This window comes from Crocuta crocuta, unplaced genomic scaffold (genome assembly GCF_008692635.1).
Source record: "Crocuta crocuta isolate KB4526 unplaced genomic scaffold, BGI_CrCroc_1.0 scaffold27, whole genome shotgun sequence".
Lineage (NCBI taxonomy): Eukaryota > Metazoa > Chordata > Mammalia > Carnivora > Hyaenidae > Crocuta > Crocuta crocuta.
The window spans coordinates 4,681,268-4,751,821 of NW_027532250.1; the positions used below are offsets into that span (position 1 = coordinate 4,681,268).

The 70,554-nt window shown below is 45.3% G+C and overlaps 1 protein-coding gene across 1 annotated transcript; it reads right to left on the reverse strand.

Moving 5' to 3' along the window:
* Nucleotides 1-10,054: 10,054 nt before the first annotated feature.
* On the reverse strand, nt 10,055-60,046 carry TSHZ2 (teashirt zinc finger homeobox 2). The gene is made up of 7 exons (XM_077778332.1): nt 59,984-60,046; nt 53,315-53,470; nt 52,607-52,838; nt 48,139-48,285; nt 20,727-20,950; nt 20,492-20,630; nt 10,055-15,029 (listed from the first exon to the last, which is right to left on the reverse strand). The coding sequence occupies exons 1-7, from the start codon at nt 60,044-60,046 to the stop codon at nt 11,962-11,964; spliced, it is 4,029 nt and encodes a 1,342-aa protein (XP_077634458.1). The 3' UTR covers nt 10,055-11,961.
* Nucleotides 60,047-70,554: the final 10,508 nt, after the last annotated feature.

Below are 70,554 nucleotides of genomic sequence, written 5' to 3' on the forward strand. Positions count from 1 at the left end.
TGAGAGTCCCGGAATCCCAGCTGCCGACAATCCTCACATCGGGTCCCCTGGGGACCTGGGGACCGCTCAGTGCACCGAGGCATTTGTGATCCTCAGCCTGCAGCCTCCTCTCTTGAAAATCACCTTGCCCTTTCCGAGTCCCCCTTTCTCGTGCATTGCATGTCTCCCCAGCTCATACTGTGTGGCTACAGATATGCCACTTTGCTCGCGGTGATTTATACGCAATCGCTAATGTTCGGCTATAATTCCCCATTTCAGATGCGAAAATAGCTCATCACGTGCACCACAAGGGCCTCTCTACAATGATATATAATTTAAAAATTAACACGAGGACAGAGGAGACTCTGCATTTTTGAACTAGGAACTTAGAGATTCAGAGGTTACAACTTGATAAGGTGAGCTCAAGGAATGAGAGGAGTCATTAAAACAAATGCCTCTGTTACATGTTTCCATGACTTCAGAGCTTTTCTAGCATCTTCCAGTTCACTCGCACTTGTCAAAGTGCATGCCCACAAGTGGTATATTTATATTAGGGTACTTTTCCCCATTGTTACAAACATTCTCTAATTCCTGACACAGACCTTTCCGATATAAACCATTGCTGTTGGAGAGCAAGCAAAGCAGAAAGAAATCAATGCTTGATCTCCAGCAAGGCCAAGCAGAGCTGAACAGCACGACCAAAAAGAGCTTATGGTGATTCTCTGGAAGGACTTACTGCTGCGTTTACAGCATTGCTGGCTCTGGGTGGAGACGGGCCCAGAAGACTTTGGAGAGTAGAATATGCAGCCTGCCCATCTCCAGAGAACGGGACAGTGACAGTGACGCAGGGGGGAGGGGAAGGCAGGGACAGACAACGTGAGCTGGTGCAAGAGGGAGAGGGGAATGATTCTGCATGCGTAATGCTCAAGGTGCTGTGGTGCTTGTAGTGGTTCAACCTTTCATGGCTTTGTGACCAAGTCTGCTTGGCTTTTCCCAGTCTGCTCCAGCATCAAGTGGTTGCAATTATGGATTGCAAATTTATTGACATTTGACATCCGCATCAGCCTTCCTCTGATCAACAGTACTCTGTGCTGCCAAACTGAATAATTACAGAAGATTTTAGCAGTCATGGAGATGCCAAAAAGGTCATTAAATCATCTTGAAAAAACAATGTGTTCCTCCATTTCATCTTGCCAGTAAATCTTCCGTTGGAGTTCGGACCACCTACGGCTGATGCTCAGAGAGGGGGGCTGAATTACAGAATGGAGAGAGGAATTAAATTAGGATTGAAAAATAGGAAGGCAGGCACAGCAGGGACCTCTTGTTTGGTGCTTCATAATTTCTGGAGAAGCGTAAAGATCGTGGCTTAATTTTATCAAAAATTGGATTCTCCTCGGGAAACAGGCAGTAATGGCTCACTCAGGAGTTGGGGGTGGTCCAGGGGAGATTCACCAAGAGGAGCTGTATCTAGGAGCTCATCGAGGGCCCCACAGTACAAAGCCAAATTTGTCTTAATGCTCTAAGGTCTTCTCTGTTTGACATCCCTTCTCCTTTCTAGACAAGTATGGTTGCAAGCGGCCTGGCATCCCCTGAAGGCACTTCTCCATGCTCACTGCCTTCTGCTGCCTCCAGATCACCACTGTCCTTCCCTCTGCCTTCTCAATGGCTTCCTGCTTTTGCCGTTGACCTCTCTCATCCATCCCACGCTCAGTAACCACAGTGGTCTTCTGAAGGATAAAATAGACCATGCCCTTGCCTACTTAAAGTCTTTCAATGGCTTCTCATTGAGCTTGGGAGGAAAAAAGTAGAAAGTTCATAGGATGGTCTACAAAGCCCTGGCTTGCCTCAAGCCCTCACCCCACCCCAACCACTCCCCTCCCCCTCCAGCTCCAGCCCTCAACACTGGCCTTTATCTGAATCAGGTGCACCAACTCTTCTCCTGCTTTCCTGTCTGGGATGTTCTGCCCTCAGTTTATCATGTGACTGGCTCCTTCTCAACATCCTCACTTTCCTGCCCTGACGCCCTTCTGTTTAAAGTAGGTGGCCCTGTCATAGTCCCTCTCACTGTGGTATTTCCTTGGCAGACCCACTTTCTTGGGGCTCCAGGAATATTAGCTGTTAGTATTCTTATCAGTCTTTATTCGCGGATTAGAATGTAAGATCTGGGTTTCTTTTCTTCTTGGGGTGTAGCCCAGCACTTACGAACAGAGCCTGGTGCATAGCAACTTCTCCAGGAGCATGAATTAAAGGACAACTGAATGCAGGTCTCTGATCATCCTGACGCAGAGAATGCAGAATGTTTGACTCATTCACCTGAAGGCGTCTGTCGACTCTGCTCCCATGGGCACGTGTGCCTTGAAAAAAGCATTTATTATTTTTTAAATGTTTTATTTATTTCTAGGAGAGAGAGAGAGAGAGAGAGACAGCGTGAGCAGGGGAGGGTCAGAGAGAGAGGAAGTCACAGACTCCGAAACAGGCTCCAGGCTCTGAGCCGGCAGTCAGCACAGAGCCCGACGCGGTGCTCGAACCCACGAACCGCGAGGTCATGACCTAAGCGAAAGTCGGACGCTTAACCGACTAAGCCACCCAGGTGCCCCGAAAAAAGCATTTCTTAGCCCTCATGACAATGTTAGTCCTCTGGGCAAAGCACTTGACAGTGGGCTGGGTGGGAATGTTTCTCACCTTCGTGTACTTTTCTGGGCTGCACAGAACCTGAAGATCCCTTCACTTGGGACTTCTATTATGCTGAGCTCTATGCTAAGGGTTTCATGTGCTTTATCTGTTCCATCTGCCTCACTGATGAGTGACACAGGTATTATTGTCATTTCACACATGACGGGTGTCAAAGAAAGTTATGACCACTTCCTAGATACTATCCCTTTCTCCCTCCCTTCCTTCCAATATTTATAGAGTTGTGCCTGGGGGAGCTCATCAGATGCAGCCCCTAGCCTCCTGGACCTTAGAGGTGGACGCCATATTCACCTGGTAAGCCAAGGGCTTGGTAAGGAGTCCAGTGCTCCACTACTTCAAAGCCCTACAAAGTCAACTTCATGAAAATAATGCTCAAATATTTCAATAAAGCAAGCCTGTTTTGAACACCTATCGTGGAAGTTCAAATGATAAGTTTAAATACCCGAGCAGGAGCCATCAGATGTATATCAATCAGCTTCTCTGCCTGATCAGTGTCCCCTCTCTGCCATCCTCTCCCCAAAACACAGCTCCAACCATGCCGAACAATATGCATTTTCTGGAACGAACCTCCTACTCTACTTTACTTACAAGGCTTTCCTCTTGCCATTCCTGCTTACCGTGGGGCCCTTCCCCTTCCCCACCAGCTAGCTCCAGGCGGCCGAGATCTCTGCTCATTTGGTCAGATGCCCTTGAGCCCCCTTGTCCCCCACTGGATGAGCACTTCCCCTGTAACAGCCCTGAGCTCAGTTTAAGCCTTGGTAGTGTAATGTCCTTCCTCCGCAACGGACTGTCCGTGGTCTGAGGGCAGAGCCAGCCTCGCTGTTGCTTATCAGCCTGGTCCTAGGAGGGACCACAGCCCCCGACACATAATGTTTCCTGCACGACGCACATTTTCATGTCTTCCCAGATGGACGCTCCTGAGCCACAAAATGGGACTTGGTTCCGGCACATTGTAATTGCAATTGTTGCTGTTACTACTAAAATCTGGAGACCCATTAGCTTGATTCTAAGGCTGCTCTATTTCAACGATGATGAGAGCAGCTCTCTTTGAGGATTTCTGGGTGCCTGGTATTGCCTCAAAAAGACGCTCTGTGGGTTTGCTATAATTTTCTCTTATAGCTACGTGAAGCCAGTCGTCATGAGGCCACTTGATGGAAGAGGCAGCTGAGGGTCAGAGAGGTGATGTGACCTGCCCTAGGTCGCTCAGCTAGGAAGTGGCGATGTGGCCCTGGGACCCAGGCTTCAGTGGCTCCAGAGCCCGTGGGCGTCCCCCTGAGTTTAGCTGCCCTGTGCTTCCCTCGTGTGATGGCCGGGCATCCGGAAGTCCCTGTCTCCTGAGACTTAGTCACAGGCGTCCCCTCCACTCCCAAGGCCCTCCCACTTCTCCTTCTCTTACGTTTCTGGGAGGATGAGGTCCTGATTGGTCCTTTGACTTCTAAGCCAGAGCAAATGCTACCCAATAGGGACCCATCTCCATGGTTACCGCACACCAGAGAATGCACCAGAAGGTAGCACGGGGGAAAGTGGGGGCTACAGCAAATATGGAGGAGGAGGGAGTCGTAAACAATTAAACACGGCCAAAACCTCTGGTGAACCAAAATAGAATTATTTGACTGTGAAATCGAGTAATGTAGCATTGAAAATAACATAACCTGAAATACCTTTTTTTTTTTTGCCCCCTCCATAGATTGAAAAAAATACCAGGTAAACCCATGCGCCGTGAAAGTGCCAATTTGCTGGAGGGCCCAAGTGGTAGGAAGTTGTCTAGGTCAAAGGTTTGGGCTTTCGGGATACTGAAATTATTTTTTTGCCCCCCCCCCAGCCCCCCAAAGGGCAAAGTAACTTTTGGGGACAGGGATCGCATCTCACACTTTGGTGCAGCGCCTGACGGAATTTAACACAGGGGATACCAGAAAGGTGCTGAGGGACGTTTCGGCCAAGATGTGGCTTGAGGTGTCATTTGCTTGCCCACACTCACTGTGCCATCTTGGGGGTCACGTCACCTCTCTGAGGCCGGTTTCTTCACCTGTGAGCTGGGTGTCATCAGAGTTGTTTCTTTGTGGAGCTTTGGGTTCAGATTGATTGAGATAATATGTGCAGAGGACCCAGCACAAGAGCCGGGACCCCATAAATGCGCCATAAATGTTAATCCTCTGTCAGTATCGATCGCGACAAGCACAATCGTGGTATCGGACACAGCTGTTTGAAGCACTTCACTTCTTACCACCCTTAATCAACGTCATTCCCATCATTATCTGCATCGAAACTCCAGGGCAGACCTTGCTAAGCATGGCACAGCCACTGGTGAGTTTTAACTGGAGCAAGTGGAATTTTTCAAGGTAGCTGGCGGCACCGAGGAAAAAGCAGAAGTCAGAGAGAGAGAGGCGGGGTAAAGCTATGCTCCATCCTTTCTTGGGGCACCTGAACACCGCCAGATGCTTCCATTTCACTGCCTCTCATGCCGATGCCACCCCTCCCCACCCCCCCGCCACCACCCAGAGCTGATTTAATTAAATCTGCGCACATAGTCTCTCCTTATTTCTTCAAATAAAATGGCACAATCCATCCCACATCTTGATTTAAGCCTTAAGCAAACAGAAGGGGATTTTTCCGAGGTAGGTGATCGAGGTGGGAAATAAAGAGGAGAACGGAGTTCATCAAGTGCTCGCTTTGTGGGTCTGGTCCAGCGGGGAGCTCTGCCCAGGCGGTCTTTTAGCTAATCCTCAACACAAACTGAAGAAGAAAGGAACTGTATTTACTGCCACCCGGTCTCTGCCAGTCAACTTGAACATGGATTTTTTTTTTTTTTGAGTTTTCCCAGCATCACTAGAAGATGACCCCAGATGGAATGCCCTCTGTGCCCAAATATATGCTCTGTCTCCTGCAACTAAAAAGTTAAAATTAAAATTAAAAAAAAAACAACAAAGAAAGAAAGACCATTCCAGGAAAAAACAACCGCCACCACTTTCCACATGGCCCCGGCCGCCTGGGCTTTGGGGCAGCGTACGCTTTCTCAACAGCAGCACAAAGTTCTCTCAAGTCCCCAAAGGTGATGTGTGCCTTCAGTTCCTGGCACCCCTTTTCCCTGCCGTGAGCCTCACGGAACATTTACACTGGATTTAATGGGAGAACATGACACGCGCAGAGTTTCAACAAACTCCCGTTCTTCCGGAGGGGGAGTCGGGGAAAGAAGGCGGCCGCACACCACATCCTTTTCTGTTTTGGTGTCCTTAACATTATCTCCGTGGCCTACATATCATTTCACAAACTGCCCCGCAATTCTTGCAGGGCGTGGCGTCAAGACTGATTTAAAATCCCTGCATTGCTAAAACTGCATTGTTCTTCATCAAGTTGAGTCATTTTTATGTGAAGTGTCAAGATCCCTAACAAATAACTCCTGCCAGACGAATCAAGTTCCTCGTCTTGGAGCCGTGGCTAAATAGTTTATAGCTTTAATCTGCTCACCGAGGTGTGCAGTCTATGACAGTAATTATAAATGCAAGGAGAAATTATAGCTGAATGCTTTAACTGCATTAGGGGCTGTTTGATGAACAATCATGAGTGCCTGCTCGTTCCCAACAATGGAGGGCAACTTAGTGTCAGTGCATTAGAGAGATTTCAGTTCTGCCTGGCGTTTCCTCCCATTTACCACAGAATGTCACTTGTCTTCTATAAAGTAGAAAAAAAGCACCGTGGAAAGCTTTAAACTTGATAGTTAAAAAAAAAAAAAGACAAAGAGAGAAATGCAGGGGAAACTGTTTATCATTATGACTTTTCCCCCCGCCTGTTTTGTTTGGCGGCTGGTTCGGTTTCAAATTAGTTCATTGAAGGTAGCTGCTTGTTTACTTACGGGGCCCTTACAAAAAATCCCTCCTTAAGCCATTTTCTAGAAATCTTTATAAAGACTTCGTTAAGTGGAGGGGCAAGTTCAGCGGGGGCCCCTGGCGGAAGATCTGGTGATTGTGTGTGTCCCCCCCCCCCACCACGAAGTCCTCGCCAACTGTATCTACCTAAGCTAATGACACCATTCAGCTCTTTATTTTCCCCTCCTCACTTTCACGGAAAGACGTTTTTAATTTAGCTGAAGAATTACACAAATGTATTTTAAAGACATAAATCCATATAAAAAATATGAGCTAATTAAAACATTGCACTCCCTGTCGCTCATGGATTTTCAATTTAGCGAAAGAAAAAAGAATTGCATCTGGTTACATGAAAAGATGATACTGATGGCAGATTGGAGTAAATGAAAAATAATGTTACTCTATATTAAAGCACCAAATTATACACGTCAGGATTGAGATTTCGAAGGTCCCAATGAGGGGGAAAGTGCAACGGAGGGAGGGGGGCGGCCATGTGCGAGGGAGTTAAGCCAGATCGCCTGCATAAAATGAAAGCATTCAAACAGACCACACATTTGTTTCTTACTGTGTTGGAAATATGCGAGTCTTGTGGCTGACCCTGTGTCTGAATTCTCAGTTTGCTTCCCTCGAGTGAGAGTCAAGATGGGGATCAAGAAAAAAATTGTACATGTGTCTTTTCCCTGGAATTTGGGTCATTCCTTGCTTAGACACTATGTACTAGATGTATGATAGCCTGACCGGACAAGGAAATTATAATCAAGAGAGCAAGGATGCTTTGCTTCACCCTGCGGACCAGTTCTGGCTCCCCCTGCTCCCCCGGTTTCAATGTCTCGTTTGCAGCCGGAGCCTCTGAGAGAGCTCTTGCCGATCTCTAGCTCGTATGCCACGGTTACAGCCTTTCCCTGGGCTGTTAGACGCACGCGTGGCCGTGGGTAGCGCCTAGAAACCGTCAGACAGGGTGGCAGAGAAGCCGAGGGGCAGAAGAAGGTGAGTGTCAAGCAGTCCCCGGGTTGAGCCCACCCGTCCCCTTACTGTGTGCGTTTGGACAAATCCCAAAACGCTTAGAGCTCCTTGCAAACTAGAATGATACGAATAACCATGCCTGGCTCGTGGACGAGGCCAGGAAGTGGGAGTTTTGCTGTCATTTGCTCTCATTATGATCAAGTAGCAAGTGGAGGCTTCCACGGGGCCACCTGGGACGAGCCCACGCGTCCCACACGCTGCAGGTGCGGCTGAAGAACGTGGTAGAAGCCGGCAGGGACTGTGTAGGACTAATCTTTCCTGTGAACCTACTGGCTGCCAGGCTTTCTGGAAAAGAATTGCACAGACCTAGTTAATTCTCAATGTTTTCTGGGGCGGGAGAACGGCGTGCACATTTTATAGACCTCGAAGTGGGCCATATCTCAGAGACAGTGGATGCATTAGGATGTGCACCCAAGCCTGGGATCCCAAGCAGCCTCTGAAACCACCGTTCATTCCCCTCCTGGGCTTCCCCCCAGATGAGGCAGATGCCCCTCCAACGTGCTCCATTCAGCCTTTACCCCAGAGCTGCCCATCTGTGTGTCTGCCGTGAGCATCCAAGGCAGAGTCTCGTCCAGGTCACTGGTTTATTCCCTGGAATCAGCGCAGTGCGCGGCCTGGAGCGGTAGCCTTCTGGGTAGGTGGTAATGAATGCGTGAGGTTCTGAGGGTGTGGGATTTCACGCAGAATCTCTCTGCCTCCTTTTGCTCCCCTGTGACACGGCGGAATCAACCCCTGCCTCATAGGGCAGTTTGTGAGAATAAAGTGAAATAACATCTATAAAGCACTTGCTGCAGGGCCTGCGCATTTGGCTGCTGGTTCACCATTATGCATCCATTGCTGAACAGAGGCTGGTGCATAGTAAAAGCACAAGCAATATTTGTTGTAAGATGAAAGACACTCAGGGAGGGGAAACAGGGAGGGAGGGAGGGAGGAGGGAGAGAGGAGGGAGAGAGGGAGGTAAGAAAGAAGGAAGGGGGGGAGCTAAGGAGGAAGGGAGGAAGGAGGGAGGAAGGAAGGGAGGGAGAAAGGAGGAATAGTCCTCTAATGGGTGAAGGAAAGGGCAATGCCTTTTATAGACATTAAATAATCCAGCCCGTTTTGCTCTTTCCAGAAAGCCACATAAACCATGTTGTAAGGGTTGCCAGATTTAACCAAAAAAAGTACAGAATGCCCAGTTAAATTGGAATCTTAGATAAACAATGAATTTTTTTTTTAAGTAAAAATATGGTCCATGCCATATTTGGAACATGCTTATTCTAAAAACTTACCTGTTGTTTATCTGAAATTCAAATTTAAGTGGACATCTTGTATTTTATTTGGCAAGTTTACACGCTGTTCACCCTGAACATGTGTCTTTATCAAATCAGCCGTGGCAAAGGTGGCGGCTTATTGGACTCGAATTCGTTCTTGCCCCCAATTTCAAGGCGAGGTGTGCCGCTAAACTTGTACACCGTGTTACACGATAATGACTATAATTTCAAGTGCTTATGCATTTTAGACTCATGGATTTGCTCTTTGTTTAATTTCTATTCTTTGAGAACATGTGGTTTTTAAAAGTATATACAAATACTTACTGAAATTGCTTTAGAATACTTATGTCCTAAAACAGGGCTGTACAATGTAATATTGTCTAATTAATTGTTAACGAAAAGTTGCCTTTGCTATTTGGCAGAGTTTTTGCAGGATTCAAGACCTACCTAAGAAAGGAAAGAAAATTCCGGCTAAATTTTGCATCTTATAGAGAACATAGACACAGCACAGCTCCCAACTTTTCCATAAAATCTTGACCATGCTTTCTAAAACATCATGTCATTTTGTACAATTTGTGCTATCATGCATACCAACTAAAATTAGCGCGCCGGATAACAGCCACCTCCTTTTATGATCATTTAAAAGCATCTATGCATAATTCTAAGCAGTGGGCAAGGTACTGCATGAGCATTGTTCTAGGAGAGAACATTCTGCCCGAGGTGACCAGAGTGTAAGAAAGCTACCTCTGTGCNGTAATATCTTTAGTATTAACACAAACACACCATGCACCTGCGCCATTTTTTGTGTGTCCACGCAACACGCATACACTCCTCTTGCTTTGAACGAGTCTGAAATACTCAAACCTGTTTCTCTGTCATCCTATCTCAAAAGCACAGCATCACGGTGTTCATATAAGAATGCAGCTTTGGTTTCGTATAATGATTACTCTGAAACATGGTCTTCAAAAGTCCAAAGCAGAAGTATTTATGTTGTACAAATGCAGAGGGATGAGAAAAGAGCGAGCCTATCTACGCATTGACCAGATTTGTTAAGAGCCTAATGCGTAATTTGTTAAGTACCTTTTCCAAATTACCACTTTACCTTTGCTTCCTCAGAACAGACATACACGATTCCGATTTTGACTAAGGCTTTCTTTTCCTCCCCTCTTTCTATTTCCATATCGCAATGTTTTGGCAGTGATATTAATTTTTTTTTTCAAAGAATGATTACAAACCTAACAGGTGGAAAATTGGTCTTTATTGTAGCACAAATAAACATTACCTATTTGTCCTCTTTACCATGGTTTGGACCCTGTCACTACTATGGGATTGGAAACATCTCTCTTCTCTCTGGGTGTTCTGTATATATCCACCTTTTTTTTTTTCTTCCAAGGACCAGAAAAGTATAATAGCAAGTTACATAAGATTTAAAATGTTATATAGCAAATAAATAGAACGTTGCCAATCCCCAAGCTCACTTATAGCTCCGATAGCTGAATTTTGGCTTTTCTTTCAATAGTGTGAGCTGAACAAATCATGCCTGGAAAGCAAGAAATGAATCTGCTGGTAGCACATTTTAATTATCATGATAAAAACATGCAAACAAAACAATAGTCTTCATTTGCGCCACGTAGACCTAGAGGATGGGTTCCCCCTTCATCAGAAGCTCTTAGGTCTTCTCACTGAGGGGACGGTCCTAGATTTTCACCCTTTGTTTCATCCTGAGCATCCTCACGCTCGGCAAATCTCCCCACCTGACGTGAGGTGAGCCCAAAGCCGCACCCATATAAACATCCCTCCTCCGTCTGGGAGCTCTATTAGCCCTCATACCTCTGTGGCTTGCTCTGAACGTCTCCTATTTAAAAACAAATGCTCTGACAATCGGGGGTGGCTGATACAGTATTATTGGCTGCTCGTATCTTATTGTGAAGGAACTGAAGGAACTAATCCGTCACCTAGCGTGGCATAAACTGGACTGGCAAGTACTGAAGCTGTAAGTCAGCTCGGGTCCCCATCTGGGGCGCGGCCTGAGGCGGGAGTGGGTGGGGGGGGACAACTTGAGTATGTGTGGAGGTCCCTAGCACGTAGTGGGTGGGGATCATCCTGAAGAGGAGAGAAAAGGAAGTAGACAAAATACAAAAAGGGAGATGAATGGGTTGTGTGAAGACCCAGCCTTGAAAGCAGTTGAAGACGGCTGGTGTGGCGGGACCGCCAAGGCATTTGACCTCGGTCTCTGTCCTCTTTCTTGGAGGTGACATAGATGGTCTGGGCACCAGTGACTATACAAGGCACAGATCTTCTATGGTACATGATGCAAATTATGTGGACATGGGACCCCATGTGCATTGGCAATGGGTGTTCGGACAGTCATTTGTTTCTTTAGGTAAAATAAGCTCTCAAGGGCATGCAGCGCATCTACCTCGGGTAAGGGTTGACGCTGATATTAGTCTATCCTAAAGAAAACCAAAAGATGAGAGAAGAAAGTAAGCTCCCTCTCTTTTCACCCCAGTGCTCTGCAGTGAATGTTCTTCTGCCCTCTGACTACAGCGCAGATGCTCTTTCCTAGCGAACCTAACGGAGGCGATAAACATAGGGACAGGCGGGGCAGGTAGCGATCGCTGAAAGGAAGCTGCAAAAAGCTTTAATTACAAGTAATAATAATAAAGTTCACGAGCTGATTAAGAAATCTCTGCATAGCGGCTGCCCTCAGGAGCTCTGCTTCGCTCACTCTGTTCCTCACCCTTTACTCACTTCCTAAGTCATTAGCATCGCTATGGGAAGGTGAGGGGCGGGGGGTGCAATGGGACGGTGAGGGAAGTCTGTACGTCTTAATTAAAATGAGGTGTAGCCTTGGTTGGACCTTTGGAGTTGGGCCTTGGGGTCCCCAAGGGGATCACGCGTCATGAGGCGCTCATCTGTGAACACCATCTCTCTGAACCCATTTCCTTCTCTTCACCAACTCTAATCTGGAGACATTGAGAGAATGGTTAGGACTTATGTTCTAGTCTCTCATACAAATAAGTCCTATTCCAGCAGGCTACTGTCCTCTTGGTACCGGGAGACATGAGCTGCCTCTACACAGACCCATCTCCCATCAAGAAGGTCCTCACAAGGCTACTGTCCCATCACCTGGGAGCAAACCCATACCTGAAGAGCTATTCCTCATCCACGTCTGTTACAAACTGTGAGTGGTGTTCGGGTGACTTGCTGTGCGTTTTGCTTAGGTGGAGTTTCACTGCATGTTTGCTCACAAATGTCCGACAGCACAACTTACACTTGAATTTAGAGTCTGTGTCCTCTTCGCCAGCTATGGTTTCCGGAGACCTCTGAGCCGACGACACCCGCGAGATCTCTTGCTCCACCTTGCCTTGCTGTTCTACTGCCATGCGGGTCATGTCCTTCATTTGGAAACCGAGGTGCGACTCCAAGTGGCTGATGTAGGTGGAAGGGGTTCTGAACTGGGAGGCACAGTCACTGCAATAAAAGATGGGGTGTCCTTTGTCCATGTTTTTCAGGAATTTTGTCCCGCCCGTTTTCCGAAGCTGGTACTTGACGTTTGCCAGCCAGTGGCTGATTGTGGTCATCGAGAGCCCCGTGAACTTCGAGATTTGCATGCGCTCCTGAGGGCCCAGGTCGGACAGCAGGTACTTGCCCTCGGATGTCTGGAAGAGGCTCGAGGCGAACTGCGCTTGCAAGATCAGGAGGTGCTGAGGGTTCCAGTTGGACTGCCGGCCTTTCCTCTTATGCAAAGTCGAGACCTCGCTGGAAACATCCTCAAAGCGCCTGACGTCCATCTCCAGCTTCATGGGGGCACCCCGCGAGGAAGCGACGGGCTTCGGGGTGGTGGCTTTGGGGAGGACCTTGACCATGTCGGCGATGTCAGACAGAGCATGCTTCTGAGGTGGGGACGTGCAGGATTGTGCTTGCGAGGACTCGGCTTTCTTGCTCTTGGACTTGGTCAGGTCGATGGGCTGATCGTTGCTCTCAAACAGGTAGCGTCTGGACACACTGGCTGGCCGCGTGGGGGCAGGACTCAAGCCCGGCTTGTCCATGACGCCGAGACTCGACTTGTGGAACATCGACATTGTGCTTGAGCTTGGGCTGGAGCAGGAAGGGGAGCGCAGGGGTTCCGTGGCCTTGCCCAGGTGATTGTTCAGGACAGACTGCAGGGCGCTAAGCGGGCTGATGCACGGCAGGGCCGGTGCTCGCGTGGGCAGGGCGCACCCGTTGCTGAGGGAGTGCGATGGCTCGAGGGGCAGGCGTTTCTCAGCCTCGCCGCCCTCCTCCACCAGCCTGGCCTCCTCCTTCAGGGGACAAGGCTCAGCCTTCTTGGACTCAGAAGGGGTTTCGCTTTTGGAGAAAGCATCCCCTTCACAGTGGCTGAAAGGTGAGGCCTCTTCCTGGGGACTTTCTTTCCCACATTCCTTCATGACTTCATCTTTGTCGTCCGGCTCCTTCTTCACTTGAGTGTATGGGGCCAGGTTGGTGGGCACAGAGACCAGCGGCATCACTTTCCACTTTGGTGCTATTGGCCTTAGCTTGTTGGTGAGGTTGGGGCGAATCTGCAGTACCTGGGATCCCATGGGCAAGGCAGGCTTGGCGCCCTCCGACAGCTGATAGGCCGCGTGGATGCTGGGGTACGCACTCCAGCTGGGAGCCCCATTCTGCGCTTTGTTGATGGCTGTGGTGACAGTGTTTTCCAAGGACTTCAAAATGTCCCCTCCGCCCTTGGAGCCATCTTCCAAATCCTCCTCCCTTAGATACTGATATTTTATCGTAGGGTCTAAAGGCTTCTGGAGAGGGTCTTCATACTCCTCGCTTTTCATGACTTTCTCGTCCTTGCTGATCTCCTCTGGTTTTTCCTTTTTGCTCTCTTTCTTCGGCTCAGTGGTAGAGGCCGCACGGTCAGAGGCAGAGTCACCTGATGGCTTGGGAGCCAGCGAATCACTGTTTGGGGCGTCCGACAAAGACTGCATTTTCTCCACGGCCAGCGGGTCTAGTACCAGCTGCTTGCCTTTCTTGGAGGCAGAGCTGGTGACCTTGAGAAAGTGCCCTGTGACCATCATGTGGGTGGTGAGCTGCTGCAGGGTGTCGTGGGAGCTGCCGCACTCCATGCACTTGAGGATCTGGGACTTGCAGGCCTCGAACTGCCAGGTGTAGCTGGCGCCGTTCTGGTAGCCGTAGCGGTTGTTGGACGACAGCTGCAGGCTGGCCGTCTTCTGAGAGGAGAACGACTCCGCAAACGAGCCCGTGGTCGAGTCAGGGGAGCAAGGTCGATTGATGTCGAAGACGCGCTTCTTGGCTGGAGTGACCATCTTCGACGAAATGGTGGGCACTGGCTCCTTCAAAGGCACTTTTTGGTAATGTTTTGTTTTTATCATATGGACGCTCAAGTCTTGGAGGGAATCGAAGGAGTCGCCACAAAACATGCATTTGAGGACCTTCTGAGCATCTTCCTTGTCCATATCCTGGAAAGCCCGTTTCCGGGGCTTTGAGTAGCTCGTGGGTCTCAGCTTGTCCTTTTTGCGGTTGTCATCTTGATAGTGGCCCGTTTCATTCATGTGCACGGTCAGCTCGACCAGGGTGTCGTAGGCGGCGCTGCACTGCCGGCACCGGAACCGGCTGGCCCCGGTGAACACCGTGCCGCACATCTTGCTGCTCTGACGGTACAGCTGCACCGAGCTGAACAGGCTGGGCTTCCCCACGGATCTGGAGGGCAAGTTCTGCTGTAGGCTTTTGGACAGCGCGTCCTGATGCCAATCGAAATCAGTCTTGTTGCTGCCATTGCGGGTGTCGCAGTGCCGCCTCTCGCTGCTGGACAGCTTGAAGCCGAGGCCCAGGCCCGACCAGTAGGAATCGGACAGGATGTTGGCGTAGACGGCGGTCATTTTATCCATGCAGTTGTGGCTTTCGTTGGGAAGCTTGGGGTGCACGCTGGCTTTCTTGTCCGAGGCATCTCGACCGCACACGCTCTTGACGTCTGACACCTGATCGCTGGCATCGCTCAGCAGAGACTCATTCTCCACATCCTGATTGGACAGGTGACTTCCTGGAGAGTTCTGGTAGCTGAAGCAGCCCTTCTGCTCTGGGCCCGTTTCTAGCTCCTCGTCTGTCCCCGGGTCATTGCTGCCCTGAAGCTGAGCTACCGAACCACTGTCCTCCTCTTCCTCTTCTTCTTCTTTTATTTCCTCTTCTTCCTTCAGCTGTTCCTCCTGGGCGTAGCCTGCAGGAGAAGAAGAGGAAGAGATGAAATAATAGTGACAGGTTGCATATTCTGTCCCAATGTCCTCGCTTAGACTAAGTGCTTCCAATACTGAATTGAATAGCAATTGAATCTACACTTTTATTAACTGCAAACAATGAACACAGGAAAAAGCCAAATGATGTCTCTTGTGTTATCTAATGCCTTTTTTTTAAATTGACAGGAGTCACAAATCTTTTTAAATGCCTAGCATCCCAGGTTAATAACGTTCACGTTTAAGGAATATCACTCTAGTGCTCTGATAGTCGGACAGTGGCTAAATTCATAGGTATGACTTCTAGGAAAGCTGGACTGGAATTCCAACTTTACAAAAGCAGATCTCTATGGAGAAGGACGTTGGCTCACGAGAAAACTAGACTTGACCCTTGGCATCTCCGTGGTAAAGTTTACTGAGAGCCTTGGCTATGCTGGCATACAATTATCTTAATAAATCGTATTTGAAGGCTCGTAGGTAATTGAGATGCACAGCCATTATATTTTTGATAGCCGGTGTCTTTTTGTTATAACATTTTTATTTGTAGAGAGTCACACAGCAGGAAGAGAGATTATGGAGTATCGAATAAAATCTTCCACTGATAGCTGAAAAATTATGTAAGCTCGGCAAACATAATGATTTTAAAATAATAGCAAATGGTGTTGGAATGGGAGATTTGGGGACTATCCTATTATTCTCAAACAGGTTTATGAAGACCTTTTCATACAAGGCTGAAAATGCCCTCTCGATCTTGTGCCTGTAATTTCAAATGCTTTGTGATTTGTGGGTGCCCGTCATGAGATGCCAATTATACGTTTGATTTGTAGATGCAAAATGCTATTGGGGATGCATGCCTTCCCTTCTTGGAGAGGATTTAGGACCAGTAATTGCATAGGGAAAATGAAGGCACGAAAGAGCGGGTGCAGAGGGAATTAATGGGCAAATATCCATCAACAGAGATGGGGAAAGTGACTATTTATGCCCATGTGTTCATTTCCTTCACCTGGCCTTTTCAGAGCCTCGTGGATAAAATGCATCTAAAGAGGGACCGAAAGCAAGGGAGATTCAGTCTTATATTTGCAAGGCTTGCGTGATCTCAATGCAATGTTTTCCTGGTGTGCTTCTCTCTTCCCTCTTAGTGCAGGTGGGTGCCCGGGGGAAAGCCTGGGGAGGTGCCATGTTCCCATTCACCAGCGAGACAGCTGGGAAAAGTGATCATGCATGGAGGTCTGTCCCACAAGGCAGGCAGAGGGAGTTAGAATAGAAGAGAAAGGGGTTGTTGGGAATAAGGTAGCTCCAGTCAGAAACTCCAAAGGCTCCTACGGCTGCTAAAGATGAATATTTATTGAGCAATCACCATCTCCTAGGAGCTCTGCTAACCTCTGCAAATGCCTTCTTCCATTTTGTCTGACTGCCCACACGATGAAAGAACTATTCTTATTTTCACTTTGTAGATCGGGAAACTGAGGATCTAAGGTCAAGAGATTTGCCCAAGGCCACCCAGTTAGTATCGCAGAGTCACAACATGTTTGATGAGAGAGACCATGGTTCTAACCATGATGTTCCAGTCTTTGGGACCAGCCTAAAGGGTACGAAACCTTCCCAGAGACCCAAAGGTTCAAGGTTAAGCAGTGGCATTTGATTGAAATGTCACGAAGTAGACAATCCCTTTGGAGGGGAGGAATGCTGGATACAAGAGCCCACGATTTCAAGGACATGACCCCACAAAACAAGGTGAGATGTAAAACCTGGGCTTGGCCACTCGTTTGACAGTTGTGTCCATTCCTGTACTCATATTGGTGTTCTCTTTCTGCTCTCCTAGCCAGCTGGCCAGCGGGTTTTTCATTAAACTGGTATTGCTGGTCTCTAGTTCCATAAATTGATTTGATGAAACAAAAGCTACCCAGTCTAGTTGAGCAACCATTAATAAGTGGTCACTCCTTGAGAGAAAAACCTAGTTTAAAATAACTGAACGACTAACTTAGACCACTCCCCGCCCCCATCCTCACTGCATTTTCTTTTTTCCTGGACCAATTTGTATGTTTGCAAATTAGTATTTGGTCTGTGAGTCACATCATTAAGCTCAAGGAGAAAGCCTGTTATAAAATGAATAAATGAGTTGCTACAGAGCCCAACAAAATACTCCAAAGCAACAGGCGAATTTTATCAATCAAACAGGGTCACTTTTGAGAATTAAAAGGGCTTTATTGCTCAAAAACTGGGACAACACTCATTAGCCAGGGCTGGTCCAGGCCAGCTGAGACATACAGTTACATATCTATGAGCAATATGATCATAGCAACACACACACACACACAGAGCCAGTGGAAAAAAACCTAGTATGGGAAAAGAGGTTTCCATCACCACAATTGATTACGAGCATGGCTAGGTTTTACTCATCTCACTATTTTCAGTGCCCAGCATAGGGCCTGATTTCGTTGGAAGTAGTTTATGTTACTGTGTGTGTGTATGTGTGTGTGTTGATGAAACATACCGCATGTGTGTGTGTACACGGGTGTGCACATGCATGCACCAACCCCACCCCTCCCCCCACTCCCATAATCGGCCCGGCCAATCTAGTAATTTTCACACAAGGAGAAAATAAGTGTTTTTGTTTTTCTCCCTGCTGACATTTGTGCTTTCCGGACCAGTCCAGCTCCACAGCCTACTTTGTCCTTCTAAATGGATTCCCTAGAAGAAAAGTCAGAGACAGCAAATGCCTCCCCCACAATACAGATAAAATTTTCTGCTTAATTAGGCACTGACATGTTTACTATAACCTTTACAGAAGAGTAACTCGTGCTGAGAGCCCCTTTTTGTCTGTTTTTTCCTGCAGGACAGACTAAATCTCATGCACCCAATAAGGTAACGCATTGAAAGGCTTCATAAAAAAAAAAAAAGTGCCAAAGCATCCATCAAAGCGAGTGTATTTTAACGATGGCTGAGGGTTCCAAGGAGTTTTTAAAAACACATTTTAATATTACACATTTAAAACTGTTCACTTGACTTAAGTGATTTTGTTTGCCACCGGCAGCTGATGAAAGAGAGGAAAGACAGCCAGAATATGGTGATCTGGGTGTATAATGAGTATCCGTCTCTCTCTCTATCGATGATTTGCTTAATAAGATCGCATCATGTGTAAATCTTGGTAAAGTGGATGAGTGGCAAGTTTATTCTTATGAATACTTATTTAACCAGAGAAAATGGATCACAATTATTGCAAGGCACAATAAAAAGAACTATTCTCTGTGGAACCTTCTTGTTGATTTCAGGTTGAAGATCAAACTCTGTGGGGGGCAAATCTCCCTCTTCCAACTTAAATTTCTAATCACGTCCCTCGCCACTGCCCCACTCTGGTCACACGAAGCCTCCTCATCCTCAGGGCAGCTACTTCCTAAGTGAACCCTCTCACTGCTATGACTCAAGCAGTGAATGACTCAAGAGATGGTTTCTCCTCTACTCCAAGGTCACGGCACTGACTGTGCCACCATTATTGTTCACTAGGGTGAGTAAGTGGGCTTCCTGCCTCTACTTCCTCCAGGCTGTTTTGTAGAGAGCTGCTAGAATTTTCTTTGTTGAAAGAATAAGGTTTTGGGTGGTGACGTTGCTGTGTTTTAACTCCTGTAGTGTCCTTGTGCTGCATCCAAAATGAAATCCAGGGGCGCCTGGGTGGCTCAGTTGGTTAAGCATCCAACTTTGGCTCAGGTCAGATCTCATGGTTCATGGGTTCGAGCCCTGCATCAGGCTCTGTGCTGACAGCTCAGAGCCCGGAGCCTGTTTCAGATTCTGTGTCTCCCTCTCTCTCTGTCCCTCCCCCGCTCATGCTCTGTCTCTCTCTGTCTCAAAAATAAATAAACTACAAAAAAAAATTTAAAAAAAAAAGACAGAATGAAATCCAAACCCTTAGCATGGTCTATAGAGCTTGCTGGACTTGGCCTCTACCTGCCCGTGTTATTACTCCGTACCCTTACCCCGCTCTCCGTGCCTGAGGCATGACAGCCTACTCGTTCCTTCTGACTTTGCCAATCCTTCCTGTGACTTGGTTCCTTGCAGCTAGACCTCTCTGCTCAGAAAAGTTCTTCCTCCAGAACTTCATGTAGTGGTCTCTTTTCATTCTTCAGGTCTCAGGGTCCAGCACTCCTTTTCAAGAAGACTGTCCTGCTCAGTGTTCCCTTCTCTGTGTAACTCCGATCACATCCACCTACTTCTTGAGATCCCTGTAGCACCTACCATACTTTAAGATCATCTTGCTTTCCTAATGATTGATTGTCTCCTCCCACTAAATATAAAGATGAAATGCTTGTCCCCATGAAGATGGAGACTGCACTTCCCCCAGCACTCACACTGCACCCTGGCACAGAACAGCGTCCACAAATTTATCTGAGCAAATGAATGCATAGACCATACAATGCAAAGGGATTATTCCGGTTGCAAACTCTATCTCCAAGTTGTGATGGTGCAGCTGACAGCTGTGATGGGTAAAGCTCCCTCCCTTAACCTCCAATGTGAGATCAGATGTGAACTACAGCCACCCTGACTGGCTCCTCTCAATGATAAAACCAGAATATCCCCTTAAGTCATCTTTTCAGACCAACGCAGCCACCAATGTTCTTGTCGCCAGAAATCCCTGAGCTGTGAATTTAAACTTCTCAGGCAGAAGGCTGAAAACAAGCATCAAGGCTGCAAAGCATTAGAAAATTCATCCTTAATGTGAGCAGACTTTGATACAAAAGAGACTCACACATGGGAACTTTGAAAGTATGGACTAATTTTGTCATGAATGTAGTGTATTAGCTGTTCCAGAATACAGGTTCCACAAATATGATGGTGGTCTTCTCTTGAATGCTTGATTTTACTGAGGTGCACCTCAGTGGTTTCTCCTCTAGCTCAGCTGGTTAAGCATCCGACTCTTGACTTCAGTTCGGGTCATGATCTCGCGGTTTGTGAGATCAAGCCCTGCATTGGACTTGGTGCTGACAGTATGGAACCTGCTTGGGACTCTCTCTGCCTCTCTCCCAGACCCTCCCTGCTCTCTGTAAATTCTAGAAACTTCCTCTTATATCAAAGGTTAAAAAAACAAAAAATAATTTTTTTTGAATTACCACCTCAATTGTTCCAAAAATGTCTATTCTGAAGGAGTTAAATGAAATCATGCAAAATAATTCATGGGTTGCATGATGATAGATAGCAATTTTTTTTTTAATGCCAGGCATACATTTTTGTAGTTGCCTTGAAACTCCACAATAGAGTGCTTACCCTAAAAACACTGACAGTTTTTAAAGTGGCAGTAGAGGTGGGACAGTTATAACCCGAGAAGAACAGAAAATTCGAGAAGGCCGATTTTCGAAAACTAAACCAGAATTCAACCAAGACCTCATTTAAAAACATATCCAGTGGTGACAGGATCATTTTCACCAAGCTATCCCACTAAATGACAGTTTAAAATCACACGAAGGTTCCACGGTGTGCAGGGCAGACGTAAATGAAGGGATTGCTAGAATTGCTTGCCGTGTACAGCAGGTGCGCTGAATGATGACACAGAGGAAGGCCTCCCTGTCACGAGTCTCTTGTGTTTTGGTGACGATGGTCTAGAAATCCGTTAATATGTATATTATTATTGGCACTAATTGGCACTCTCGTTGGCAGGCTGAGTAAAGAGATAAGAGGATTTTGCTCAAGGAGACTGCACGCCTTCCGATGGTGGCCAGACCCTGAGCGAGGGCCGGTTGGAGGGCTGTGCTGAGGAGATCCAAAGCTTTGTGTTTCAGGATGTTGTAGGCTGGAGAGCCGTGGGACCCCTGACGCACTTCTGGGGCACAGACTTCAAACTTTCTGAGAATCCAGGTACCACGAGCCAAGGCTTGGTCTCCCTGCAGGCTGGGGTCATCATCTAAGCTCACGCACCTTTCTAAACAGGAAAGTTTTCAATAGGCAATGTCAAATTCATGGCATACGGATTTTTATCCCCACCACACTGCATATAACTCATTAACATGAGGGTGACTTGTAGGCATAGGTCAAGAGAGAAGGGCTCATTCTCTCATGTGAATGTCAGAACCAAACAAATAGAAATCCCTGTTCATTTTTTTTATTGAAGTAAATTTTCTCTTTACTGTTTATTTATTTTTGAGAGACAGAATCTGAGCCGGGGAGGGGCTGAGAGAGAAGGAGACACAGAATCTGAAGCAGGTTCCAGGCTTTGAGCTGTCAGCACAGAGCCCGACGCGGGGCTGGAACTCACAAACTACAAGATCATGATCTGAGCTGAAGTCGGATGCTTAACCGACCGAACTACCCAGGTGCCTCAGAAATCTCTGTTTAGAGGTGGGCTCTTGCAGCAGCAGGGAGGCTTCTCCTGAGCCCATAAGTGCTCTCTAGAGATGGACCAAGAGCTTTCTGAAGGTCATCAAGAGCCACAGCATCTTCTTTTATCATCTCCTACACATCATTCAGCCAATAAGAACAATTTACTTGCACAATGGGATGCACCTCAGGGGCAGGTCTGTGTGGAACCAAAAACCGTCCCTTTAGTTAACACACTCTGGTTGTGGGCACTTTCTTGAGTCATCCTTTCTAATCATGCTCTGTGTCTTTATCCATGTCTTCGTCTTCAGCAAAAAAAGGACTGAGTGGATTTACATCAGTGGAAGTGGATCCTCCGTCATGAACCTTTGTGGTTCATCTGTTCATTCGTTTAATCAAGAAATATTTATTCTGCACCTACTGCATGCAAGATAGCTCAATCAAACTTCCCTGGCACGTCCATCTCAGTGGTTCTCCAAAGGCCAAGGAGAGTCAAGGAGAATAGATGGAGGAGTTATGGAGAGAAGTTAGGCACTGCGGTTGGGGTGAAAGAGGTCATGGAAAGGCCACGTATTACTGGAGGTGGGCAGGTAATTCAAGTGGGCAAAGTAGGCCAGAGGGAAGAAAAACAATTCTCTGTTGCAAAGGTAAGTAGTGTGGGCACTCGGCTAGATAGAGAGACACAGAGGAGGTACGGGTGGTGGAAAGCTTATACCACACTAAAGAATCCAGCTGCCATTGAAGGACTGGCCATGGGGGGCTTAGGGTTGCCAGATATTTTGGTCGGCCATACTGGGTAGATGAAACCAAATGTGTCTGGGATCCATCCATTTGCAATCTCTGAACTCAAGAAGCCAGGGAGGCGAAGAGTTTGAAGATCTGGCATGCTCCAGTGATGCTTTTATCTATCAGCTCTTTGACCTTGATTCCTTATCAAGTGGAGTAAGGGTGACAATCCCAAGCCTGCCTAATTCACTGGGGTCTGTAGGGACAGAGGAGAAAGTGGAAGAGAAAGTGACTTGTAAACCCTAGCTACTCAAAGATTGGTCCTTGGAGCAACAACAGTGGTACCTGGGAATTTGTTAGAAATGCAGACTCTCAACCCTAGCCCAGGTCTATGGAAGAAAAGTCATTTCACAAGATCCCCAGGGGATTCCTGTGTTCAGTGATGTTTGAGAGCCCAGTAGTGAACTGCAAAAACAGTTAGTAGCAAGGTATTTAGCAATCTGCCTCTTTCTGCCTGTGTTCCTTCTGGTATGTGGGGTACAGGCTGTGTGAAAAGGAAATATACATCTTTGAGAGGCCCAGCCCCTTTCCTCTCCAAGGACCAAAAAGTGAAATGCCTGGGGCTTCGACCATTGCTCCCAGTTTACACTGGGAAGCGCTGAGCAAGAGAAAAATAAAAGTCACTGATTCAAGGACTGACCAGTTAATGAAGAGATAGAATGGTCCATTGGCTGTGGGATCAGGCAGGTCTCAGGCAGAGTAAATCTGCAACTTACTCTTAATGTGATCTTGGGAAAGTCGCTGAAACTTTCAGAGGCTCAGCTGCCCCATCTATAAAATGGGAATCATTACAGTGACTATTTCATAGGAAAGATAGGGATCTCCAACATGATAAAGTATGTAAAACGCCAAGGCTGTAGGACAACCTCCGAATTTCCTGGGCCTGTTCTAGACATTTCATAAATACCGCACATCCTGACCTCCCACCTGAACCCACAGACCGCTGACATCAGTTGGTTTTGGCATCTTTTTATCCCTAAATCCTATTCTGAGCCAACAGCTTTTAGATGATATTTGCATTAGATATGAACCAGCTTTGCATGTGTCATGCATAAGAAAAGAGCTTCCTCCAGCTTGGGGTTTGTTACTTAGCATTAAATCATTCTTACAAGGAGCCAGCGGTATGTGCACTGGGAACTTTCGTAGGTGTGATGTGCAAACATTGAATAGCAAGTTATTAGGTCATTACCCATAATGATCGTGTCTGCAGTCCTCAAGAAATAAAGCAACCCGCCATCCAAGGGGAAAGGTCTTTGTTGGATGCCTTGGGCTTTGCACTGAAGAGAAATGACTAATGCTCAAAGCAGAAGGTCTAGAAAAATGCTCTGTATTCAGCTACCTAGAATATCAGTTCAGTGTATAGTATTATTGGGAAACGTCCTGGTGACAATTTTAAAAAGCAGAAGGAGAAAATATTCATGGAGGAGGGTTAGAAAGGGGGCTAGTTCATCAGCTTTCTGGTAGTTCCAGTTTAGAAGTCATTATCCTTATATTATCTTCATGCCAGGAGAGCCATAAATCAGGAGTAGGGGATAAAACAAAGTGAAGTGAAACAGGGACAAAGAAACTACACAATAAGACTGAGGCTTTCCTAGCAAATTAAGATTTTCAGGCTTTGGCTTTTCAAGTGGTAGCAACTGTTTTCAGAAAAATGTGCATCCTGATTTTGATACATTTTCCTCACACAGGGGCATAGAAACACACTCACACGTATACAGTTCTTTCCAAGACTGGAAAGTTTGGAGTCCTTTCTCCCCCCCTCAAGAAAAGGGACAGTGAATCATTGTCTAGAACGACCTTCAGAAAGTACATGAAGCTGAAGCACCATCTGTATTTTTTTAGACATATATTCCCATTTTACTTGAAATAACATCATTAGTATGGCCATCCCACGGAGTGAGAAGGTGATCTTGTTCCCTTCTTGCCTGGCCTGAAGTCAAACATCTTTTCTTTTCTTTTTTTTTTTTCTTTCTTTTTTTTGGCAAATGCTGCTGCTTTCTCTGAAATATTTCATGCAGATAATGGATAATGACCACTTCTCATTGCCTTTTCTCAAAGACGTCTAACTGCATTAGCCAAGAACGGAGAAGTTTTAACCTGCTTCTTTTGCTAGTTCATAGCTGTGACCACTTGCCATTAGGAGAGAGAGAGGAAGGAAGGAAGGAAGGAAGGAAGGAAGGAAGGAAGGAAGGAAGGAAGGAAGGAAGGGAAAGAGAGAGAGAGAGAGGAGAGAGAGAGAGAGAAAGAGAAGGAAGGAAGGAAGGGAGGGAGGGAGGGAGGAAAGAAGGGCTCATTGTTCCCTCCAAGAATCTAAATTGTCACTATCAGAACACTTCCTGGCCTTTGCTTTCCTGGTGAAGAGTCTTTTCTAAAATCACAGAAGTTTGAGGTGGAAATACCTTCTGTATCTTATGTCTAATTCAGCTTTAGCCAGGGAAGGTTTTCCTTGTCTTGGTGTTCTTCAGCCCTGTGATTAATGGCTCAAACACTGGACATTCCAACTCTTTTTCATGTTGGATTCCCCACCAAGATGATTGTTATGACCAGCCTGGCTATGAGCGCCACTATTCCTTGCCATCTTCCCCCTTAGGAGCTGAGCCGGGTTTCTACCATGACACAATTGGATCATATCTAAGGATTATAGAAAGCTTTTAGTTCAAGCTTTCATGATATGCTTTTGTCACTTTATTAACACTTCAGTCAAGTAACCCCTCAACATATACTTGAACATCCTCAGTAATGGAGAACTCCCAGCTCTGAGGAAGCCTATTCTCTATTTTTAAAAAAAGTACTAATAGCTAACATCTATTGAGAGCTAATGTACATGTAAGAGCCAGTGGACTAATTTTTTATATGTGTTACATTATTTGATCCCCACAATAAAACTATACGTCTTTCAAATTCCAACTTAACAGACTGAATTGCAGAGAATGTTAATTACATCTCCAGAGTCACAGAGCTGAGTTGGGACTTGGATTTGGATCCGTCGAGCTCTACAATCTATACTGAATTCTTCTTTTTCCCTCACTCTCTTTATCTAATTTGTCAGCTAGAGACGTCAATTCTATTTCCAAAATAAATCTAAACTCTTCATGCTGTCGTCCACCTCCATGTCACTGCCTTGGGCCAGACTACCATCATTTCTTCTCTGGTAGATGTGGTGGCCTCTTCGGTTGGTGGCCAGTCTTGTTCGCCTACAGCCCATCAACCTGTACGGCAGTGATGGGGACCTAATAAATGGAGACGCAGCTTCCTCTGCATAACCCTTCTCAATAGCTTTCCTTGGCCCTTAGGTTCACGCTCCCTAATGCAGCCTGCAGCTCTGTGATGACTGTCGTCTTTCCATCTCACACCCCTCGCACCAGTGTCCCCTTGGTGATGTCAAAGCTGAAATTCTCCCACCTATTCCCTAACTCACCAAATTCTTTGCTCTGTTAAGGCCTTTGTAATTCTGCATCTCCTACATGGAAGGTCTCCCCCCCACCTTTTTTTTTATGACTGATTCTTTCTCCGTCTTCTAGTGTCAGCTCAAAGGCCTGTCTTCAGAGGGGCCATCTCTGATCACTGTAACTGCTGCGCACTCCCTCCAAATCCCCAATTGCCAAAGTTATTTTCTATCTCAGACCGCTCATTTTTCTTATACAATTCTTATCTCAACTTGCAACTATTCTATTCCCCTATTCACTTGGTTGTTTGGCTTCACAAAGGGACCTTAAGCCTCCAAGGGCAGGCTGAGTCTATCTTGTTCACCTCTGTATTCCATTGTTATCCAGGGCCCAACTTGTTGAAGAAATAAATGAATGACTGGGTTGAGAAATGAATGAGTGAGTGATTGCATCAGTAAAGCACAGTTTTTTCTCTAGCTGACAAACTTAGATTTTATTCACTGGTCCCAACCCACTTTCAAACCATAGAGAACACCAAGAAGACTTTTTAAGAGGACATCCCTTTGGATGGCTGAGGTTCCACATAGGGTGAGCTGGTTCTCCTGGGAGGCAGAGGAGGTCAAGGACAGATGGGGGTGTGGATTCAGGGGCACTGAAAAGACTCTTTCCGCCTCAAGTGTGAAACTTTTTACACTCTACTTCATGCTTCAAACCCTGCAATTTGACTCTTGTTGATTTGTCATGAGGCAATCCAAGAACCCATCCCCTGTAAAAAATATGAAGACTTATTCTCTTATGTCACCTTGGCACTTTAGGGTGAATGGATTTGATTTATCAGATCATTTCCTGGTAGCCGGTTTCTGTAGAATAACACGTGGCCAACTGAGTCATCATCATACTCTAACATTTGCCAATGTATGGAGACATCTTTGGTTGTTAAAACTGGAGAAGGTTCTAGTGACAACTAGTGGGTAGAGAGGCCAGGGATGCTGCTAAACTCTACAGTGCAGACAACAGTCCCCAAGAACAAAGAATTATTTAGCCCCAAATGTCAACAGTTTAAATATGTTGCAAAGTCAAGATCAGCTGTAGCTTCAGGACTTGGTGATAAGAAAGGGCTTTACTCATCCTCTCTCTATAGTTGTCAGTGAAGCAGAGGGCTGCCTGGAGGAGAACAGTGTGTCTTTAAGGGGAACCAGAAAGCAAAGTGTGTGCACCACCTTCATGGGGGATATAACATGGAATTGAAGAGCAAAACATCTGCAGCAAGTCTGCCTGGGTTCAAACCTCACCTCTGCCACATATTATATTGTCATCTTGAGCAAACTAACCACGTCTGTGGGTCTCAATCTCCTCATCTATAAATTGGAGATAATAATTATACCCACCTCAAAGATGACTATGAGATCTGAAATAATTGAAAAGAACTCAGAATGTCTGGTGATAGTATTTGATACATGCCCCCTCTCATTATTATAAGAACAAAGACCTAGCTATTAAGAGCAACACTATGGGGCCAGATTTCTCAGGATTGTTAGTATTTATTCTTTCAAATGTTGGCTGTAAAGAAAATCCATCAAGTTCTCAGCATTATTTTCAATCAATTCCTTCTGGATTCATTTAAATCCCCATATCAGATTGAGTATTTTTATACTACAAGAAACAAACAAACAAAAAAGTTAATGATGAAAGGGATTAGCATTTCTAAATAACTCCGGTAACTCTGTCAAATAAATCTTGACCTATTTCAGTTCTTAATTAACTAGGTTGGCTTTTAAATGAGGCAACGTATATAAAACAGCAAGACAGATCTGGGGCCAAATCCCCACTGGACAGTTGGATGAAGCAGTTCTTGGAAATGATCCAAATTCTGGGAGATACAGAGGTCTTCGATCTTTTTGAGTTGACAGTTTGAATAATCTAATAGAAAATTCTCTAGGGTTTTCTGACCCTTTGATTTCAGGTTGGTTTAAGAATGGCCTTTTCAAGACTTGTCATCTTTTTTGGGTCTCTACCTATAAAGGAGACAGGTAAATAGGAAAGTCTTGAGGTTATTATATCAGCACTGCCCACATCGTACTAAATTAGTCATTGTCCCAGGAGAGGGCAGTGGGAGAAGACACTATCCAGGGATCTAATATCCTCCAATGGTGAACAGTGAGATGGCTAAGGATAATACAGCCACTATCTTGTCCTTGGTATTCTCTCTGTTTTATGTATTTTTCTCTACTTTCTATATCTTCTGATGTTGGTTCTCAGCCAGTTCCTGAACCACTCTCATGAAAGTGGAATTCTCCAAAAAATAATAATGCATGTGTTTTTTTCCCCCTAACAATAACAAAAAGGTAGTGTTTAGCTAATTGGTTAGTTATTTTGATTTTGGGTGTCAAAAGTAATTTTTAAAAAAAGGTTTTGTAATGTTTTATTATTTATTTTTGGGAGAGAGAGAGAGAGAGAGAGAGAGAGAGAGCGCACACACGTGAGCAAGTGAGGGAGGGGCAGAGAGAGATGGAGACACAGAATCCAAAGCAGCTCCAGGCTCTGAGCTGTCAGCACAAAGCCTGATGCGGGGCTTGAACTCAAGCTGTGAGATCATGACCTGAGCTGAAGTTTGAAGGCTTAACCGACTGAGCCACCCTGATACCTCATCAAGGTAATTTTTCTTTACCTGGAAAAATTACAAGAAAAAGACCCAGAACTTTCTAAGTTGGAGGAGGACGGTTAAACATAAGTTGAATCATTGGAAAAGCACCTTTTATACAGTCTCTAACATCTTTGAATGGCTACTGGGAGATAGAAGGGAAATTAACAGTTACACCTTAGACTTTCAAGAGGACATTGGCGGGTTTCCAGATCTTGTCAATTCCTTGTTACTTACAGACATTTAAAAATGAACGTGGCTAATTCTTGGGCAATGCTGAAAAGACCATCAATATTCCAGGGTGCTTGATATAGTAAGCATTTTGGTTGCTCCCCAGCCTATGAAGTATGGGTGGGATTGGTGCCACCCAGGTCTGGTGGGGCTCCAAGTTTCCTAACCTAATCACATTGCAATAGTGGCTTATCTATGGGATTTAGGCCCCACCTAAGCCAATAGGTGATCAGCACTCTTCATTTGATTTGATGATTAAGAAAGTAAGGGTCTCTCCCTTTCTCTTTTCTTGTGCTTATACATGAATATATAATCTTATACATTGCTAATAGCAATTTCACTACCGTGAAGGAAGTTAGCCTAGCACTAAGCTAGCATACACAAGAGCAGAGAGCCAAGAAAATTACCACCAGCTGGAGGGAGAACCTTGATCAGACTCCACCAGAAGCCTGACTGTCTCTGTAGTTTGAAATTTCAGGAGAAAATAATCCTCTTTACTGCTTAAGATATTTAGGGTGAGTTACTTACAACTGAGAGCTTCATGATATAGCTATTAATCTGTGCACCTTTCATAGTTTGCTGTAGGTATTACTTTATAGATACATTTTTATCAAGAAGTGTACATTAGCTTTGCCATGTCCTAACATTTTGCATGATACACATTGTTTGATTCCTTGGTATGTTTATTCTTTTGCTCTTAACAGTTATGACCTTTGTTTGTTTGTTTGTTTGCTTGACAAAGTACAAGGTAATCCTGTTCATTAATTATCTGTGATAATAAGAAGGTCAATACTATAAAATTTGGGATTCCTGTTCCTAATCGAACACCTAACCCATTGTTAGTTACACATGGACTATTTTGAATTCTGAAACCACTTTCCATGCCATCTCTGCCCTGAGCTCTTTTCCAAGCTCCCAGAGTACAATCTCCTTTTGTTTTCTGTAATCCATTGGACTTTACCCATATCTCCCAGCAGACAAATCAAATTGTGACTCTTGATCTCACTTCCCAGATAGTAAACTGTTTAAATTTTTTTTAACATTTTATTTTTTTTTAATGTTTTATTTATTTCTAGGAGAGAGAGAGAGAGACAGCGTGAGCAGGGGAGGGTCAGAGAGAGAAGGAGTCACAGACTGAAACAGGCTCCAGGCTCTGAGCTGGCAGTCAGCACAGAGCCCGACGCAGGGCTCGAACCCACAAACCGCGAGATCATGACCTAAGTGAAAGTCGGATGCTTAACCGACTAAGCCACCCAGGCGCCCCTTTTTTTTAACATTTTAAATTTATTTTTGAGAGACAGAGCATGAGGAGAGGAGGAGCAGAGAGAGAGGGAGACACACAATCCGAAGCAGGCTCCAGGCTCCTAGCTGTGCACAGAGTCTGATGCAGGAGTATAACCCATCAACTGTGAAATCATGACCTAAGCCAAAGTCGGACTCTTAACCATCTGAGCCCCTCACCCTCCCTGATAGTAAACTCTTTAAAAGCAAGGAAGCTATCTTGTGTTTATCTTCATGTACCCAACGCAATAAGGGCGCCATAAATGCTCTTCTCTCTCCTTGTTTATTTTGTATTCTACAACTTTACACATGGTCTGGTACATAGTCAATAATATTGCTTAAGTAGAACAGCAGAGACAATGTTTACCCAAGGAGGGCCCCAGCCTCCAATTGTATCTTGAATTAGAGACATGGTGGGCTCCTACCAATCTTCCTGGTGATACTTAATACATTCTTGATGACTCAGCTTGGGGTGATTTGGCCCCTTAGGGACATTTGGCAATGTCTGGAGATATTTTGGTTGTCCTAACTATGGAGGGCAGTAGGTGTACTACTGGCATCTAGTTGGTGGAGACCAGAGATACTGCTAAATATCCTACAATGCATAGAGCAGCCCCCACAACAAAGAATGATCTGGCACATATATCAGTTCTGTCAAGACTGAGAGACTCTGAATTAAAAATATTTCTCTCCAATTTGAACATGAGCCCCACGAATGTGGGGGCTTATCTGTTTCATTCATTCCTACATCCCCAGTACCAGTCACAGTTCTTGGGGTGACTGTTGTCTGCTTTGGCCAGAACACCCTCCACTCCTCAATGTGTGCCATTTTGGTGGGGTGCTCTGTCCCTGTCCATTTTTCCTTTTGCCATTTGGGTGAGATAATAATTGAAATCATCTCCTCTTCCCATTTAAATTAGGTAGTGTAGTTGATTTTTATTTTCTTACGGCATATGGTCAATTTGGGACTGATGTAGTTATGACACTGTCAGAGCTAGGCTCTAGAAATCTACTCCCTTCTAGGCACATTGGGAAGGAGCCAGCAGGACATAGATTTTGGTCTTTGGGAGATTAATTTAATGAACCTCCATTACATCTGGCCCATTTTCCTGTAAGAGTGATCCAGATGTGTATGCGTTTAAATGTCTGGTATTTTGTTTAAAGAGCAGGGAGGTAGAACAAAAAACATAAGCACTTTCCCTTTCCTTTTTTTTTAAAAGCATGGGCACACTATCCCAGTTTGGCCAATCAGACTGTTGCTGTGTATAATTCAAATTCGGACCCCACGACTCAAGCATGGAAAATGATTCGAGTGGATCCATCTTGACAAGAACATCATGAAGAGGAGGTCTCCTTTGATTTTGTCCCTTTCACTTTCAGAGCCATGCTGGCTTCTTCCCTTAAAGTGATCTGTTCCATGCTCCTTCTATCACATTGCTGGTCTTGACTCAGGTTAGCCAGAGATAATATTTGTTGCTCACAACTAAAGACACCACGGACTAACAAATGGTACACAATACATATGTTGAATAAAAGAATGGATTTGTCCTAACTCTAACAAAGTGGCTTCTTTGCATGTTAGAATAAAATAAGCTCAAGCACGTGGTGCTATTGCTTGGCATTCAGTAGAAGGTAGTTCAAATGTTCATGGACAAATGGGCACACCATAAACAATGTTAATAAGAATACCTTACTTCCGGAAACAAGAAATTTCCTTCCAAAGCCAGACTCCCCTCCATCCAAATGTACACCTGTCCATAGAGCCTGGCTGTACATATGGGTCTGCCTTGAAAATGCTTTTTAGAAACATATCATCCCCCAATGACTTGAATGTATCCGTCTAGAGTATGTTTCCAGCGCTCATAGTCTATTGTGTCAATAATCTGCATATTTAAGAGTCCCCACATGCTCATTGAGACGATAGATGGGGCTGGTACAGTCTACTGGGTCAAAAATCTGCTTTAAATAGTCTATATACACAGTCGGTTGAGTAAATAACAGCATTTTCAAAAAGCCCCTAAATATATAATAACATGATAAATCGCATCAGCTCCTAAAGAAGCAGCCTCGCTACCGCTGATCAGGAAAATGATGTGCGCTTTAACAAGCCACTTACAAATGATCTCATCTCTTCCAGCCGGGGGAACATTATCTTTTCCTCTGCTATATTTTTCATATGTAGAGGAAAGGCATCCAAACACACACACACACACACACACACACACACACACACAGACGCATATATGTATGCTCAATAACATCTTGCACAAATCTACTGGGCTTCAGCCCGTTGTCCAGATGTAGGGCGGTAAGTCCAGAGAGCAAGGCTCTTCTCACTTTGGTTCGGAGGGTTCTTCCGTTGCTTGGCTGTCTGCAAGTCAGAGTTAGGAGGGGGTCCAAGTGCACAAAAACAGGTCTGCTAAAACCAACCAGAGGCATTGCTTTTGAAGCCTGCATCTGACCTCCTTTTGTGGTGAAGGTGACTTACTCCATACTCACTTCGTTAGAACCCTGTTCACTTAAAAACAGTTTCTATCCATACAATATTCTAATTGCTATCACTTACTTAGTGCTTTTCAGTTGTTTTTTTGTTTTTTGTTTTTTTTGTTTTTTGTTTTTTTTTTTTTGGCTTCCAACACTCCAATGGCGGGGGTTATATTACTAGTTCCATTTTTAAAGATGGAGGAATTTAGACATTGGGGAGTCGAACAAGTTACCTAAGATCACACAGCCAGAGACGGGTAGGCTTGGACTTTGTAGTAAGCTTCAGGTGGCTTGGGAGCCAATGCCCTCTCGTGGCTGTGTGCTCTGTTCTCGGCCGTGCCCTGCTCTGTTCTGGTATATTTGGTGCCGGTGTGGGTACTTCTACAGGCCCCTCAGTGGTATACGTTCCTCAGTGGATCTTGCATTTTGCAGAATGTTGCGTTACTGTTATAGTATTTGTGGGGGAAACTAGGTTAGGGCAGGCCACTTCCAAACTAAGCAAATAGGTATCCAGAATGTAACGGAATTAAGAGCAAGCGTAATAAAAATATGGGTCCAATAAAAAACACTTGTTAAATTCATTATATTTAAAGGAATGCAATAGCACATAAAGGACTTTGCCTTGTAACTACAGAAGCGACAGCAATTGGGTAGAAAGGGCTCTTTGGGGACATTGAGATTGTGGGGTTAGAGACAGGTCAAATGAGAAAGGTCAGGGAGAGGTGATAATTAGCCTTTCAAGGCCGACCATCTGAGCAGGAAGTCGATGGGCTCTCTATGAACTGACTGCATTTTCTGTGGCTTCCTGCCTTCAACTTTATATTTGGCTGCTGTTACTCAGTGGTGCTGAACAATAACGTGTTAGGAAAAAAATCACAGGTGAATCAATGTGACGTCCTCATTATATTCATGTCATTGACCAATTTGCCAATCAGGAATGAGCTCATCTGCTTTACAGAAATAGGAGTTGCAACGGAACAGACGTTATTTTCTCTTTCACCCTTAAAGACTTTCATGTTCAGCTAACTCAGTTGCTAAAATCCTGGGCGCCTCACCAATAAAACCTTAACATTGAATTAATTACTCAAGCAAACCAACTTGAAATAAAGATGGTAAATCTCAATATCTTCCAGACTACAGAATTAGCATCTTATGAAATCTCTTGTTCTTGGGGAGACTTGCAACCCCCTTTACTTCTCTGAGCACCTACTGTATGCCTGACAGAGCGCGAAGTATTCGGTATGCACTTTACTTTGGAGATAGTCCTGTGAGGTGGACATTTTGCCTTCCATTACAGAGGCGAGGAATTTGAGGGTAAGGGAAGAGATACACGTGGTTCTCTGGTAGAGTCTGGGAGAAGCAGGACAGAGACGAAGCACGCAGCCCCAAAGTGCATGTGGGCTCTATTTGCCCATCCTGGGGGCATATGGAAGTTCGGAAGCTCAGTCCCAGATACTCAAAGTAAAGAATGGCCACTACCTCCTCTCATGCTCCCTCGACTCCTCCAGGAATTGATTCCCTCCCCACCACCTACACTCAATTCTGGAAATTCTCAGCAGTCAGGATGAAAGATACATCAGATTACGTCACTTCCCTGTTCAACAGTCCCCAGGGAAATCCGTCTCACTCACAGAGAAAGCCGAGGCTCTCACCTTGGCCTCAGATTTATGTGCATGTCCTCTCTCCTTTTCAACTCTAGCCCCCTCTCCCCTTCCTCTCTCTCTGGGTTTTCTGCTGCAGTCATACTGGCCTCTTCCCCATTTCTCAAGCAAACCAGGAACGCTCCCACCTTGGGCTTGTGCTGGCTGGTCCCTCTGTGCCTTTCCTCCATCTTCTTGAAGTCTTGGCTGACATGTAATTTCCTAACAAAGCTCCTTCTGATCACCTCCCTGTTTAAAATTGCAGCTGGTCTCCTGACTCTCTCAGGATTGCCAATTCTTTGACCCTGCTCTACTTTCTTTTTCCATAGCACCTACTGTATTTGAACTTACTATAGAATGGAGTTCTTTGTGACTTCTATTGTTTATTGCAATCTTTCTTTTTCTTTTTAAAGGATTTTTAAAAATTTATTTACTTAGAGAGAGAGAGAGAGAGAGAAAGCAGGGGAGGGGCAGAGAGAGAGAAGGAGAGAGAGAATCCTAAGCAGACTCCATACCACTAGTGCAGAGCTCCATGCAGGGCCTGAAGTCATGATCTATGAGACTATGACCTGAGCTGAAATCAAGAATCAGATGCTCAACCAACTGAACCACCCAGGCATCCTTAGTGTGATCTTTCATGGTCGGTTTGTAGCTCCCTAAGAGCAAGAGGCCTTTGTCTGGGTGGTTGGATGCTGTCGTGTAAGCCCCTAGAGCAGTAGTGGTGCATAGTAGGTGCTCAATAAATATGCACTGAAGGACACCACAGATATTTATGAACCATGTCCACTTGTAACTCTACAAAGTGAACAAGCGTTATCCACTCACCAGGACCTTTCTGGGGTTGTGGTGGGTTTGCATGGACTTCCTATTCTCTGATAAAGAGTGGCTCCCAGGAAACTAAGTCCTACTTTTGCAGGCTTCCCAGTAAGGCTGGCCGTGGTAAAATTCTGTCTGGTTATATATGGAGGAGTGAATCCAAGAGCAGAAACACAGAAATGCCTACTGCAAAGTTATAGATGCCTCTTAATCAAAAAAATATGTAATGGATCCATGCTTTCAGCTGAGTTGGGTTCATAACCACACAGGCTCTGGGCTGCGATATACAACCGGAGGTTAGGGAATACGTTTCCCAAAGTTAGTCAAGCCACGTGTTGTTGTTGTTTTTTTTTTTTAAAGTTTATTTACTTATTTTGAGGGTGGGGCAGAGAGAGGGGGGGAGAAAGAATCTCAAGCCGTGGGGCTTCAACTCATGAACCCCGAGATCATGACCTGAGCTGAAACCAAGAGTTGGATGGACACTCAACCGACTGAGCCACCCAGGGCCCGCAAGCCAGGCATTTAAAAACTTAATGGCTTGGAAGAAAATTCCAAAGCCTATTAGTTTTTCCAAAGCCTATGTATCCACATCTCTGGTCCTATGAGCCAGATTATCGGTTTCAGGATGCAGGGAATGTCTACATCTACACTGTCTCTGACAGCAAGTTCTGCCTCATGCTCTCTCTGTAAGGCAGTGAGAACTAAGTCTGCTCATGTGAACCAGCAGATCAATGTGTTCTCTGAGATGAGGAAGATCCTAGCCTTGGGCTTACGTCACATAAGCCTTGTGAATCTCAGCTTCCTCATCTGTAAAATGGGGATAATTACTGTAGTGGCCCTATGTGGCTGTTGGGAGGCTTTAAAGGAGGAAATGCCAGAGTTCTCTTTCTGTTTTTCATTTTCTGCATCATATTTGACTTTCCAGTCTTAGTATGAAGATCCTTGGAGCAACTTTCCTGGCTGCCTGCCAAGGAAAGGATTCCCCCCTTATCCAGTCTCATGGGATTCTTCTCTGGTGGCTCCCATTAAAACCGCACTCAAAAAATGATATGTGTAATTGTTAAATTCTGAACCCTGCCACCGAAACTGCACTAGGGTTGGGACTTGGTGTCTCATGCATTGCTGTATCTTCAGCAATTTTTCAGAGAGCCCGGAGCACAGAATACGCTTTCCAGATAGCATTTCACTGATTCCAAGGCCTTTCTTTTTTATATTTTAACATCTCAGAAATTAGGCTGCATCTTACAATCAATGGTATCTTAAAATGGCTGCCAGGGGCAGTTGGAAACTATTTCAGGAATGCCTTAATCAATTTATTTTGCTTACCTTTTTCCTTTTTGTGTAAACATAAGAGTGCTACATTATAAAGATCTTTTTAAAATAAGTCTTAAAGAGTCTTTCAGTAAGTATAAAATAGAAATTCCAAGTGACAGGAGTAGAGCAACATGACATGCTTTAATTGTAACCATTTTTTCCTTCTCAGTGGTGCAAAATACAAGCGGCGCAGCTTACTGAATGGCCTCTTAGATTAAATACAGTCAGTGTTGAGTGGATGAAGAAGGTAAAAATGCACTGTGTTTGGCACCCAGAAAGTACCCATTACACAACTGGGCCATTATGATTACAATTATATGGAGTATCAGGCTAATTCTGTATTTAAAACCACATCAATATTTTTACTTAGTGCTTTGGATCCCCCTGCTTATATATTTAAGTTTTTGCAGAATTGTTCAATAGTGGAGTTTTTTGGTTAGGTAAACACAGCGCCAACTGGAGATGTGATCTATGTTGCAGTTATATTCTGTCTTTTCTGTCTGATTTCAGGCTGCTTGGAATCCAGTCTAGATGGCTTTATTTCCCCAAAGCCCAGAAGATGGTAGGCTCCATAAATGTTGGATGACAGAAGAAGAAGAAGAAGAAGAAGAAGAAGAAGAAGAAGAAGAAGAAGAAGAAGAAGAAGAAGAAAAACAAAACAAAACAAAACAAAACCCTACATGTCTGAATTACTGGAGGGGAGGGTCCGGGGGATGAATACAGAGTGGCAGCTCTACACAGTCTTCGTTTTGTGGGAAAAAAGAGACATCTCTCCATATCAGCAGGGGCTCAGTCATCATTTTTGTTTGTTTGTTTCTCAGTCATCATTTTTGTTTGTTTGTTTGGCCTCTAAGACCAATTCTCTGGGATGTACCACACATAATTTAAAAACTTAGGGAGGTTTAATAGACTTCTCAAATTGTGAAAACTTCCATGCTTTGGCTGAGAGGTGAGCCACAAATAGTGTGTGTTTCTCTACGTTTTCCCGTAGGGTTGTTGACCACAGTTGTGAAGAAGATTGCTTTCTGCTGAATATCCTTTGCTTTATGGGTTTGGGAAATTTCCTAAAGACCAGGAAAGTGGACTTATGCCAGGTACATCCTAGATCATGAATAAATATGTGTTGAATGACTCAGGACACAGGTCAAGATCACTGCCAATATCATGACAACCCCATTGATGACCCCTCCTACGTGTATTCTGCTTTCTTCTCTCCTTCTAACTCCTCTAGAGGCTTTGCTGAGTATCCACTTCCGTGCTTAAATACCATTCAGGGCCTGAGTTTAGTGGCTTCCAGGACCATCTCTTAGTGTGACCATCTTAACACACCAACGTGGACTTTGTAGACAACCCAAAAAGAACGTAAACCAATTCATCCATTGCAGTAAAGTCAAATCACTTTACTGCATATCTCTTCTGAAGAGGTGCATGGATTGATTTACAAGTGCAGCTAGTTAGAAAGACATTCAATGATTTGTATATGCAGGATGTCAAGTATGCCCTATATTCTCTCTCCCGACACGATATGAATGATATCCCCTCGACTGTTTATTCCGTTTGTTTTAGCCAAACATAAATAGACTGCAGACGTGTCCGGGGCTGAAGGCATTTGCAGAAAATAAGCTTCTTCCACTCTAGATATGCTGACAATGGAGACAAAGTGAAGTTGCTGCTGCTCTGACAAATCCTCTCCTTCTCTCAAGAAAGCAACGCAGACGAAACGTCCAGCTTCTCCATGTTTGAAGGAGACATGGAGTTACAGACCATTGAAACCACTTTTTACTTCGAGTCTCTATGGTTAATTTAATTTTCATCTCTATGACTGTTCATAGGACCTGGGAAATACTTTTTCTTTTCTTTTATTGATTTGTTTTTAGCCAATGTCGATTCCCCTCCCCCCGCCCCCCGCCTCAGCCTGTTCACAGAGGACTGGGTACCGCACCTCCGTTCCATTGGATTCTCTGTGCACGTAGGCGTGTTCATGTTCTCCGCGCACACCCCGCCCCCACCCCCCCCAGCCCCGAGGAAACAGGTGTTTTGTTCCAACTGTGACCATGGAGTCTAGTCAGGTGTGTGCCTCGTACACACACAGCCATTACATGGCAGCTGTTTGCTGATGCGGATGGACATCTGGGGCAGGGGAGAGGGAAGGGGATAGGAACAAGAAGAAACAAAGCCACCATCCTTCCAATTAAATTACATAATCTATTTCAGGGAAAGTGATCCAACCACAATGGTGAATGCTATGTGCTGGTAATTTATTTCTGTTATAGTGGTTGTATTTATGCAGGGTTTGCTTATGGCCCCTTTCAGCACGGTGTGGTGAGGTATCATCAATAAATAAATGTACGGAAAAAGTGAGTGAGTGAACAATGTTGATTCTTTGAGGGTTGGCACTGGGACAGAACGAGAGGGATTGGGATCCATATGGCTCGATTCTGCTGGGCGCACTTTCAGATTGCCGGGTTGAAAGGTGAGGGAGGGGTACTTTTCCCAAGAGGGGAGGTGGTGGGGTTGAAGACCCGTCTAGCTCCCTCATGAAATAATTATAGGTATTTAGTTTGAAAAGTTGAGCACCTACTGTGTGCCACTGGGCGGTGGGCCCAAGACACAGCAGCAAAGAAGCCACACATGTTCTAACCTCGTGGAGATTAGAACTTTGCAGGCAAGGCAGACATTAAGTTAATGAAATATAGTCTCACAATTTTTAATTAGGCGTATGATAAATCATGTCTTTGAATGAGCTATAGCAAAGGGTCAGGCATGGACATAAAAGCATATTGCTATTTTTGCTACTTTTAAGCAGGAAGCCAATGGCAAGGTGGTGTCACTGGAGTATCTGTTTGAAAAGTTGTGGCCAGTGATCCAGGGGGAGGGTGATTGACCAGGTTGGCTGTGCCTCGACGGGGTGGGGCCATGAAGGCAACATCGCCTGAACATCGCCTGAAGTCACTTTGGGCATCATCCACTATGATTTACTGAGCTTCTGTAGACAAATGATGCCACCCAGCCCAGGGGCAAGCCCTCCGGTCAGTTTGTGAAGGTTTTCGTCTTTAAGACTGTAAGCTGATGCTCAGCTTTCTGCTTCTAGAGAGGAGCTCCCAAAGCAAAGGTGCAGATGGTGCTGGAACCAAACTGTTCTGAAAAAACCAATGTGAAGACTGATCTATCTGGAGAACTCCCCATTGTTATATTGCTATGTCCACATTGTTATAAGTGGAATGATTGGCACCCTTCCTATTCTAGTGGATGTAAACGTCCACATCTTTAGAGCACTGGTCCTTAATCAGGAGGCACGGAGGCAATTTTGTACCCCCAGCGGATGCTTGGCAATGTCTGGAGACATTCTAGTTGTCACAACTGGGGAGGGGTTGCTAGTGCCATCCAGCAGAGGTCAGAGATGCTGCTAAAAAACTAACTAACCATGCCTCAGGATGGTCTCCCATAGTAAAGAAATCCCAAACCCAAAATGTCCCTAGTGCTGAGGCAGAGAAACCCAGCGTGTAGGTCCTAGAAGACTATTAAGTTATTTCAAAAAATAATAAACCTCAGCAGTTATAATTCACAAGCTGACCAGAAAACACAGGGATAAGCATGAACTCCAGTTCTGAATTCTGTGAAGTTCAATGCAAACAGCTCTAGCTGGAAAAAGTCAATTACAGATGGTTTTTTCCCTCATTTCGGTGGTGCCTGTTCACTGAGGTTGGGGGGAATTCCTAAGTGGCATGTTCCAGAAGCCATAATTCTGAGTTAAACTTCACCAAGTCAGGTTTATTGTTTTATATCCCACCCTGCACTTCTCTTTGTGTGTGTGTGTGTGTGTGTGTGTGTATTGTGGAGGGAGTGTCCACTTCCACATCAAATTATCTACAGTGATTCAAGCAACTGATCAAAATCAAAAGAAGGAAAACCTTCACTGCTTAGAATTATAAAGATCCGCCGTCTGCCGGGCACTTGGAGCTATTTGATATGAACTTTGTTTTATAAAGTATACCATGGTAAAGCTTTGAAACTTCAGTTTGTTAAAAAAAAAAAAAGAAAGAAAGAAAAAGGGAAAAAAATGGAAGAAGGAGAGAAAGAAAAATGGGGAAAAATACTGTAACAGCCTCACTCCCTTTGAAGTCACTACTGATATAGCTCTGAACAGATCCATTCAAGTTCAACTAACATCAGACAAATGTTTAGTGTATCAGAGGAAGCCACAAAAGCAAGGATTTCATCAATATTTCACAACAGCCTCAGGGAAACTGTAGATTGCAATGCTGTAGGGCAGCTAATGGAATTACACACAAGGGTTTTGTACATTTAAAATAAGCAGCTACTAAAAAAAATTACCCTTCAGTTTGATAGAAACTGTATAAAACTGCAGATAGGAAACAATTAAATTGCTCCCAACATTTATCCATGTCACTATGATAGGTCATTTAATAACAGGTATTACTGCGTGTGTTGTTTCCCTCCCCCCCCTTAGCAAAGCAATAATAAAGATTAACATTTATGAAAAGAAACATAAAATATAGCGCAGCCAAATGAATAATTAAAGACAGTTTTGAAGAACATTGGCCATCACATGGCCGTGAAGTCTTTTCACAGTCACAAAATATGTTTATATAAAATATAATTATAAATAGAGGCAGCAAAGGAGACCCCCTGACCCTTGTTTGTTTTGATGTGAAAAAGTACTGTTGAGGTATTTCCTAGGAATGTGTGGGTTACCCGGACCCGATACATAATATTATTATTATCTGGTGGGACCCGGGACGTTGAGTGGCTGGCTTTCTCTTCTGGAAAATTTACAGAAGTAGACCTGGGGCTTGCAAAATTCTATTCAATAAACCAGTGTGAGATCAGCATTTTCTCCCCTAAAGTCCTTTGCTAGAGTAACAAATTCTGCATATGAAAGCAACTTGCATTTTCGAAACTGATACCTCTGTGACCGCAAAACAGTCACCTGGCTTTCCTTACCCTTGGAGATTCAAGTCTCTAAGCAAAGACCCTTCTATTTATTCACCTTTCACATGAGGACACCTCTCCATCCCCGGTTCCCAGCAGGGCAATTTTGCCTCCCAGGGGACATGGGGCAGTGTCTGGAGGCATTTCTGTCTCCCATTAGATGGGTAAGAATGGTGGCAATGCTTCAGGCATCTAGCGAGGAGAGGTCGGGGCAGCTGAACACATTACAACGTGCAACGTAGCCCATGATAAAGAACTGATCTGGCCTCAAGAATTATTGTTGAGGTTGAGAAAACCTGCCCAAAGCCATTTGCACACCTAAGCTTTATTAAAATAATAATAGCCTTGCTAATATGGTGTCCTAACTTCTCAACCATTCAGTGGTTTCACACATGGGTATTAACGAGCTTCTAAGTGAAACTTACAACGGTAAATCCTTTGGAAAAGGGGGAGAGGATTATTTTTTTTTTTTTAACACTTATTCATTTCTGAGAGAAAGAGTGTGAGTTGGGGAGGGGCAGAGAGAGAGGGAGACACAGAATCCCAAGCAGGCTCCAGGCCCTGAACTGTCACCACAGAACCCGACGTGGGGCTTGAACCCATGNGTCCTTTGGAAAAGGGGGAGAGGATTATTATTATTTTTTTTAACACTTATTCATTTCTGAGAGAAAGAGTGTGAGTTGGGGAGGGGCAGAGAGAGAGGGAGACACAGAATCCCAAGCAGGCTCCAGGCCCTGAACTGTCACCACAGAACCCGACGTGGGGCTTGAACCCATGAATGGTGAGATCGTGACCTGAGCTGAAGTTGGATGCTCAATCGACTGAGCCACCCAGATGCCCCAGGTGGAGAGGATTTGACATGGTTACTGACCACAGACTATTCTAATTAAAAGACTATATTGAATAAATATATAAATTATACATACCTACATACACACATATATACATACATATACCCACACACATACATATATATGCACACATCTGATAACAGTAATAACTGCTAATTACCTATCACATAGCACGAGAGAGGTGCTCTGCATACAGTATCTCCATTTACCTTTACAACAACTCTGGCGGGAAATAGTTTATTGCCCTCGTTTTATAGATGAGGTCAAGGTTATTGATGATGACCATGAGAGATGGTCAAGGTTATTGTCAGAATATGGTGGTGGCAAGGCTGAGACCCAAACCCCAGGCCAGTCACTAAAGCTTTCATGGATGATGGGCTTGTGTGTGTATGTGTATGTTTGCTTGTCTTGTCTTCGTGCAAACACCACCCCCTCTCATCTGCAAGGAAGAAGTGAAGGAGGACTCTCAGGAAGAAGGGAGGCCAGCATACCTCACTTTATGGGAGTTTGGAGGTTACAGAGCAGAGCACACCAGCCACGCAGCTGCAGCAGGGGCGGCTGTCCAAAGGGGAAGCCTCCGGCGGGGGTGCAGGGGCAGTTTCTTTCATTCGTTTGCTTTTATTTTATTTTTTAATGTTTTATTTATTTCTGAGAGAGAGAGAGAGAGAGACAGCATGAGCAGGGGAGGGTCAGAGAGAGAGGGAGACACAAAATCTGAAACAGGCTCCAGGCTCTGAGCTGTCAACACAGAGCCCCATGCAGGGCTCAAACCCACAAACTGTGAGATCATGACCTGAACCGAAGTTGTGCGCTTAACCGACTGAGCCACCCAGGCGCCCCTCATTTGTTTGCTTTTAGAGGGAGGATGTGTCAGCCTATATGCAGAGACAGATACGGACCTACGGCAGGTCAGGTAGAAAGGAAGGAGAGAGAGCGAGACTCAGAGACGAGTAGGCAGAAGCGGCTGGGTGGAGTCACCTGGTCAGAAGAAATTTATTTTAAATTCTGAGCCAGAGAGTTAAGAGTAGTGGCTGCAGGAAGAGCCAGAGAAACTGAGCTGGAGAGATGATCTGCAGAATCTCAGGACCCATGGTAGAGTAGGGAGACAGGCGGTCTGCTGTGCAGAGAAGAAATGGGAGGCAGACAGGGTCCAGAGGCAAGATGGAACTTTCCAGGACCTGGGGGCCGGAGGTGGGAGGAGGGACCCGCTGGGGAGTCAGGTTGGTTCTGATGGGTCTGCAACAGAAGGAGAGTGCAGGCTTCTGGCGGGGGATGGGGGGGGCGGGGGGAGGAGAGAGAGAGATGTGAATTGCACCTGCTCTTTCCCTAATGCATCTCCACCACAGAGTCATTCCCAGTTTAAGGAAAAACACGTAGGCTGTTTGATGGCTAGAACTGGAAAGCCATTTAGGAGTACCGGGAACTGCAATCAATTGGAGAGCATTGGCCCTGTGCGAAGGCCACGCATTCAAATTCATTAACACTTTGCAGGTCAACCACATTAAGTCAGAGGTTACATCGAGCCCGAGAGCCATCTATTTCAAACTCCTGGTTTGCATCCTTTTTAAGATTATATGTGTATGAGTACGTGCACATACACTTTCTCATGTATATGTGTATTCTTTGCATAGTATATACTCTACTATATATTATAACTTCTAGTATTACATACGCTTTGATGCAAATGGGATTATATCTCAAATAGTGCCGTAATGGGATTTTTTTCACTTACAGTCCAAATACCACAAAGTGGAGTATATTAAAAGCGGTCCCCTCTTCCTTTTTTATAGTTTAGAGTTCACACTGTGGTACGGTTAGGGTAGCAACGAGGCCACGTTTCCATTGGTTAGAAATTTCTTTAGCGGCAATTGTGATATCACGGAAAGAGACTTGAATCTGAAAGTGGGGCGACTGGGCTGAAGTCTCTTTTTGCCAATTCATAAGCTGTACAATTTTAGTAAAACTACTGGGCTTCGCTGCGTTTCGGTTTCCCTAGCTATAAGTCAAAGCTACAGACAGTGGCCATTGCAGAGCTGTGAAGGTTTGAATGATTAGAGGGCATAACATCTAATACAAATGCTTGCAGTCCCTAAGGTGTTAAGTCGAAGTGAGAGCTGCGTGAATCTGAGCATTCCCCTCTGCTCCTGGAGTGTAGTCTTCTGAGGAGGTCTGGCCTTCCAGTCTCTCCTAACTTCCAATCAAGACGTGCCTCTCTCCATTAATGGGTCAATCAATCAATCACTCAATATTTATTGAGAGCCAGCCTACTACAAGAAGCAGGGGACCCGTGATGGGCTCCCATCAAGAGAAGTACACACAGTAGGACCAATCACAAACATATTTTGACCTGACGTCTGGTTGGTGTAGTAACAGAATGGTCCCTAAGCATGGGAGAAGGTGGGCTGAAGAAAAAAAGGCGAAGGATGGGTGGGTCTGCCTTCAATAGCCTCTCCCTCCCCCCAAGGTCAATAGAACAAGCTCCCTTAAAACTGGGATTAGCAATCTACAGTCTGCAGGCCAAGTTCCACCTGCCACTTATTTTGGTAAATAAAATTTTATTGGAACATAGCCACAGCTAGCCTTTAACTATGCTGCAATGGCAGACTTAAGCAGTTGCAACAGAAACCATATGGCCCGCAAAGCCGAAAATATTTACCGTCTGGCCCTTTACAGAAAATGTTTGCCAGCCCTGATTTAAGCAATCCCATGAATAATTAATCATCCCTAAATTTTATGGAACAAGGTGCACATATCCAACGATAACAGTCATTTATTAAGTTGTTAGTGCAAGCCGGAGAACTCACTAGCGATCTGCCTATATTCTCACATTATAGCTTCAAAACAACATCCTGAGAACATCACTGTCATCATTCCCATTTTGTAGCTAAGCAAACTAAGGCTCAGTGCCGTGAAGTAACTTGCTCAAGGTCACACAGCTAGACTGTGTGATTTGATCCCAATTTCGTCTCATTCCAGAAGCTGTTTTCTTATCCACAATGTCACGGTCTTCCAAACTTCGGTCTCTCACGGTCCCTCATGACTTATTTTCATAGTCACACCCCCTTTACTATTCTTTGCTACTTTCTTCCTTTGAATAGGGGATTGTCATGGTGTGTATTCCTCTAAGGTTCCATCCTAGGATACTGTATTCAAACAGTTTGGATTTGATGTGCGAGTCACATGTATTTTTAAATGTTTTTCAGAGATAATTATAGATTCACATGCAGCTGTAAGAAATAATACAGAGAGATCCCCGGGCCTCCAGTGATAACATAATGCATAACTAGAGCACAACACCACACCCAGGAAACAGACATTCAGACAACCAACCTATTTGGATTTCACCAGTTTTACCTACACTCACGTGTGTGGATTTGTGTGGCTACCATTGCCATCAAAATATGGAAGAGTTCCATCCTGACGACCACCCCCCATGGTCCTCTTTTTTTTTTAGTGTTTTATTTATTTCTGAGAGAGAGCATGAGCAGGGAAGGGTCAGAGAGAGAGAGGGAGGCACAGAATCTGAAGCAGGCTCCAAGCTCCAAGCTTTCAGCACAGAGCCCAACGCGGGGCTCGAACCCATAAACTGTGAGATCATGACCTGAGCCGAAGTCGGACGCTTAACTGAATGAGCCACCCAGGTGCCCCCATGGTCCTCTTTTATAACCACAGCCCCTCCCCCCCATAATTCCTAGTCTGTTTCTCATGTCTACAATTTTGTTATAACAGGAATGTCATATAAACGGAGTAGGGAGGCTCCTGAGTACACAAGCTTTTGAGATTGACTCTTTTCACTCAGTGTAATTCTTGTCATATGTCTGTTTTTTAAATTCACCCTGAAATAACTAGAACTTTTAGAACTAAAAAGAAAAAAAAGCTTATTCATGTTAAATTATCTTGAGTGCTACCAGCGGTACCCATGCCACACTTTAGGAAACCCCTCCAGGAGCCGTAATAATACCTGCTGGACAAATAGAGAGAATGGTAATGCAACCGTAAAGATGCCCCTGCCTAACAAAAATCTCTAGAGCAGTGCTGCTTCGTAGGGCCTCCTGCAGTGATAGAAATGTCAGCTGTTTGAACTGACCAATATGGTAGCCACCAGCCTCAGGCAGCTACGCAGCACATCAAATGTGGCTTGTTCGAAGGAAGAAGAGAATTTTCCATTTCACTTTGTTTTAATTGATCCAAATGTACATGTAAACAGCCGTAGGTGGCTAGCGGCTTCTCTGATGGACGGTGCAACTCTTCCTGATAATTAAAGGTAAAACATTAAATAGAAGTATATATATTTCTTCGTTTCCTATATCTCATCTTGTCAATGCTGTGATAACCTGAAAATGTAAGAAATCCTTTTTTAAAACCTTTCATTCCTTTTTTTTAATTTTTAAAAAAATTGTTTATTTTTGAGACAGAGGGAGAGAACGAGTGGGGGAGGAGCAGAGAGAGAGAGAGGGGCACAGAATCTGAAGCAGGCTCCAGGCTCTGAGTTGTTAGCACAGAGCCCGATGCGGGGCTTGAACCTACAAACTGTGAGATCATGACCTGAGCCGAAATCGGACACTCAAGCAACTGAGCCACCTGAGTGCCCCAAGTTAAGAAATGGTTTTTGTTAAAAAAAAATTTTTAATGTTTTATTTATTTCTGAGAGAGAGAGAGAGACAGCAGGAGCAGTGGAGGGTCAGAGAGAGAGGGAGACACAGAATCTGAAGACAGGCTCCAGGCTCTGAGGTGTTAGCACAGAGCCCGATGCGGGGCTTGAACCTACAAACTGTGAGATCATGACCTGAGCCGAAGTCGGACGCTTAACCGACTCAGCCCCGCAGGCGCCCCTAAGAAATGTTTTTGAACAGTCTTCTAATGGATTTATGTGTTGGGCTCTCACCTTGTTCTATAAGTTTGCATGTGGCCAAGTCTGACATTCGTCATCTAGGCACCCTCGGTGATTCCGGCCATTTGGCAAATCTCACTATGTTACCAGGTAGCATTCAGAGTGAGCTCAAGAGAATCTACTCCCAAAGTTGCCGCTTTTAAGTGACACCGTGTCCCTCAGAACACAGGGCCACGTGACGGAGACTTGGGACATACGGTCATAAATTAACTCGGACACATTTAGCATGTGGTCTTGTAGACCTTACGAAGGGCGTGAAAAGGTCCTGTTGATTATGATGGACTCAGCGCGGCATGCCTTCTTTAGAAAGACACACATTCCAAGCAACTGCTAGTGGTAATATTCATAAATCCTTGCTGATTAACAGGACCTGCTCTTGATGAATGTAGCTTGCATCACTGGTCTGGAACAAGGGGCATCGTCGAGAGCTGAGTGTCTGGGGAGATGTAAGAATGTTGAGGTTTCAAGGGTTGGTGTGTCCCAGAGAAGGAAAAAATAGCAACAACTTTAGGTACTCGTCAACTGACTCCCAAAAAGTCATTTGGCAAAAGAGGTAGAATTTGTGGGGAGGCGGGGGTGGAGCGGACCTGCTGGAAATATTTGCACCAAGCCAGGTGTGTTCCTGGAAATGGGAAAAATAGGAAAAAGCATCTCCTTCTTATTTCTTTTAGCCTGAATATCATGGGCAGCAAAAGCTAGCTTTTGACCATTAACCGTCCACACTCTTAAAGACACGTACCCCTTAAAACACCACATTGGCATGAAGGTCGTTACCCTGGCCGGTCTCTTATTTCGCCTGACTTCACGGATCCGTAAGGCATTAGCAGTTGCAAGAGATTGATATGATAGTTTGTGAGTAATTCGGATGAACTATAACACTAACCCAGTAAAGTATTATAATTTTAAATGTGTCCAGAAAATAATTGAAATTCTGGCTTAGCTTTATCATAATGCAAACTGCTGGGTATATTTAACAGCTGACTAGCTTAGCATGAATATTGCTTTAGAAATGGGGTCATATTGTTTTTACGGAACAATATTGCTCTCAAACACGTTTAGGAGGGGAAAAAAGCAGGGGATTACGAGGATACTTTTAACCTTTCTGTCTCTTTCTATCTGTGTTTACTACGGTGATTTAGGCATTTGGTGTTGTTTGAAGGCAAACAAAGAAGGTGCTGGCATTTAAAACAGATCTGGCAATGAGCCCTTGGCCGTCAGAGTCCTTCTTATTGCAACTCTGTCACAGAATCTCAGTTCCCCATCAATCCGTTTTTCTGTATCCCGGTCCGGAACAAGACAGATAAGATTATCCCTCCTGACCACAATAGACATCACAAATAGGTTGCTACCTGTAGTTACCTACCCAGGAACACGGTGTTTTCTTTCTTTTGAGTATTTTTGCCAACATTTCAAACATGGAAATTTCACATGGAAATCCAGAGTTGTGGATGTGCCTGAAAAGTCCGAGGAGTTGGCCGTACTGGGGCTGCATTTCTACAGGACAAGTGCCTGACCTGACCAGATGCTGTCACCTTGAGATGCACTAAAGGCATTTCAATGCACAATGGTCTTCTCCTGGCTTCTATTTCATTTTCCTTCTCAGTCACCTGAGTGTTTGATTCCTGGTAGGCAATATCATGTTCCTCGTCCTTCATACAAGTGCACCCTACAAGGCATCAGGGTGCACGACTGATCCGTGATATCTGGCAAACTTTTTCTGTAAAGAACGAGTTTGTAAACAGTTTAGACTTTGTGGGTCGTAGCCTTTCTGTTGCATCTATTCGACTCTGTTGTTGTAGAACAAAGCAGTCATAGGTGATCCATAAGTGAATGGGGGTGTCTATGTGCCAATAAAGTTCTATTTATGAAAACGGGTTGACTTGTGAGCTATAGAATTTGCCAACTCCCGACACAGGAGAGAACAACAGCAACAACAAATACAACCAACTCGCCCTGAAACAATAACCCTGTAAAGGAATTTCTCATCAACACAGAGCTGTTAATAGATGTGGGACTAATTCTTCCCCAGATGGTGCTCAACCCCGAAAACCACCATCTTCAAGCATGTGTGGATGTGTGGGTGCTTATTGCGTAATGCCATTCCCCATTGTGTTCATTCTAAAAATACTTACTGACTCCTCGTAGTTATCGTCACCCAGTATCATTATTGGAAATGACTTCCCTCCTAAGAAAAATGGAAAGAGCTTAAAATCTGTTCCTTCATGGAAAATTAGTTAAGGTAGGTTATGCCGACAATGGAGTAAGTAGGAGTATCCATTGAGAATACTTGTCATGGTGAGGCAAAAGCTAAGAGACCTCACTACTTTTCATTTTATAGGGTAATAGTTTCCTTTCTTTCTTTCTTTCTCTCTTTCTTTCTCTCTCTCTCTCTCTCTCTTTCTTTCTTTCTTTCTTTCTTTCTTTCTTTCTTTCTTTCTTTCTTTCTTTCTTTCTCTTCCTTCCTTCCTTTTAATGTTTGTTTATTTATGAGTGAGCACAAGCAGGGGACGGGGGGGTGGGGGACAGAGGATCCAAAGCAGGCTCCAAGCCCACAGCAGAGAGCCCGATGGGGGGCTTGAACTTATGCGAGGCGGACACTAAGCCGCGTAAGCCACCCAGGTGCCCTCAAGGGTAAACGGTTTTCTTGTTGTATCTCATAGTCAAGCCTTACCTCTCCACTTGGAGTGGGCATGAACGCCAGCTTCCTTCCCTGTATTCTCTGAGCATTACTGAACAGAGTCCCACTTTTCATTTTCATTTTAACAGAGCTCCAGTTTCCATTTCCCAAAACGAAGAGGTAGAATCAGATCAGTGGTATCTCAATGGTAACTTTGGGCCAAATACATGTACATTTTTAGTTTGGTCCAGAGTATTAAAACAAAACATGAATTAGTTATTGGCCTTGGGATATTTGAAGATTTCACCCTGAGAAAAACAGAATTTTGGCTTTTTAAAAATAATTTGAAGATCTGTTGACACTGAATACTCATTTTTCAATGTATATAACTAGTGGCTGAGTGCAGGTACCTTCTTTGGTCATTATGAGTTCGTTACTAGGCTTGCTTCACCCATAGAAATTACCTGTGCTGATAGGTTTTTGAGTTTATAACCCAAGGGATGGATAATTTATAGGTCTCCTTAAGGACCAGCTTCTAGGAATCTAGCTTCTCCAAGTAAAGGCAATAGACACAATAACATCAGCCCATAATATCTCCCAAACTTTGTCAATTCACGGATGAGTAACGACGACCTGATCAATACAGCAGGCAGTAATATTGGTAACTGAGGTTCAGTTACAAATCTAATACAAAATGATGCAGAAATGGGAATAAACATTTCATTGTCCGCCCTTCTTCACTGCAGGAGAAAACAGCCAAAGCAACACTTGCTTTCTGTTGAGGGATGTCAAGCTTCACAAATTTTATTTCTTGTTGCTGCCTGAACTGCTCGAGACTGTTCTCATGTTTAAAAAGCCTGAGGGAGGGACATAGAAAAGAATGGATGAGGACACCCATTTTATAGGGGAATTCACAGCATTGCAAATCGACTTTGGGTTTACCTAAAGTCTTGGGCCAATGGAGAGAAGAGGAAACGGTGGCCTCCCATGGAAATACCGAGAAATGGCCACAAAGGGAGGTAAACTTGGTAAGAGCCTCTTTCACTGTGACTAGGTTTCCCTGTCGAAAATGGCACCTAGGGCACCTGGGTGGCTCAGTCTGTTAAGCGTCTGACTTCAGCTCAGGTTATAATCTCTTATAATGTTTTTTGTTTTTACTTTTGAGAGAGAGAGAGAGAGAGAGAGAGAGAGAGAGAGCATGAACAGGGGAGGGGCAGAGAGAGAGGGAGACACAGAATCCAAAGACAGGCTCCAGGCTCTGAGCTGGCTGTCAGCACAGAGCTTGACGTGGGGCTCGAACCCATGAATCACGAGATCATGCCCTGAGCCAAAGCCAGATGCTCCACTGACTGAGCCCCCCAGGTGCCCTGGCTCAGGTTATAGTCTCATGGTTGGTGGGGTCGAGCCCTGCATCAGGCTCTGCACTGATAATGTGGAACCTACTTGGGATTCTCTCTCCTTCTCTCTGCCTCTTCCCTGACTCATGCTTTTTCTCTCTCAAAATAAATAAGTAAACTTTATTCAAACCACAACATGGGGCTGGGGGGTCGGCAGGCTGTCCTCAATTTGGCCAGCCTTGTTTTGAATCGGCTGATCCCTGACACTAGCCTGATTAAGTCTCTACAGGGTAATCCCCTTTACTAGACTAACCTACACTCGACTCTTAGATAGTCTCCAAAATGGGGCGGCAAACAGATGCTAAACAGGGACGAGGGAAGCCACACTGTGCCATTTAATAAATATGTTCGAATATTCTTCACCTTCAGAAAGAAGATCCCTGCTCCCATTTTTCTTAAAAGCTCTCAGCCTATTTTCTTGCTTTTAAGAGACACCACCTCGGGAGATATCTCATTTTCTTTATGAAAAGAAAGACAGGGGCACCTGGGTGGCTCAGTCAGTTAAGCATCTGACTTCATCTCAGGTCATGATCTCACAGTCTGTGAGTTCGAGCCCTGCATCAGGCTCTGGGCTGACAGCCCAGAGCCTGCTTTGGATTCTGTGTCTCCTTCTCTCTCTCTGCCCCTCCCCTGTTCATGCTCTGTCTCTCTGAAAAATAAAATAAAAGCACAAAAAAAATTTAAAAAAAAAGAAAAGAAAGACAAAAACAATGAAAAATGGCTTTTGATATCTGGCCTCCAGGAGGCCACAGAAATAGGTAGTGACTAAGGAGAACTGTTAAGTGCCTGCCCCATGGGAAGGGGAAGGCTACCACCCAGCTCCAGCGCATCTGGCCATGCCCCCACACAGACCCAGGGCGACAGGGATTTCAAGTTTGCAAAAAGGACATGGGAATTTGGATTTTTATGGAGAACCTCCGGCTGGTTACATTTCGGCCATACTGTTTGCTTCGTTATTGTTATTATTACTGCTAGTGTGATTCTTGTCGAGTATTTTGTGCGGGCCCCACAAGCTAAGTCCGCAGGCCAAGTTCAGCTGTGCCTTTGCCAACTGCCCTGAAGTTTGATCTTGCTTAATGCATCTCAAGGCTTCCCATTTCTCGATCCGAATCAGAATAGGTGCCAGCTGAGACCATGTGGATGGCTGAGCACACACACAGCTCCATTACTTGAAACGCTACTCAAAGCGAATGTTCTAAGTCCCAGGTCAGAGGCCCTTCAGCCTATAGATGCAGTCTTTAGAAAACAAAGTTCGCACCGACTGAAAGACAACAGCGCGCCTTGAAAGACCGGACTCGAGGCAGCTGACCTCCCGCAATCTGCCATTAGCACGTCCCTCATCGGAGCCATGGCTTTCTCAAAATGGAGAAGTTTCTCTCAAAGTAACATGCAAGGCCGCGTGGCCGGGTGCAGAGCACCTGCGATCCGGGGCACCGGTCTGAGTCCTTTTTCCGACCTTAAACCCGTGTGTGCACGCTCTCAGTCTCAGCTGCCGTGGGCAGAATGAAGGTCGAACATTCCTTGTGAATGTTCATGACACAGACAGGGCAGCTCCGTGGAAACACGCGGGCGTTACGAGACTGGGGGTGGTGGGCCTGGGGCAGCCTTCAGACACGTTCTGTTTGGGCCACGCGTTATTTTAAAATGAAAAATCTCACATTTATGGATTGGTGTCATCTCTCTCCTCACAACTGAGTTCTGATATTACTGGCCCTGCACGGTTGCCTGGCAGAGCTAGACGGGGCACCATCCCCTCCAGACCCAGCAGGAGGGCTCGGCCATGGTCACCTCCCCCCCCCCCCCCTTCCTTCCAGGTCTCTGCTCACTGCCGTCGCCTACCTCCTATTCAAACGTGTCCTCCCTGACCCGGGGAATCTAAAGTGCTTTGCAAAATGTCCATTTGGGTTGGTATTCTGATTACTGTTCTTCTTCTCCATCCATAAACTCCTACGGACTGCGAGCCACACACCCACTTCTCTGGGGCTCAGTGATCTGGTCTTTAAAATGGGGATGATAATATCTCAGGGGCCTGGAGCCTGGGGCGCTCTGGCTCCCGAGCTCCCAGGCTGTGGGGCGTCCGGCCAGCAGAGGGCGCTGCGACAAAAGGTTGCAGGTGGACCCATCCAGCAGGGAGCAGACAGGTGAGGCGGCGGGGCAGGTAGGCGCTCGCACTTTCTGCCTTTCCCAACTTGGGAGGACACGACTCTACAGAGTGGACATGACAGTGAGCAATTACTCATCTATCGATGCGGCCGCACATCACCAGCAATGTGACTTTCTGGAATATGTAATGTGACCACAAGCTTTCTAATGCTGCAGCCTGACAATCAGACACTAAAAATAACAAACGGCTTGCCCTGGAACAGAAAGAAATGGCCCCTCTGGAAACTGGAGCCGGGCCCTTTTTGGCTCCGCTCGCTGCCAGAGCCCTGCGCGCAATCCTCCGGGCGGCGGGGAGGGGCCGTGAGGGGAGTCCACTGCACGTGAAGACTGTGTTCACTTTTAGACAACTCGGTCCCGGCAAGATGTAGACAAATTGGCGCAAGTTCAGAGAAGAGCAAGCTAGATGATTAAGGGGAGAAGGGGATTGATTTATAGGGGAAGATTAAAGCAGCCCAACGCGTCTGAGCTGTCTTCTGCGGCTGACAAGCCCGGGAGTGGCAGCCTGGAACTCCACACACCTTGGAGAGGTGTAAACACCGGAGAGGAGGAATTAGCACCGTGCGAGTTGCTTTTAACAGCGTTTCCTGGGATGATGTTGACACCGGAGAAGTGTTGGTGGCCAGCGAGCGCTGGATGGGCACACCTCTGCCTGAGAGCTGTTCATCGTCCTGTGTCTGCCATTAAATGACATTCTTTAGCTCGGCATTCAGGGCCTCTGTGATCTGGCCCTGGGCCACCTTTCCTTCCACTTCTGCATCCTCCCCTCCCGGCCGGGGACCCCCCCATCTTTGCTCCTGGTTGTAGCCGCTCCTGACCTTTGTCTCATTTCCCCACCAGGAACTGAAAAGTTTAGGAACCAGCAATGGCCAGGCTGGCAAGGGGGGCGCTGAGGGAGACAACGGAACCTGTGACTGTCATCCTGGAGCAGGTGACAGTGACATTACTTTGATATTTATTTCATACAGCCATGAAATACCAGCATCCTATTGAAAAGTGAGCCGGGGTCCTCAGATGCCACTGCGGGTTACAAGACCAGAGACCAGAGCTGATGCTCTTCTCATTTTTAGGTTTGGTTCTCTGGGAACTTGCCTGGAGAAGGTCGTGGCTAAAGTAAAGACTCCTGGGAGATGTGGAGTCCTCCCACCGAGGCAGGCATCTGGTCCTGGGGGACGAGGGGGAGGCAGCAGGTGCTCCCTTACAAAGGGACGTGTCAGCCCCAAGACCAAGACTGGGCATCAGGACCCCCGTAGCTCCTTCTTTCTCAGTCTAAGGACACCACTTGCTCATATTTCTAATAAATTCTCTTCCCTACTCCTCCCCTCCCAAGGGAAAAACATCTAGGATGCTTCCATTATGGAAATCTGGTTGTAGACTAGAGCCAAAGCAGCTCTGAGAAGAAAGCTTCTAATAAGAGCTGTTCAAAGCTCTCTGGTATACCCGGAGAGGGGTCGCAAAGGGCAACCACAGGGGCGCCTGGGGGGCTCAGTCGGTTAAGCGTCTGACTCTTGATTACAGCTCAAGTTCATGATCTCACGGTTCGTAAGAAGGAGCCCCACATTAGGCTCTGTGCTGATGGCGCAAAGCCTGCCTGGTATTCTCTCTCTCTGCCTCTCTCTTTGCCCCTCCCTGTTCTCTTTCGCTCTCTCAAAAATAAACATAAAAACAGGGGCGCCTGGGTGACTCGGTTGAGCGTCCAACCTCGGCTCGGGTCATGAACTCACAGTTTGTGGGTTCAAACCCCGTGTCAGGCTCTGTGCTGACAGCTCAGAGCCTGGAGCCTGTTTCAGAGTCTGTGTCTCCCTCTCTCTCTGACCCTCCCCTGCTCACGCTGTCTCTCTCTCAGAAATAATAGATAGATAGATGATAGATAAACAAACACTAAAGACAAACAAACAAGCAAACAACGGCTACAAGAGACCCTGGAATGGGTTAACCAGTGCAGCGGGCTGGGGGCAAGAGCGTTCTGGATACGACACATCACTAGCCAAACTGCTGCAGTTTTGGTGTGTGAGCTCGTACTAGCAGAAGCTACAGAAACACTGAAAACTAGTATTGAAGTCATAGGACATGGAGGGCGTCTCAGGCGGAAGAGCCGAGGCAAATGTTTGCCAAGTGGGGCTCATTGCTGCTAGGTTTCGTCATTCTGTTCATGGTCGTCCACACTGAGGTTTCGGTGAGATAAGCTCAAAACAAAGCACAAACAAAAACCACATTTCTGCGGGATAAGCACCCAGTGGGTCTGCCCGTTGGGTGCATATCCCGGTCTTAGTCTATTTGGACCTCTAACCCTGCCTTTCTCTTTCAGATGCCATGGCCTTCACAAAGACTTCTTTAGTTTTTAAAAAATTAAAAAAAAATTTTTTTTGAGAGAGAGAGAGAGCACAAGTGGGAGAGGAGCAGAGAGACAGAGGGAGACACAGAATCTGAAGCAGGCTCTAGGCTCTGAGCTGTCAGCACAGAGCCCGATGCGGGGCTCAAACTCAGCAACGGTGAGATTGTGACCTGAGGTCACAACGCAGAGCCCTTTACTTTTGATTACTTTCTTAAGGTTGGTTTTTTTCTTTTCTTTTTTTTTCTTCCAGATCTTAAGTGTGAAGTACAGCCACTGAGGTTGGTTTATCAGTGTTCATTGGCATGAAATTGCAAAAAAGTCCAATTAGTTTGCTGATTACATTTTTAATGGTATCCCAAATAATGGTGTTATCAAAAGAAATGAAGGCCATTTCTACAGGAAATAGTTCTCCATCAAATTTATCCATGTGTGTCTATGCATGCGTGCGTGTGTGTGTGTGTGTGTGTGTGTGTGTGTGTGTGAAACGGAGCACCGTGTTTTACTCACGGGAAAGAGCTCAGTTTTTCTTACTGAACTGATTACATAAAATGTAAGCACTTGCAGTTGTGGATCTGAGTAGCCAAGCAGTCAGCCGGGTCTAGGCACCCACATGTCTTGCGTGGCCTCATCTTTCCAGTAGTTGGTCATCAGGCATCCAGAGAAAGCAAAAAAAGGAATTTAGGGACCAGCCTTCTTCAAGGTCTAACCCAGACTTTGAAGTGTCATCAGGGAGACCCATGGATTTTCAAGGCATGAGCAAGGCAATGCTAACAAACTTTCAACCAGGATTATCTGATGGCTGAACGTCTAGCCATTTGGTAATTGATCTGAATGCTAACTAAGTAGAATTTAAATAAAAATTAGGAAGAAAAAGAATAAAAGCTTTATGGTTAAAAAAGAAAAAGGAAATTTATTTGAAAGTTTTTGGCTTTGCTTTTTTTCTTTCTATTCGTAATAGAATGCCACGCTCTGTAACTAAATGGAAATGAAGCCTTATCCACCATACTCTCATTTACATATTGAACTAGGCGTCTTGTAAAATATTTTTCAGTGCCCACTGCTCTTTTCTTGTTTGACGACATCTTGGTTTGGGTTTTCCTTGGGGGTCCCCCTGACTGCCAGTCTGTGTGGTTCAGGGGAAGCTAACCCACTTCCAGCCACCTGATGAGAACGTGCCCCAGGCCCCCTCTTCAGAGCGCTCCATCCTGCTAGCCACAGTGAGTGGTCCAGCGATGGGCTTCTGACCCAATCCTGAAAAAATAATAGTTTCAGAATTTCACCAGAATCATTGGGGGAAAGGAGTCCATTTCCTGCTGGCTCTGAGTGGGTGGGAACACTTCGATTTAAGAATGAGGCCAGGGGTGCCTGGGTGGCTCAGTCGGTTAAGTGTCCAACTTCGGCTCAGGTCATGATCTCTCAGTTCGTAAGTTCGAGCCCTGCGTCGAGCTCTGTGCTGACAGCTCAGAGGATTCTGTGACTCCCTCTCTGCTGCTCCTCTACTTGCACTCTGTTTCTCTCTCTCTCTTTCTCAAAAATAAATAAACATTAAAAAATTAAAGAAAAAACTAGAATGAACCCAGCACCGAGGAGAGCTATTTGACTCCTGAATCCAGCCATCTCTGAAGCCAGGTGGACCACCACAGGATTTGGCTAAAAGACTCAATAACATGTCTGTTGATGTCAATTTGAGTTGGGCTTTCTGTCCTTTGATGTGGAAACAGCCCTGACTATTCCATAAATTATCTCCCTCCAAAATGTGTTCTAATAATTTACATTTCCACTAAAGTTTACATGGGCAGTGCTGGTGGGGACACGGAAGTTTAAGATACTTTGTGGGGCCCTAATTACTATGCTTTAGGGGATCTTCCCCCCAGAATAATATCAATACTAAAAATTATTCTGAATATTACTTTAAATGCTTCAACATTTATATTTTGTCTACTTGAAGCAAAATTTAATCGCTTTTTTCTCTGGGCCCTAAAATTTCCATTTTTTTGCTGATGTGAGAAAAAAATAAAACATTTTCTTCCACCTTAGAGTTTCATTCTTGTCCTTTTGATTGTAAAAGAAATCCAAACATTTTGACAGGCCCCTACAAGCTTCTAGGGCCCTCGGTTTACTCTGCCTAATGGAGCTAGAGGCTCTGGGTGGGGGTCTGTTTTGCTTTGCTATGTTTTGCAACAATAACAAAAATAGAACTTTTATCTTTCATTGGAAGTTTGATCTTAAATGGCGATCTTGGATAACTGTTTAGTGGCCTCAGGCAAGATCCCTAGAGTTTCAGGGCTTGTTTCCTCCTATGTAAATTGGACATGACAATAATCCCCCCTTCTCCGTCCTCATGAGGATCACATGGCTCAAATCAAGCAACGTGCTTAGAAGAGCTTGGCACACAGAGAAACTCACTTAAAAATACCAGCTCCTAAAACTACTACTGCTGGTCTCCCTACCTCTAGACAGACTCTCTGAGAGTATAATTATCATTTGCTGTCTCTTCCTCTTTTCTCTTTCCTTTCTTTCTCCTTTTGTTTAATTACCAAAGAAAGATTCCTTATAAAAACCCTGAACGCTACAAAAATATTTAACGTAAAAACTCAGTTTCACACACCCTCTCATCATCCTGCTACCCAGAAGCAACTTCTGTTAAGAGCTGTGTGGGAGGGGCGCCTGGGTGGCTCAGTCGGTTAAGCATCCGACTTTGGCTCAGGTCACGATCTCATGGTTTGTGGGCTCGAGCCCCGCGTCGGGCTCTGTACTGACAGCTCAAGGCCTGGAGCCTGCTTTGGATTCTGTGTCTCCCTCTCTCTCTCTGCTCCTCTCCTACTCACGTGCTCTCTCTCTCTTAAATTTAAGAAAAAAATTTTTAAAAGTTTTGTGGGAACAAACACAAACACACTCACACAAACACACACATACACACTCACACATAAACTCATATGCACACAGTCACACACAGTTCGATTGAGATCATAATTATATCTTATTTACTCCCACTCTTTTTCACTTAACTCTGCATCTCAGCAAGGTTTCAGAGTCAGAGCACACTCGTAGAGGGCATCATTTCCTTGCTCCCTGTAGTTGTCTCTGCCTATGACACAGGCCCTTCTGCACTCTCTCAGGAGGATGGAGAAAGATCCATTGCTCTCTACCCCTCCCTGGTGGAGAGCTTTCTGTGCAACAGGGTCCGTGTGGTCAAGGCCATCGCCCAACTGTTCTATCTCATGTTCTCCCATGCATGTACTTTCCATTTTCAAGTGTTACCAAGAAGGGCGGGAAGTGGAGAGCATTTTAGGAAGCCAGGTTTGGCTCAGTTCCAAGCCAGCTTTTCCCAAACAACACCGTGCCTGTGACTCAGACTCAGGTATTCGTGTTTAGACCATCTGGAACGAGAACGGAGGGCTGTCTGATTAGCTTTCTTAACCTCCCACAACATAGTGCTACCTGTCAGTATTTTGTGTGGCTTGATAGTAGCGATGTATCTCAAGTTACTTAACTAGATCTCTAATGATGAGCATGTAGATGGGTTCCAAGCATCTGTAGCCCCGCACAGAGTGCTGAGCCTGAGGACCAGCCCTTGAATCCTTCTGTGCTGCACTCAGGTTCCACTGAGGGCAGAACGGGGGCTTCAATCCCGTGTGTGTGTTCGATGTGTTTAAGTAACATCGTCACCATGTTATTGTTCTTTAAACGTCATTTTCACAGCTCAGAGAAGTTGATTTTGTGCCAAGCCAGAAGGGGTAGGCAGAGCAAGTGACACATGTGTCCTCGAGGGGGTAATGCTTTTGGGGAGAGGGAAGGCAGGACGCAGTTAGAAATCTGGAGGCTCTCCTGGGTTAGCCACAAAGCAGCGAAGGGGTCCCTGAGATGCTACAGAGAACTTTGGTGTCACCTGCTGTGCCTGTTGAGGTAAGGAGATGAGCCAAACAGCTAAGGTGGTACAGACAGTGGTGAAGGGGGTGGGGAAGGAGGCTCTAGACTCTGCTGCTCTCTAGCTCTGTGACCTTGAGGGAGCTGTTGAGCTGCTCTGAGCCTATTTCCTTCTCTATAAAACAGGGATAACAGCAATACCAGCCTCACAGGATTGTGGACAATGACAATGACCCTGTAATGTTGACACGGGAAACCTTAGCACACAGATCGCCTAGCACCTGACAAGATCTCGGTCAACATTGGGCGTCATCATCAAGCGATGCGTGGAAGGACAATGTCTTCTCGGAGGGTTTGATACAAATTCCAACACTTGGGGAATCCTTTCTTCCCCCAAATCTCAGCTTCTGCCTTTCCTCAGAGTGAATCATTCCTACTTCAAAGAGCCGACGCGAGGATGAAATGAGAAACATGGGTGAATGTGTGGCACTGAGGAGGTGACTCTGTGAGTTCCCATCTCCTCTCCTGTATCCACCAAAGGAAGAGAAAGTCCAGGACCAAAGATGACAGCCAGATGGAGTGAACCCCAGCCCCCCACACCTGCTGCTTCATGAGCACCCCTGGTGGGTCCGTGAAGAGAGAAGACATTAGGGGGCCTTCAACGTTCATATTAGGGTGGTCTTCATCTTGGTTGTTTTTTTTTTGTTTTCCAATTAATTAAACTAAGCATTTACATTTTGCAAAGGGATTGGTCTTAGGGCTAACGCCACACACTGTTAGCTAAGGGGGATATTGGTGGTAGAATTCACACCAAAGCGTATCTTGCAAAGCTCAGGACTACTTAGCTCCATGTTGTTTCATTGGCTTTTTTTGACCTGACCCTCCAGTAAAGAGTAACAAGAGCCATTCGAAGAGCTACAGCCTAGAATCTGGGATCTGGAAGAGTTTCTAGAGTTTAGGTCATCCCAGCGGGGTTTAGGATGCTGACATCAGAACATGTGGCAGTGGGCACACGGGGGGAGTCCGCGCCGGCCCGCCCAGTGAGCGCCATGATGGGCGAAGGTGCGCGGCAAGGGCATCTCACTTCCAGTGACCACAGTCTTCCGGGACCTCCCCACAGCTCCTTGCCACCAAACTTCAGGACTTCAAAACACACCTGGTGTAAGAAGGGACCTTGCACTCCCTCCCCCTCCTTAACTACAGCAAAATAAGATGCTGGACCCCAAAGAGGAGAGCTCTCTGTGAATTCTCTGTTCTCAGTATTGGTATGGATTTCGCAGCCATTTGCAGTGCCTTCCAATTTCTCTCTCTTCCTTCTCACTGCCTCAGCCAGGGCAGCAGTGAGCAGTGGCGGCGTGCTTGAATTTCAAAGAGGCCAGGCTGAAAGAGGAACAACTGTATGTTTATTAGGGCATCATTATCCCTCTGAACTGCATCATTTATATCCCTGGGAAGAGACCGTGCCAGGTCAGGAGCAACAGTTTGAGTCGATAATTTGTCAGGTTGGAGCAGGCGGGAAGGGGTGGCGTAAGAAATCACCCGAAAGGCACCACAAACTGAAATGGATGGAGGCGGAAGAGTAATAAGAAAGTGATCAGTGAATCCGCAAACAAGTGCAGATAAATCAAGCAGCGCCAGGTGGATGGGAGCAAAATGGGAGAGGATTCAAATTAGCAAGACCTGAACCTTGTCAAGGCAAGGTTAGGAATCCACCTCCCTGTCGCTGTTATCCACCCGGGGCTGGAGAAGTGCCCACAAGAAAATGAATCTTCCCCATGCAGGGAGCTGGAATGGAGGATATTTCCTACAGAGTATCAATTTGGATTATAAAAATCCCAAGGTCTCATGCACTGACAGGGTGAAAGGTAGAAAAATGGACGAGCCTTCTCGTAACTGCCACTCCCCGAGGAGTGTCTGATAGTCTTCAAATGTTTGCACATTTGCACAAACTGTTCACAAAGGCCAAGAGACAAAAGACCCAGCTGCAAAGCCTTGAAGAGATAAGTGTTTCATCCGAATACCCATGACCTTGGGGGCTCATAGATGAAATATTTCCCCCTCTCTGTTTGTCTTAACTCTTTGATAAAGTTTAGTCCTGAGCACTATTAGGGTCAGGGAAACAAAGGCAAGGGCTGAGAAGAACGGCGTCATCATTGTGATGAGGCTGCTGATCATTTAAAAACAACAATGCTTGGATGTGAGGACCTGCTCTGTGCCATCATCTGTGTTGTGCGTTTTCAGACCTGATCCTGTGTGCTGACTGTTACTGCCTTTATTTTTCACACGAGGAAAGTAAGCCTATAAGAATTTAAATGCCTTCACCAGGGTCACGGCTCTTAAGTTATGCCGTCAGAATATGCGCCCAGGACTCGCTGAACCCAGAGCTCACACTGATCCGCTCTGCCTTCTACAACTGGTACGAAATATGTTTGGAAGCAGCCGAAGGCCTTGGGACAGAGCGGAATGGGTGTGTGTTCCCAGCCCCTTTCGGTGCTTCCTCCCCCCAAACTCATGATCTATTGCATAAAAATGTGGACAGGCATCAGGTCCAGATGCATAGACAGACTTGGGTCTCCTGTCTGAAAGAATCCAGTAGGTCAACGTCTAACTCTGCCAAACTGACAGTGTGGCCACATGTTTACATGAGGATAAAGATGGAGATCCTCCGCTAAAAGGACTCAGGACAGGTTTCTTGACATTTGGAAATCCTCCTGTGTGTTTCATATGTGCTTCAGAGCAGATCCTTGGTCTGCACCCCAATGTAGACCCTCTGCACAAAACAAAATACACCTGTATGGAAATAGTTTCTGCCTTCTGAATTTACATGAAGCATTGCCCACGAGTTTCAGGCTGGAATGAAATAACAATTTCTTGGGCTCTCTCCGTGCTATTTTTGTGCTATTTTAAGCTCAAGCACAAGTCTGAAGCCGGCGACCAACACTCTTCAGATTTGTTCAAATTCTCTGTGTAGTTTTTTTTCTTTCTCTCTCTCTCTTTTTTTTAAATTAGTTAGCATGGTGGTTAGCAGCACAGATTTTACTACTTGCAAGAACTGTAAGAAATCCAGAACTGAATCTGTCACGGGCCATGTGATGCTCAGCAAAGTATGTAACCTTCTAGCTAGCCTCGATTTTCTCATCTACAAAATGGTGATAATACAAATGATCTCAAAGGATTATTTTGAGGATTACACAAAAGAAAGCTCAGGAAGGACTTCATGCCGTGGTCTGTGGTAAATGCCCAGTAACCGGTAGCTGTGACGGTTATTATGTCGGTTACAGAGAGGGTCTAAAGGCCTCAAGCAGTGCTGTCCAGTCGATGTAGAATGTGAGCTGCACATTCTACAATTTTACATTTTAGAAAGTGGAAAGGGAATGGGTAAAATTCATTTTAATAATATATTTTATTTAACCCAATATATCCAAAATACTATCATATCAACACTCTGAAATCCAACGTGTGTCTTACAGTTATAGCACATCTCAGTGTGGTCAGCCCTATTTCAAGCCACATGTGGCTACCATATTGGACAGTGCAAGCCTGGAGACTCAGCTTCAATCCTCAAAGCAGAATTAATAAACTGGATTCAACATCCAGATGGATTAAGCTTGGAGCATGCAGTTAAGACAAATGAATTACCAATATCTAAAAATCAGGATATTTTGTATAAAAATTTGGTCTCCTGGTTCCTCTTGGTGACAGGGCTACACTCCACCTGGCACCCTTCTCTGGGGTTGAGTCACAGTTGCCCTCTTGAGGGTGGGAAGGTGATGGACTATCCATCTTCCTCCATCCCACTTCATAGCCCTTTGCCTGAAGCTCACCTGGCTAATTTACCATACCTGCCTGGCCCTGTAGACTTGTGAGTTTAAGACCTCCGTGCCCAAAACAATGAACTCCAAAAGCAGAAACTCAGATTTGGTTACACTCAGATCCAGTTCCCTACCTTGCGCCTATGAACTTCATTTGTCCTCTCTCAGCTAACTTAAAGGCAAGTTGTGCCCATGGATTCATCCAAGGGAACAGCTAAAGTTATATAAGGACAGCTATAGCTCAGAACATGACAATGATTCATATTGAAAAGGACGGAAGAGACCAAACAGCTCATGTTGTGTCCCTTGATCTGCCTATGTATGATTCATCTGTGATGACTTTGTACATGGCCATCACAGCCCAGGGAAAAAGGCAGAGTGAACAGAGGGAGTGGCTGATTCCTCTCCTGAAATGAAAAGCACCCCCTGCCCCACCTTCCCCAAGGTCGGATGTATTAGAAGCTATATCACACATCAAAATTCAAAGCCTAAAGCCATCAAGAAAACAGTTAAGTCTTGTTAGCTTCTAATGCTAAAGTTGACTTCCTTTCATTGGATCAAAGCACCCTAGGCCACCTAGAATTGAGGCAATATGGTAAAGAATTTAAGAGCAAAGGTTTAGAATTTAGACAGTTCTGAAATATACCCTCTGTCTATGCTATGGAAATTTGGGTGAGTGGCTTAGCCACCCTCAGTCTTATGATCCTTTTTTATAAAATAGATTTAATGTCAGTTCCTTTTTCTTCAGGCACCAAGCACAGTGCCCGATACACAGTAAGTGCTCAGTAAATGTTAGTGCTGATTAAGGAAGCATATCAAATTATGAATAATGAGTATCTATATGGCTACACTGCAAAGAAACATATACCAGCCTGCAAAGTCTTTGTGTTTAGTTTATGTTATTCATCTTGTGCAAGGATTCCAAAGCACTTAGCTAACTCAGAGTTTTAAATTCCATCTAGAGGAGAGAGTGATGCCCGGGATATTAAGTTCCTCTCCCACAATGGGGAAACAAAGGTGTAAGGAGACTGTAATTATGAAGTCAAAGCCAGTAGGTATTCACTGGGTCCTTATGAAGCCCCAGTCGCTGGGGTAGACGGTGGGTAAAAGGAACAACAGTGAATACCTTTGTCCTTGAGCAGCAAAATAACTAGGTGGAGAGAAGATTAAACAGACACACGACAAGAGTAGTGTGTCACCATTTTTCTGCCTCCACACCGTCCACATGAGTAATACGTACCCAAAGGAAATTTCTCTCGTTACTGGCAGCGCTTAGCAATGGGAGGAGAGGGAGGCTAACCAGCCTGTCTGTCCACCAACAGAATACAGTCAGGATCTGATCACGTCTCGCCATCTCTGCCATTATTTTCCTAGCCCAGTGGTTCTCAACCAGGGGACACTTGGCAATGTCTGGAGATATTCTCAAATGGTCACAACCTAGCGGGGGACCCCCTATGGGCATCTTAGTGGGTCAAGGCCCCCTGGCCATTAAATGGCACTAAATGCTTTGCCTCCATCGGTCCTCACTATAAAAGGTAGAATAATGGGCCTTGAAAGATGCAAACACCCTGGGGTACCTGGGTAACTCAGCTAGTTGAGTGTCTCACTCTTGATTTCAGCTCAGGTCATGATCTCATGGTTTGTGAGTTCAAGCCCCGCACGGGGCTCTGCAGTGACAGCATGGAGCCTGCTTGGGATTCTCTCTTTCTCTCTCCCTCTCTGCTCCTCCCCTGCTTGCGCGTGCTCGCTTGCTCTCTCTCTCTCTCTCAAAATAAATAAACATAGAAAAAAAAAAGGATGTCCACATCCTAATCCCCAGAATCTATGACCATGTTACCTTCCATGACAAATGGGGTTTTGCTGAAGTGACTAAATGAAGGATTTTGAGATGGGGGAGATGACCCTGGATTGAATGGGCGGCACCCACGGACAGACCTTAAAGCCCCGACCAAGAGGGAGGCAGGAAGTCAGGGGCAGAGACGGGACAGTTGAAGCAGGGATCGGAGTGACACCATTGCTGACTCAAAGACCCAGAAAGGGGTCACGCGCCAAGGAACGTGTCAGCTTCTAGAAGCTGGAAAACACAGGAACATGGATTCTCTCCCAGAGCCTCCAGAGACTTGATTTCAGTCCAGCGAGACTGGCCTTTGGACTTCTGTCCCTCAGAACTGTGACCTAAGATGTTTACGTTGCTTTTAAGCCGCTCAATGCATAGTAATAGCAATGGGAAACTGATAGACCTCTACCATCCGCGCTGACACAGCAGCCGTGAGCCGTGAGGAATGCCCGTCAGGTCAGGTTACGCCTCTGCTCAGAACCAGCTGGGGGTTTTTCCGTTGTTCTTAGGCAAAAAGTCGCTTACACACACGCCACGGGCCTCTACGATCTGATCGGACTCCTGCCATTTCTTTTGACTCAATTTCTTTTCTTCTAAAAATTCCTTCTAAATGGAGAGTTTCGAATATATCCAAAAGGAGACCCAACTGAATAACACGCCTTCACGTACCATCAACCAGTTTTAATGTTTTTCAACTCATAGGCAGTCTAGTTTCACCCAAGCTTCCAACCAGTCTCCACAGTATTATTTTGAAGCAAATCCCAGACTTCACGTCATTTTATCCATAAATATTTTAGCAGGTATCTTTGAAAGAAAAGAACCTTCTTATCTAAAATAATCATTTTTATGTGCAGGCAATAATAATAAACAACAACAACAACAATAATAATAATCCCTTATTGTCATCAATCATTCAAAGTTCAAATTTCCAACTGGCTCACAAATTTGACCCAGTTTCCTCCTCTCTCCTCTTTGCTTTCTGCACTTTGTCACATTGGCCAGCATGGAATTTTTGACATTTCTGGTGATCTTGCACCTCAGGGCCTTTGCACTTGCTGTTCATATAGCTTGGTGAGCCCACATACCCCCAGGCTGGTCACATGGCTCTCTCTCTCACAGACCACTGCTCAAATATCACAGCTAAGGCAGGGAAGAGAGGCAAGACTGTAGACGGATTCTCCAAGGGAATAAGTCCCTTTTCACCTTCTTGCAGGAAGCAGCTCTTCCTTTCCTTCAACTGCAGCTCCACCAATTATCACCCAACCCCTAGCAAATTATCCTGCCATTCAATAAAGTGTTCCTGCTGATTGACTGATTCTTCCCAGAGTGGAGCTCCAAACTGTCTTCGTCTGATAAATTATTCCACATCCAAGCTTTATTTTCCCTTCCAAGGACCAACAGCTACAATTTACTATACGTGTATGCTATGGCAGACCCTGCGGCAAGTGATTTAGATACGTTGAATCCTCATAACCATCTGCACCATATTGTACATCCCCGTTTAGCGGATTAGGAGACTGAGGCTGTGGTGAGTAGAATTCTAAGATGGCCCAAAGATTCCTGGCACCTGGTGGATACTACATGCATCTTCTCCCAGATATTCTACCAAACACTAATCTAAGTACTGCTGGGAGGGGATTTTCAGATGTAGTTAAGAGCCAAATCAGGTGACTTTAAAATAGGAAGGTTATCTGGGGACAGGGAGGCTAACCGATTCGCATGAGCCTCTTAAATCTTGCTCTGGAAGGTAGAAACTTGATGTACGAAAGATGAGACGCAACGGATATTCAGGGTATCCGGCTTCGAAGAAGGGGTATGTGGCTTTGAAAGTGTTTCCACTGAATAGACAATATTTGTGCATCTGGATTTTAGTTCAAAATGCACTTATAATAAGCATATTTCGGAACAGTAACATTTAATGAAGAATAGCTTTGTGCCAGGCTCCGTAATGGTGGCTTGGCATAGAATCTTGCATTTGCACCACTTGCATGGGAAAACCACAGCACTTGGACGGGGACTGGAGCCTAAAATCACACAGCTAGTGTCAGAGGTGGGGTTTGAACAGAGATCTGACCACGACAGCTTGTTGTGTTTTCGTGAGTTTTAACAGTGGAGACATTAGGAGGAAGACAGAGATGGCTCCTGAGTGCCTCTCCTTCTAGTACCATTAATATGCCCAACATATTGGATATATTTCAAAATCGGCCACCAATATAATTAAGTTCAAACTCTGAGACCATTAAGGAAATGATATGACCTTGACCACTGAAGCTGGATCCAGGGTCAGGATAAGCACAGCACCAGCCCAGTCCTTAACTGTTTAACCTGGGGAAAGTCTTGAGGCTTCTCTGGGCTGAGTTATCGCAAAGGTAAAATGAGGGAGTTGGATTGGAACATTTCCAGTATGCTCTACAGTTCTGAAATAGTAAAAACAAGAGAGGTAAAGACATACAAGCTTCTTTATACATTTGGCTTTAATCCAAATCCCCCATTGACTTGGCTGAGAAGCCAGACTATCTGGATTTTGACAATGGCTCCTTTACCAAGCAGCTATGTGAAATGGGGCAAGTCACTTACCCTTCTGAGCCTCAGCTTTCCTGTCTGCAAAATGGGTATAGTATCTATTCCTATTTCTTAGAGCGTTCTGAAGATCCAGTGTGATAATGTATGCCAAGCACTAGACAAGAGGTACTCAGTCCATGAATCCTACGGTCCATCTTGTTCCCCATCCTTACATGAGAAAACAAAGGCAAGTACTCTGTCTTCACATATGAAAATCACATAATGCACTGCATGATCTTTCGTTCTTACCTGGGCTCCCAATCTGGGAAGATAGGCTTCCCAGGATGCGAGAACCCTGATCATAGCTAATACTTCTGTGTCTGTTGTCTGAAAAGGTATTGGCTTTCACCAAAATCTCCCTGCGGGGGTTGGGGGGGGCCCATCACTGACATTCATTGCTCTAGAGAACTTCTAGTTTTATCTTAATGTGAACAATAGTGTCGTTGGCACATCATTTTCAAGAGAAAGAATTGAATCTGGGAAATGGGATCATTTTGGCAGAACCATGGAACAATTCTCGGCCAGAGAGAAACTTTGTTGCCTGTTGGCTCACTGCCCAGCTAACAGGCGCTTACCTATTTCCAGGCGGAAGGAGGGGCTGAATTCTATTGCAGCCCAAGTCTATCAGCCTCTTTTCCTTTGAGCTGAGGCGCACAACCTCCCCCCATTGCTGCAGGAGAAAACCATGTAAGCTCAAAGGAACAGCCAATTAAAGGTCAGAAATTCAAATGTTTGTCTGTTCTGGCCCCGTATAAATGGGTGGCTGACAGGTAGAGGCAGCCATGCCTGCAAGAGCATTTTGCAGAGACGGGAGGCCAGGTTCCTCCATTTGAACTTGGTAACATTTAAATATCAAAAACTTTGTTTTCTAATGAGGGACGTATTGAAGGGGGAGAAATAAATTATATGCTTGATGGCGACTGAAGGTTGGGAAAATTAGGGCCATTTCCCACGGTGTGAATATAGTGATTTCAGTTTGCAAGAGTAAATTAAACCTTTGGGAGGATTTGTCTTCCATTAAATTGAACAGCTAAACAGACACAGAAGATGTTAATGTCACCGCCAGGAAACCCCAAAGGTTACAAATAAAAGGAAAACATAGTTTCTTTAAAAAAGTCGCTCCTGTTGCACCAAGTACCGAAGAAACAAGAAATCCCAAACTGCATGTTGCGGATCCAAATTAAAAAAAAAATTAAAGATCATAATTCCATTGCTATACCATATGTTATTAATGTCTGTCAACAGTGTTTAGCCAGCAACTGCTGACAGTTCCATATTTGCTATCTAAATACATCATAAATAAATCAGTAATGAACCGCTTTGGTAAACCTTCCGTGCTGATTGGAAATACAGATGGAGTAAACAGACTCCCGCTAAAAGTATCTACGACTGTTTAATGTCAAAGACAAAGTCACACTGTTATTTAACAAAACAGAAAGGGAACCGGGGATGGGGTTGAGGGAAGAAGCTACTGATACAGAGAGGGAAGGAGGTACGAAAGAAATGTAACTTCTGTGTTTGAGCAGCTCCGAATTTTCTGTGGAGAAAGAAGGCAGCGGTGGAAACTGACCCCAGAAAGCAGGAACCAAACTGTCTTCCAGGCTTGAAGCCAGCAGCTTGGAGGGTATGAATGGAGACCCACATGTTGGGGGCACAGGATTACTTTTCTGTCTGCGTTTAATTTTCTGAATATGTATTTATTTTTTTCAATTTTTATTAAAATAAATTTTTTAATGTTTATTATTTTTGAGAGAGGGAGAGTGTGAGTGGGGGAGGGGCAGAGAGGGAGACACAGAATCCGAAGCAGCTCCAGGCTCTGAGCTGTCAGTGCAGAGCCCGACGCGGGGCTCGAACCCACGAACTGTGAGATCATGACCTGAGCTGAAATCAAGAGTCAGACGCTTAACCCACAGAGCCACCCAGGTGCTCCTGCCTGCCTTTGAAAAGGTGGGAATTCACCATCCTGAATCCTTCGAGCCAGACATGCTGAAAGCAGGTAGCTTATACCATCCGGCTAGGTTCAGAGATAGCTGGACTCTGTGAATTTAATGACATTTGCTTTTTCTTTCTTTCTAGAGTCCTGCATATACCGCTGGTTCCCTTCAAGTAAGAGGTCGAGGCGAGTGGACCGTAATGAGGCCTCTTAGCCTTATATCCGAGGTGGCCACCTAATTAAGAGCTTCGCTAGGGGGCGTATTCTAATTTGCTGAGAGCACATTTAGCAGCAGTCTGGATGCCTCTGGGATATGGTCTCTGGGTCTGAATAAGATCTGCAGAAATTTCTAATTATTTCTGGGATGGGCACTGTGGAGAAAGACTTCCTCTCGTTCCCGGAGAGGGAAAAGGACTCCTAAAGTTGTCTTTTAATCCCACGCACTGACCAACTCTTCCTCTTGTGGTGCCTGGAAAGTGGTTCTGATCAGGGGCCTCATAAAACCCGTGTAGCGTAAACAGAAGGCGTCTTATCGACGGAATTCAAATAGAGGTGGCTGTCTTCACGACAGAGACTCGACAGAAGTCCTTTCTGTAATAGGCTGCAGGTAGGAGACGAGATTGGCCTTCCTTGTTATGCCTTACCAGCAGGCCATCAGCGCTGCTCTGAGCACAAAAAAATAGAATACATCATTCTGAATGGGCACATTAATCTGCAGCCTTCCAGTTTCGAAGTCACCTGTAGTTAGGTGTGCAGACACTGTGTATACCATATAAATCCGATTCCTGAGCAGGGGGGTGGGCAGAAGAAGGGCTTCCCAGTGAAATACAAGTTCGGCAACAGTTTACCTGCCTTCCAAGGCTGTTAGGAGGATTCATAGCTTCTGGGTCATTTAAAGTTTGAAAAGATCCTTGTGCTCTTTCCAAAAAAGATAAAATAATAAGACTCGCCATTTTCTATGCTGGAAAGTAAGGAAAGCACGTCGAAAAAGGGGGGCTCTTTGGGGTCACTGTCCTAATAAACTGAGGTGCATTAACCCTCTGGATTACATACACCCAAGGCTTTTGCAAAAACGAAGACAATGGGCACATTTTGCACCTGCATTTGAAAACTTCCAAGCCCTGAGTCTCTCAGACACCATCTAGGAAGGGTTCCTATCGAAAGGGAGGAGGGTAGCACTGTTTGGATAACAAATGTGCATGTTTTACAGCCTTTCACTTTATTTACCTATATATCTTCTGCCGATATATTTGTTGTTTTCATCAGCTCACCCGGGTAAAACGGAGCTGTGCATAACTCAGGGATAAAATTGCTATCAGTGAGCTGCGGACTCTGAATGAATAGATCCCAAACATATATTTTTCATTAATGACCCTCAATTACTAACTGCAGACTTCCCATAGGAGATCAAACAC

What these genes read in the sequence shown, in the direction of transcription:
- TSHZ2 (XM_077778332.1), bottom strand. Translation starts at nt 60,046, where the DNA reads ATGGCGCTCACTGGGCGGGCCGGCGCGGACTCCCCCCGTGTGCCCACT. An exon ending in GATCACTGAGCCCCAGAGAA is followed by an intron (nt 48,286 to 52,606) that starts GTGGGTGTGTGG and finishes GATGCCTTGTAG; the next exon opens with GGTGCACTTGTATGAAGGAC. An exon ending in TCTCAAGGTGACAGCATCTG is followed by an intron (nt 20,951 to 48,138) that starts GTCAGGTCAGGC and finishes TTTCCTGTTTAG; the next exon opens with AAAGGTGCGTGAGCTTAGAT.